Raw genomic sequence first — 61,392 nt, 5'->3', positions numbered from 1 at the left:
AAGTAGATTTAAGTCAACTTTAACTCGGCCACTCCAGAACAGTCACTGTCTTATTGGTAAGCAACTCCAGTGTAGTTTTGGCCTTGTTTTTAGGTTATTGTCCTGCTGAAAGGTGAATTAATCTCCCAGGGTCTTGTGGAACGCAGACTGAACCAGATTTTTCTCTAGGATATTGCCTGTGCTTAGCTCAGTTATAAAGGATTGGTGTCCCGCCTGCGGGACAGATGAGCTAACGTAGGCTAATGTGATTAGCATGAGGTTGTAAGTAACAAGATAATTTTCCAGGGCGTAGACATATCTGATATTGGCAGAAAGCTTAACTTATTGTTAATCTAACTGCACTGTCCAATTTACAGTAGCTATTACAGTGAAAAAATACCATTATTGTTTGAGGAGAGTGCACAGTTCTGAACTCAAATGTATTAAAAAACCAATTAGGCACATTTGGGCAGTCTTGATAAAACATTTTGAACAGAAATGCAATAGTTAATTGGATCAGTCTAAAACGTTGCCCATATACTTTAGGTGAAAACTGGGAAAAAAGGGTCCGATCCTCACGATTACAAGCATACACATAAGATGATGCAGCCACCACTATGCTTGAACATATGGAGTGGTACTTGGTAAAGTACTGGATTTTCCTCAAACATAACACTTTGTATTCATGACAGAGTTAATTAGTTTGCCACTTTTTTGTTGCAGTATTACTTTAGTGCCTTGTTGCAAACAGGATGCATGTTTTGGAATATTGTTTTATTCTCTACAGGCTTCACTGTCAATTAGGGTTAGTATTGTGGAGAAACTACAATGTTGTTTATTCATCTATAGTTTCTTCTATCACACCATTATACTCTGTAACTGTTTTATAGTCACCTGTGGTATGTTCGTCAAATGTTCCCGGGTGGTGCAGTGGTTAAGGGCGCTGTACTGCAGCGCCAGCTGTGCTGTGGCTGTGACCGGGAGGTCCGTGGGGCGACGCACAATTTTCCTAGCGTCGTCCGGGTTAGGGAGGGTTTGGCCGTGTCTCATCGCTCACCAGCGACTCCCGTTGGGGGCCCGGGCGCAGTGTGCGCTAACCAAGGTTGCGGCTGGCTTCCGGGTTGGATGGAGCTGTGTCAAGAAGCAGTGCGGCTTGGTTGGGTTGAGTATCGGTGGACGCATGACTCTTTTTTTTTGTTGTTTTTTTTTGTTTTGAATTTTACCCCTTTTTCTCCCCAATTTTGTGGTATCCAATTGTTGTAGTAGCTACTATCTTGTCTCATTGCTACAACTCCTGTACGGGCTCGGGAGAGACGAAGGCTGAATGTCATGCGTCCTCCGATACACAACCCAACCAGCCGTACTGCTTCATAACACAGCGCGCATCCAACCCGGAAGCCAGCCGCACCAATGTGTCGGAGGCTACAACGTGCACCTGGCAACCTTGGCTAGGGCGCACTGCGCCCGGCCCGCCACAGGAGTCGCTGGTGCGCGATGAGACAAGGAGATCCCTACCGACCAATCCCTCCCTAACCCCGACGACGCTAGGCCAATTGTGCGTCGCCCCACGTACCTCCCGGTCGCGGCCGGTTACGACAGAGCCTGGGCGCGAACCCAGGGACTCTGATGGCACAGCTGGCGCTGCAGTACAGCGCCCTTAACCACTGCGCCACCCGGGAGGCCGACGCATGACTTTCAACCTTCCTCTTTCCCGAGCCCGTACGGGAGTTGTAGCGATGAGACAAGATAGTAGCTACTAAAAAAACAATTGGATACCACGAAATTGGGGAGAAAAAGGGGTAAAAAAAAAGCGAGATCAGGGTCCAGAGTAACGCCGAGGTCCTTCAGTTTTATTTGAGACCATCAAGATTAATTGTCAGATCCAAAAGAAGATCTCTTTGTTTCTTGGGACCGAGAACTAGCATCTCTGTTTTTCCGAATTTAAAAGTAGAACATTTGTCGCCGTCCACTTCCTTATGTCTGAAACACAGGCTTCCAGGGTGGGTAATTTTTGGGCTTCACCATGTTTCATCAATTTTATGCTGTGTGTCGTCCGCAAAGCAGTGAAAGTTGACATTGTTTCCAAATTACATCACCAGGAGGTAAAATAATAGTGGACCTAAAACGGAACCTTGGGGAACACCGAAATGTACTGTTGATTTGTCAGAAGACAAACCATCCACAGAGACAAACTGATATCTTTCCAACAGATAAGATCTGAACCAGGTCAGAACTTGTCCGTGTAGACCAAATTGGGTTTCCAATCTCTCCAAAAGAATGTGGTGATCGATGGTATCAAAATCAGCACTAAGGTCTAGGAGCACGAGGACAGATGCAGAGCCTTGGTCTGACACCATTAAAAGGTAATTTACCACCTTCACGAGTGCAGTCTCAGTGCTATGATGGGGTCTAAAACCAGACTGAAGTGTTTCATATACATTGTTTGTCTTCAGGAAGGCAGTGAGTTGCTGTGCAACAGCTTTTTCTAACATTTTTGAGAGGAATGGGAGATTTGATTAGGCCAATCGTTTTTTATATTTTCTGGGTCAAGGTTTGGCTTTTTCAAGAGAGGCTTTATTATGGCCACTTTTAATGAGTTTGGTACATATCCGGTGGATAGGGAGCCGATTATTATATTCAACATAGGAGGGTCAAGCAAAGGAAGCAGCTCTTTCAGTATAGTTGGAATAGGGTCCAGTATGCAGCTTGAAGGTTTAAGAAGCCAAGACAATTTTCATCAGAGTCAAGTGTAAAGAGAGATAGTATTAAAAAACTTGAGTGTCTCTCTTGATCATAGGTCCTGGCAGTGTTGTGCAGACTCGGGACAACTGAGCTTTGGAGAAATACGCAGATTTAAAGAGGTGTCTAATGATCATGATCTATTCGTCAAAGAAGTGTGCTCTTCAAGGAGGAATCATGGTTTCAACTGTACCGAGCAGATGCTAGACAGTGTGTTTGGCGTTGTGTGGGTGAGCGGTTTGCTGATGTCAATGTTGTGAACAGAGTGCCCCATAGTGGTGGTGTGGATATGGTATGGGCAGGCATAAACTATGGACAATCTATGGATTTCCAGTTATGTGAAATCCATAGATTAGGGCCTAATTATTGTATTTCTATTAACTGATATCCTTATATGAACTGTAACTCAGTAAAATCTTTGAAATTGTTGCATGTTGTGTTTATATTTTTGTTCAGTGTATATCAAAAATGTACTTCATTTTAAATGAATATTACTAACCGATTAAACTAATTTTGGCCAAGGGATCCACGGAATAAATTTAGGGGGTGTAATACAATGTAATATTATTCATTTACAATGTATGTTCTTAACCCTGGGCAACATGGGCCTGGGAGGCTCACAGGAATATTGGTATCCACAGTTGTCCACCAATTATACATTTTTCAACTCAATACTTGTATTCCCCCTTTTTTTTGCATGAATGCACTGTAATTTTAGCTCTAAAACTTAAGTTCTCTCTCTTGCAGGATATTAGCTTTAACTGCAACAACAACTAAATCTCTTTACCACATGACAATCTGTAGAATTTCAGGAAATTATCTTAAACTGCTAAATGTTCTCTCCGATGCCAAGAGATGGGCCTTTCAAATCTTCCTTCCATGGGCCTGAGACTTGCGTTGTCTGGCCATTCACTGCCCGAAGTCATAGTAAAACTCCTTGTATGCTACACACAACACCTCTGATCTGAAGCCTTACATACAATCTATCTGATACTCATCGAGCCAACATCAATGTGTTACGTGCAATACTATTGCAGGCATTGCCATAGGTCAAGGTCTTCAGATTGAGTTGCCTCAAAAACAATTAGTTAGGGCGTACAGTATGTCTGATACTGAAAGTATTGTGTGTACAGGCCACTGGGCTCTGGTATAAAACATGGTAAATGATCCCACACCACCACCAACAACCATAATGCAATCACAATAAGCCCCCACTAGATGGTAGGTGTTTTCCAGTCTCAAGAGTAACAACCCCAACCCTTTTCTCTCAGTACAGAATAGCCTATACACCATCCCCCACATAGACCCACACACCCTTCTACTTCTAGTGTGATGAAGGCCTCTCAACATCTGTTTTCAATAACTGGACTCTGGGTCACCCTTGACTCCACACAAAACGCACTTACATGGACCTAACAGTTAATGAAGACATCAGCAGTAAACAACACAGCCATTTCACACTAAACTCTTTAGTCTTTTTTTTTATTACCATACACAACCAATTGCTTTCATTATATTTTAAGCGCTACTATTATCATGTTCAACTTTTGCATGTATGTCATATTTAAACACAGGTTCCCATCACAAAGCCAACTGTTGGCAAGACTGGGCATAACAGACTTATGCTGTGAATGTTAGTTAAACTGAGCAGGAATTAAGGGTTGAGGGTGCTATTCTTCAAGCTGTTACAAATTATTTGAATTCGGCAGGATTTCTCAGCCTCTTAAATGTGGAACTTGTTCTATGCTGGGCCAAAGAGTGGTTCATACCTACCTACCCAGACATAAACCTCAGTCACTGGACTTTGGACAGAAATGTGCTGAGACCTGTTACATGTACAGTGCACTTTGGGTTCTTTGTCATCTGCAGCACACAACATATTAGTGGCAGTGCAGTCAGACTATGTGTAGATGAGTCGAAAGGTGTTTCCCCCATGAACTACTTTAATTGATTTGTTAATATATTTTTTAAAGAGTCGAAAGGTGCTTTTTTTTTGACCCTGTCAGCAAAAGAGATGACATTAGTTGTGATGTATGCATATTCATGTGTGTTTATTTTTTTACATTTTAAACCTAGGAATGATCTACACTGTTAATATTTTTTTTTTAATCTCTTTTTCTTAAGAATTACCGTTTAAGTAGAGGGAGGTGGTGTAAAAGAACGGGGTGGGGTGAAGGGGAGAGAGCCGGGTGAAGGGGAGAGAGCCGGGGGGGGGGTGACTGGAACCAATAGCGTGCAACATCCTGCTAATATAAAGAACAAAAAAAAACGACTCATGAAAAACAAGAGCAGGGGAGCCAAGCTGAGGTAACTCGCCGGGTCTGTAGGAAGAATCCTGACAGCAGAAATCGGGGAAACGAATGAGAAAGCAATCGATCACAGCCTATTGATCAACAAATTGTATTTCTATTTAAACGTTGACGAAAGTACACAGATGGTAAGTGTTTCTCGCCCATTTCTCGCGTTTACTGTACAGAGATGGCTAGCTAGCGACAGCATACCCTCTTCCCCCTCCCTCTCCTTTTGTGATGAGGTGATGTCCACACGATGCTAACTCGCTAGCTACCAAGGTTGCTAGCCATCCATTCCGTTTTTTGGTGGAATGACTCATGTTTACCCTGCTGTTCTGTTTTTAAATAGGGCAAAAACGTGCAATGTAACGCTATTTTATTGCACTGTGCCAACTTGCCATCTCTTTTTTTTTGCACGCTGATTAATCAATCCGGCATTATGTACGGCATTGTGCAGCTACCCAGCATTTCACTCAAAATGAGCTTATCTCGAACGATACATATTTATGGTTACGTTAGCTTGCGTAATATCGGGCACTATTCTCACTGGTTGAGGCTTTATTTTATGTTTTGCCTCAAGTGAAGCTTTAAAAAGTAATTTTGTCTGTCATGTTTTAGGGTAAAGTGCACTTTAACTTTAGTTTGATCACTCTGATGTAGAATCTGGAAATGTGCACTGTCGATCGCCTTTGTTGGTTTTCTCAACAGTAGTATACATGTTTTTATTTTGACCATTTTATTACGTTTACGCCTGCCAATCATATACATCACCCAGTTTGACTTCAGAACCGCTTTCTGGCTGGCTGATGATAGTGATAAGATGATAATCTTAATGTCTACGTACTGTTATTACCTAATCATGCCAGCCATTATTTGGTGCACAGAACCTGGCGTCTCTCCTTGTTACATAAAGGGCTGTGGAAGGGATTCTGGTGTGGTAGGCGCAAGGCGGTTGTTAAGAACTGGAAGGCAATGAGCCGACCGCATCATTGCAAGCCAACGCTGTGTTATGGTGAACGGTATTAGCCTAGAAATGCATCAATTATATCATATATTGTAACACCCCTGTGAATTATCTGGCTCACTGCGAGCTCATGACAGTAGCAGCATGGCCCGGCACTAGCAGAGTGGATAAAGTACCTGTTTCAAATGGTCTTCTCTTCCATTCCCGCATGATGTTCTCCAAGTTGAGACCTTGGAGAACACATCTGCGGTCTTCCCAGACCAGCGCTCTATCAAATCAAGACCCCGATCTCTATAATTACTGCCTTGGCATATGATCATTTTCGTTTACCGCCACTTTTGTGGGTACAAACTGGGCATATGTAGATGTGCTGTCTGTAATTTTGGCCCAGTGTTTGCCGAGGATTAACACATGGTTTGAAGACAGATTTACGTCAATGCTGGCGGATTTGTGGAGCAAGCTTCTGTGGCGAGACGTTTGTTCTGAGTGATTCTTCTGCGCGGATAGAAGCTGGTTTCACTGTCTACGTTGAACGTGCCAAGACTGTCTACTTGTATTGACACCTAGGCTGCATTGAGAATTGCACCTGCAGTTTGCTTGGAACATTTCCATTGTACAGCCATATGCACCATTGCCCAATGACGTGTCAAAGGCACATACTGCCTCTGTCTGTCAGAGTGGAGGGGAGGCTTTGGTCACAATGTAAAATGTGTTCATTACATTACTTGCAGGTCCAATTGAAGTAACCATATAGTGCACATGTTTCCTTTATACAACTATGGGAAATGTTTACACTTGTTTTTTGAGTGAACAGCTCAACATGCACTTCATTGAGCTTTCCTCCATAGCTGGCGGGTCCTCATGGTGTCAGATTTTCTTTTTACAGACGTCACAGAGATGGTCTGTTGGGATGGTGTAGATGACAGCACCTTACTACAGTCATTGGACAGGGAGTGCAAAAAGAGAACGGTCAGGTGCTGTATGTTTTAGGTGCAGATCAATGGAGGGTGTGAGTGGGAGACGCATCCAGCTGTTGTGTGCTAGATGGAAGAGGACTATGAATGCGTAAAGGTAGATAGCCAAAGCTGCCCAGTTGGTTATGGCCATTTTAGCTAGCCTAATGGCGCAGTTAAATTATTAATTGTTTTTGATACCTCTGTCTTTGAGGCAGGGTATCATTGAACAATAGCCTGACATAAGATAAACTAAGACATGGCATAATGACAAATGCCATTCCCTTGTAGATTACATTTTTAAAATGTATGTTTTTTGATACATTTAATTTGATTCAGTAATTATGTAGCGCGCTTGAGTAGAAGTCCCAAATATTTTTAACTAGCAATGAACCATAGTCAGGGAGATAAACTTGTCAGAAATAATCCAATAATCATTGTTTGTAATGCCCTGGAGGGATGTAAGACTTCATTCACACAGCATTATGGGATTTATTCCAGCCGTTTCCGCCCCAAACTTTTCCGCTTCTGTCTTTATTATTGTGACATTGGAAGTCTCTTGAAAACAAACTTCCTAAATGGCACTAACAGTTCATTGTGTTGTTTACCCCTGCTCTATTGTATCGTTGCTTGTTGTGAATAACACTATTTTTTTTAGATGCACACTGAACAATACGTTTAAACGTTTCCATCGGTTAGATAACCTTCCTATTGGCTGTTCTTACAACCTAGTACCAAGCAATTGCAGTCACATTGGGAGGACCCAAGGACAAACTGCACACTGCCCAGTAAAAAAATCAACATTTTCCACAGCAACCTCGCCTCACGTGAGAATGACAGCAGCAAAGTGCCTACATGTGCAGTGTATACTGTGGGCAACCTGGTTTACTGAGGAATGCCTACTGCATCGCACACCACCCACTTTTCATATCTTGGGATGCGTAGGCTTAAAAGTTCATGCTTTTGTCTCCTGCCTCTGCTGTCACACAGCCTGACACAACAGGCAAAGGGGGCAGAAGGTATCTTGCGCTGTAGTTGTAAAATATCCCATGTTTTGTGAAATTCCAATGGAATGGTAGACTTCAGATTTGCATGTGTTTTGGTCAACGCGATGGGACCTGTCTTCCTGAATTCCTGTCCCTCCACAGGCTTTGGTTGCGCAACTTTCTCTTCTCTGTGCGATAGGTTGTATCAGTTCTGAGGTTTGACACTGAGGGCTGTTTTTTGAGTGACTTCATTAAATGCATGATCAGCGGCTTCTCGCTGGGTCCCTACATGCTAAAGTCAATAAAGCGCGCAATATTGTTAAAAGCTGACCTTGAGCCAAAGGTTGTGGGTTGAAATCTCAGACTAAACATTTCTCGTTCACCTTTTTGAGAGGGGATGTCCGTAAAATGTTCAGTTATGCCAGTGGGAATGTGTGAAAGCTGAGAGTAGATGTTATTCAGAGGTTTTCCTTAGACAATCTTGACCCCTGTTTGTCAGTGTCAGCTGTTACCTCCCTAGACAGGTTTCACATCCGTGATTATGGCATTGAGGCTCTCTGTCACTAGTCGTATAAGGACAACCTCTCTGCAGACTCTGACAGGGAGAGGTTGAAAATGTCAGTGAAGACACTTGCCAGTTGGTCAGCGCATGCTCACAGTACACATCCTGGTAATCTGTCTGGCCATGCGGCCTTGTGAATGTTGACCTGTCTAAAGGTCTTACTCACATCAGCTGTGGAGAGCATGATCACACAGTCTTCTGGAACAGCTGGTGCTCTCATGCGTGTTTCAGTGCCATTTGCCTCGCAGCGAGCCTAAAGTAGTTTAGCTCGTGTCACTGGGCAGCTCTCGACTGTGCTTCCCTTTGTAGACTGTAATGGTTTGAAAGCCCTGCCACATCTGACGTGCGTCAGAGCCGGTGTACTACGATTCAATCTTAGTTCTGTATTGACGCTTTGCCTGTTTGATGGTTCATCGGAGGGCATAGCAGGATTTCATATAAGCTTCATGGGTTAGTCTCACTCTTTGACCGTGGCAGCTTTAGCTCAGTGCGGATGTTGCCTGTAATCCCTGGCTTCAGGTTGGGGTAGGTACGTACGGTCACTGTGGGGATGACGTCATTTGATGCACTTATTGATGAAGCCAATGACTAATGTAGTGAACTCCTCAATGCCATTGGAGGAATCCCGGAACATATTCCAGTCTGTGCTAGCAAAACAGTCCTGTAGCTTAGCATCTGCTTAATCTGACCACTTTTTACATTTTTATTGATCTGGTCACTGGTGCTTCCTGATTTCTGAATTTTTTTCCCTCTGGTTGCACATTTAACATGCTGATAGAAATTTGGTAAGACAGATTTAAGTTTCCCTGCATTAAAGTCCCCGGCTACTAGGAGCCCCACGTTTTTCTTTGCTTATGACGGGATACAACTCATTCAATACTGTCTTAGTGCCAGCCTCTGACTGTGGTGGTATGTAAACAGCTATGAAAAATACAGAAACTCTCTAGGTAGATGGTGTGGTCTACAGCTTATCATGAGATACTCTACCTCAGGCAAGCAATAGCTCGAGACTTCCTTAGATATCATGCACCAGCTGTTATTTACAAAATACATAGTCCGCCACCCCTTGTCTTACCAGACGTCGCTGTTCTATCCTGCCGGTACAGCGTATAACCAGTATGTTGATGGTGTCGTCGTTCAGCCACTACTCTGAAGTATAAGATGTTACAGTTTTTAATGTCCCGTTGGTAGTTTAGTCTTCAGCTTAACTTGTCGATTTTATTCTCCAAAGATTGCATGTTTGCTAGCAGAATGGAAGTGTGGGTTTATTCGATCGCCTACAAATTCTCAGAAGGCAGTCCGCCCTTTGGCCAACTTTCTCTTCCTTCTCTTCACGTTAATCACTGGGATCTGGGCTTGTTCCCGAGAAAGCCGTATATTGTTCGTGTCGGGCTTGTCAGACTCATTAAAGGGAAAAAGGATTTTGCTTGTCCACGCAGAGTGATCGCGGTCCTGATGTCCAGTTATTTTCGGTCATAAGAGACTAGTGGGAACATTATGTACAAAATATATTTTTTTTAAATGTAAAAAACAAAACAAAAAGCAGGCAAATTAACAAAAAAAACAATTGGTTGTGGGAGGGATGTATAACGTCTGCCATTTTGTTTCATGGCGCCGTTCACCCATTCTGAATATAACATTCAGAATGGGTGGCCCTTTAACAGGCTGGTGTAGTCGTAGTGCATTTTTCCTGTTTATTTTCCATCCCTCTGTCTCATCAAGGGGTGCAAGTCAGTGGTCTAAAAATAAGATGCGCTGAGAGACTAACTGAAATTTACAAGCATTTCGCTACACGCGCATTAACATCTGCTAACCATGTGTATGTGACAAATAAAATTTGATTTGATTTTGATTTGAAATGAATGGCCACTGACTTCTTTCAATATCTAGGGCAAGTTTCACTACTGTGTACGTTACCGTAAGAACACTGGGTGATCTCTCGCTCCGTGTGTGTGTCACAGCCTGGGGTGAAAAGCTTTAAGTAAACTTACCAGCAAGTCCCTTAGCTTCTCTACTCTAGATGGAAACATTGATGTCCCATGGCTGTTAATATTCCTGACTGTAGCTGTAACCTTTCTAAAAGGGGCAGATTTAGGCCAGTTCTCTGTATAAACATACCCAAATATTGGACTGAGGTCTGGTTTATGGTTTCTAACGCTGACCATTTCAAAGTTGTAAGTGGAATTCATAGACGATGCATAGCTGTGCAAGCAAGCACTTGACGCTCCGAACCCTTCCCTCAATACTTTTATTAGGGAAGAGCTATTCCCAGTGTGGTTTCCCTGGGCCTGAACAGACAACCCCGGTGAAGGCCTCCTCTTTCTTCGAGGCAGGGTGCAGTCACCCCCAGACCCGCTGCCATTGTTTTGGTGGTCTGAGCTCCAGGGGAACAGGCAATGGGATTTGTCATTGTAATGAGATTAGGAGCTCCTCATCAGAGAGGGAGAGTCTCAACCTGATCTGACTGTGGGTGCAGCACAGCAGGGCCTAACTCTTCAAATGGCTGCATGGAAGAATCTCACATACAAATGTAGCCTACCTGAAACTCAAACAGAGATGCAGTGTCTCTTCCACTTAGTGTGAATAAATTACCGGTAAGAGACTGAATATTAATGTTGCTAAAGGTGGGAGCCTGATCTAGCAAAATTGGTGAAGTGCTCTTTTCTCTCTGGCTGGAGACTTTAGTAAGTGGTTCCAACTTCAAACTAATCTAAATGGGTACACCAAATTGTAATTGAATTACCGTGTGTTAATCTAATGGGCAGCCTGCATCTAGCCTACTGTTTTCGACCACCTTTAGTTGTGTGCACGGTTGGCACACCACAGTGTTCATATTGTCCTTCTCACCATTTAAGGAGAGGTTTGGTCTGCACTGATCATTCCCTGTGGTAGTTCTTATCTGCTGTAATCAGCCTGTGCTCTAAGCTCAGTGGGGTGGCAGTTAGCTGTGGCAGGCTCCCCACAGGGACTCTTAAAGTCTGTGTCATCACTACTTCCTGCCGCAACGTCATTTTTTGGTCGGCAGTCAGTGGTGTGTCTTCATGTACAAATAAGGCAAAAGAAGGCAGATGGCACCAGCCATGTAGAAGCCTTCCAGGACTGACTGTGTGCTTGCCTGCCATAGTATCTATGCTTGTTTTCATGATCTTTTAGTGGCTATGGCAATTCTGGGCTGCAGTTTATCTTGTGCAGCCTGAATTGGTGAGGAACCTTTCTGTAATGTACTGTACGTTGCATGCTGTGCTAAAACAGAAACCACTGCCTTTTGAAGCAATGTTTTATTTATCTTATGAAATATGAAGCTCCTGTTGAGTGTTACTCATGGTAGCTTTCTTGTTGCAACAGGAAGTGAGTTTGCCATGCAGTGCACCCTGTACCCTACCCAAATATGAGAATGAAGGAGACTTGGTGAGGAGGAAGATGGTCAGGATGGTGATTGCATCTACAGGAAGTTGCAATCAGACATTCCGTTCTCACAAACTAAGGCAACACCCCAGCTTCCTCAGCCATTCAGTTTTAAAGATATCTGACATGATTTTCACGTCAGGGTTCAGTAGTGAATGGGCGACAGTTACGCCAATGCAAAAATTACTAATTTGATCATTTCAATTTAATAGAATAACAATTGTATTCCCAAAGTCTCTGTGGTTACTGTATCATCTGTGCACATGCAAGATGATGTGTAAGGGCTTTTGGGGAGCTCTTCTTTCATCCTAATGGCTGCCAGTTGTGAAGTGCAACATGATTGAATCAGTGTCTAATGGGTTTCACTCTGAACCGCTTGTTACGGCTCAACATTATTTCAGTTTAATTGAGTTTTTCGGGCCGTTCCAACGCGTTCTAATTGAGCAGACCCAATGAGGAGCTGGAATTGTTGTAAACAACCCATATCCCTGTGGATCAGTGCTCTGTGTCCACTCCCCTTCAATGTGTGTGAATGTAGCCTAAATGTCCTCCTTTCTGTTGCACAGGCTTCATGAAAGGGCTGTCGCAGAGTTGTCTGTCAAATGAGCCCCCCCTGACTACTACCACCAATCTCCTTCCATAACAGTCAGGGTTTAGATGTCAGCAGTGGACTTTCCCAGAGAGCAGTCTGGCCTGCACACAAGTGGACACAGCCTTTACAGTGCGTCTGCCTAAATGCGTGTTTCTGTCTGTCTGCTAATTGATCTGCTAGTCCAGCTTCAGGGTGTGGACGTCAATGTGGAGAAATTGCTGAAGCCTGTCGGTCACATAGTTTTGAAGTATAGTTCTTCACCAGGTGTGTTTGGAGCCAGGTGTGACAGCTGAGACCAGCTCAGGCCTTTGACCAATTGCTTGACCTATGTCTGCCCTGTGGTCTTTTGTGACCCAGTTTCAAACCGACTCTAAGCCACTCCACAATGATCTGCTAGGTCAACATCTGTTAGCAATATGGCAGACAATATGATACCTAGCCTGCCCTCATGGGTTTTGACAGGGAGTCGGTGTCGACAGTAGGGTCTAGGAGTTCATGTTTGTGTATGTTGAAAGTAACTTGTTTGTGTACCGTATAATGCAGTTGTCATGGAGAGGAATGAGTGTTCAGGGCCTCTCTGTAGAGTCAAGTTGAAGCAGGAAGTCCATGGATGTTTGTGTCAGTGTAGGGCTTTGGAGCCACGAGTAGAGAAATGAGACAGGCCTCCATTACATAAGGCCTTTAGTTTTATAGCCCTGAATGGTGTGCTCTGTTAAGGCCAAGCTCTCACACTGAACTGTTTGTAAGGTTTGTGAACAAATGGGTTTTTTATTGACTCAAAGTTGTACATCAGAATTCCAGTTTAGTGATGTAGTGTAACAGTGGCATTGGTTGCTTTCTTAAACCGCTGTGCAAGTCGAGAGCATCCAGAGGATGTCCGTAATGTCACGCTTGGGGTTAATATTTGAAATGGTTGTACTTCCCTATGATTGTGTGTTCAGTGTACCTACTCACGTGTCCAGACAGAAGGTAGCTGACCTGCCCTCTGGGGAGTACAGTACACTGACAGATGGAGCTGCTGGGAGGGAGAGAGCGGGAGTGGGGAAACGACTGAGATGAGAGGGATATTATAGACATGGTATTGTCAATATAACAGGGGAAATCCTGAATGCTTACACTTCTGTTGTAATAACACTAAATAGGAAAGTACTGAGGTTTACTCATTTGTATTCCAGGACAACAGAAATGCCCCTGAAGATAAACCTGTCCAGCGCTCCAAAGTAAATATACCTCCATTATCACCCCCCCCCCCTTTGTCCCGGTTTCTACCCAGTAGGACATTATCTTTTAATCACTATCCTTCTCCATTACCTGTCTGTCTGGCCCAGTGTATCTCACCCTACTGACCTTTACTCAGATGTCATTTAAGCGTCATCCATAATGGAACTACAGTTTATATACCAGTATATGTTTTCACACACTCTCAACAGCAACTCATTTCGATAGATTTGTTATAGACAACTGAGCAAGTTGAGATGATGCTTCATTTATCCATTGAAACACATGTTTGAAGCCATAGTAACGGTGTGGGTTTTGTTCATGTGCGTAGTCCTTCAGCTTCAAGACACCGAGGGAGGTGTGCTCGTCATGCGAGAAGACCGTCTACCCCATGGAGAGATTGGTGGCTAACAACCTGATATTCCACTCGGCCTGTTTCTGCTGCAAACACTGCAACACTAAACTCAGGTGAGACACTCACTCACTCACTCACTCACTCACTCACTCACTCACTCCATATCAAACTGTGTTATTTTGTTTATATTCTGCCCCTCCCTCCCTGCAGCCTGGGCACATTTGCTGCCCTTTCGGGGGATTTCTACTGCAAGCCGCACTTCCAGCAGCTCTTCAAGAGCAAAGGCAACTATGATGAGGGCTTTGGCCGCAAGCAACACAAGGAGCTTTGGACCTCCAAGGAGGGAGAGAACATAACTAAGACTGCGTAGCCACGCCTGTCTGTGTCCCAACCGTTCTCCCACGGGAAAGGCTATACGGACACTCCTGACCTGCAAACCCACTTTTATTTTCACAATTGGTAACGGTCAGGCTTAGTTTTAGATTTTGGTTGTTTTGCAGGTCAGCAGTATCCTACTGGCATTTCCCATCTCATCCCCAAAGCTGCCTCGTCTCCACCTCCAACATGTCATAAAGAGCACCAACATGTCATGAGGGGTGCAGCCAACGCTCCTGTGCTCTCGCTCCACATGGAAGACACACACCCACTATGACTGGCCGGTCACGTTCCCTGTCTTAGTATGATTTTTATTTTACATTTGCTCTTTTGAAATTGTTGATTGTGACCAAACTGCTTATTCACAAACCAGTGGTATGTTTCTGCTGTCTTTTTGAGGACTACATATCATTGTTTTCTTGTTTATTTTTCGGATAAATTTGCACCCTTTTGACGCAACAGGCGCAAGGGACCGTATGCTCAGGTGAACATATGGTTAGAGAAGCTGGAGTTCACTCTCAGCTGTAGAGCATACTCAGGTCAACCATACTGAGCTAGGTTCATTAGCAAGTTTGTATTATTTTATGACCTCCTTTTCAGTTCCATATCGTCAATTAAATCTAACACCAATTTTAAAGACCAGTCCTCTGCGTTGCGGTAGCACCGGCGGAAGCCAATTTGTGAGTTTGTCAGGGTTCACTTATCTGAGAAACAAACACGGTACTGTAAAACTGTCACACGTTCTCTCTCTGGGTACATTTAGTTGAATTCTGTCTTATTGTTCAAATGTTTTTTTTGCTCCTATGACCTGAATGGCTGCTAGGTTTCAGTTCTGCATGTTTGTCCTGTATGAGTCTTAGCTGTCATACCTTTAGTCTGTACTGCCCTCCTGTGTTCTGGATGACTTTTTAAAACTAATCTGCTTCATTGACTCTTAATCTCACTTTACTGGTTTTAAAATGCTCTCTTTGCTCTGTTATTTGCTGGGTTTGACGGTCATGCGATAAGTTGCTCTCACTAGTAGAGGCTTTTTCGTCTTTATTCTGAATATGAGAAGTATCTCATAGGTGTTTGTACATAGCTTGTGCTTAGTGAACATATCGCACTATACTGTGCACATATGACCATGCATGTTAACCAGACAAGTCAATGTTAGCCTAACAGGAAACCACAACTGTCACGCTAATATCCCCTGCTGCTTCCTGTCCATGCAGAGCTGTCTGTTCATGTACTAAATTGGGCTAAGTTGGTGTGTAAAACTAAGCGGGACTTTCGGATCTTTCAAGACAACTGTGAACTCTGGTAGGGGAACAATGTCAAAATCCTGATGTCTGTGATCTGCCAATTGGAAAAGTCAGCTCTAGAAAGAGGCCAGAGTTTCTGACGCAGAATTATGAGTTGGATGACCTTTTAAAACAAAAACAAATCCCATCAACTTTTTTTCTTTTTGAGTTCCCTGTTGTCTTGAATGTTCGAAAGTCTGAGAATTCAGTGTTCTGAATGTGGCAGAAATTCACATATGACTGGGATGTCCTGATGAGGCCACAAGTGAAATCACATAATGTAAAAAAAAATATATATATATTATCGTGCTTCTCCAGTGACATCACATCTGCAAACATAAATATATTTTATAATTTTTTATAAATGCCTCATGGCTTTCTTCTCGACTGCATCACGTGATTCTGAGCAGAGGTGGTGGATTTGTGAAGATGGTTCACTTCAGGCCGTTTACCATTGGGGACAAAATTGGGTGGATGAACAGGGTGGATCTCCCATCGACACCAATGTGATAGATAGCAGCTGGGTCTGGTCTACTTTATTGACTAATGTAACCAGAAAGAATGGGGGAGTGGGATGTCTCGCTGCTGCGCCATCTCTGATTTTGAGCACCAGGACCTAGTACTATGTGAGGGGTGGGCGCTAACAGGGAATGTTTGAACTGGGTCATATTCAGGGGAATTCCTATGCAGTGAGTAAAGCCCAGGCCTACAGAGCCCTGAACCTCAGAGTAGCGCCTCCTGGTGGGAGAAGAGAGGTCGGAAATGCTTGAGTCAGTTCAGCCAGTCCCAGTAAAGGCTTGAGATATTACTTATCACACAATTGTCAATAAACACGTTTGCCCCCAGTAATTTATTCTGTATAGCTTTTACTCATTTTTTTTAAGACGTGGGAGTGGCCTCGGGATGAAACGGTTGTGCTACAGGTATTTTTTTAGGTTGGAATGTTCTAAAGCGACACCTGCTTTGGCCAACAAACTCAATAGATAAGATTTTTATTTTCTTCATTCTAGCTTTAGAATGAAACTAAAGCCATTGAATTACATCATTTGGGAAGTATTCAATGCCACAACACTTGAATGACACAATGTATATTGTGATGGAAAGTTTACTGTGAATTATAAACTGGGTGGGTCGAATGCTGATTGGCTGAAAGCCGTGTTATATCAGACCGCATACCACTGGTATGACAAATCATTTATTTTTACTAATCTAATAATATTGGTAACCAGTTTATAATAGCAATGAGGAACCTTGGGAGTTTGTGCTATGTTGGGAATATACCAAACCTCCTCGGGCTTCATTGCTTAATTAGAGCATGCAGTGCAGAATAGGAAATAAAATGTTACTTTTTGATAAGTAAATCCTTAGGCAATAGTTTATGCCATTTATTTCTAACATTTAATGCTTTTTCAAAACATTTTTTTGTTTTTGAGTGCACATACCTTTCTCCCTGTTCCAGCCTATTCCCCCGTGAATGAAAATAATCCTGCTTCTTTTCCACTTAGTCCCTGTGGTGGATATGAGTGGCTTCACTCAGCCAGAAGTTTACGTACCCCCTCATCTTCCACTCTCTCCTGAATGGTTTTCATTTTTCCAGTACATTTCCTCAAGTTTGTAAAGTTATCTATTTGTTTTTAACATTTTGTAACGGTTCTCGAGACCACCCAGAATGCTTTGTAACCAAGAACATCATATCAAATAACACTGTGTCCATGTCGTCTTATGTGTGAGGTGTACCAAGGTACAATGGCGTTATCCTGTGAATCAACTTTCTTTGTATAGAGAAACAAACAAAAAGAAAGTAGGTACACTTTTCCATACTGGTACCAGGAGGCTCAGGTCTATGAGAGCTGTGTGACTGTCTGTGTTCTGCAAGTCATGTAGTTGTGTGCAAAATTGGATGTAGACTTAACATTTATTTTTCAATGCAGGTGTCACTGTTGTCAAAATGTAAATGTATGCATTTAAAAACAAAAACATTCTGTATAACTTAACCTGTGGATGGTGGCCTTACAAGCAAAAGGACGTTTTGGCTCTTACTCGTCTTTCACCTCTACTCTCCTCTCTTCTTCTTTTGGATTATTATTCCAGTTAAATTGTGTTGTAGAAGAACATGATTATAAATGTGATTTGTCCCCCTCCCACCCACACCTACACACAATCAAATGTATTTTGTTTGATCATTTTCTTTCAGTAGTTTAAATTTTTACATGCTTTTGAAAAAATAAATGAAGATGCTGGTGATAAGTGAGATGGTTGTCTTTATTACATGAGTAAAGGCAGTGCATATTTGATACTAGTCATTTGTTGGGTAAATAGTAGGCCTTTTTAATGAATTGTATAGGAGCTAGTGTGTTTATTATATACTGTTATAGACTCTTTCAGATGCTTGACAACAGGAGTTGTTTTAGTTCAAGGTCCCTGAAGAAAACAGAACAGAGCATCAATATTGTCTCCTACTTGCACATATGTGTTATCTTAATTTGACCAGTTCCCCCACAGCAGGAAAATAGTCCTGCAGCAACAGGACATTTTTATTATTAAGTGGGTGATAAGTGGACATTTTTTTTGTAGGGGTTGATATAGGGTCTTAATTTGATCACCCTGTTGGAGGAGAAATTTTAAACCTATAGTGTATTTGAGATTTTAAAAGGATTCTGAAGTTTGTCATTTCCACTTTGAAATTTCAGCCTTGGTTTGACATGACATTTTTCATAAGGGAAAATCAAGGCTAAAATTTCATAGTGAAAATGACAAACTTCAGAATCCTTTTAAAATCTCAAATACACTACACATTTTAAATGTATCCTCCAACAGGGTGATCAAATGAAGATCCTACATCTGTATCAACCCTTACAAAAATGTCCATAATCCACATAATTCACATTTCCTGTTGCTGCAGGATTCTGTTCCTGCTCTAGCAAACGGGCTCAAATTAAGATTTCACATCTGTAAATGTTATGTTAGTGCAAATTAAGTTTGACATTTTAAATACAAGTTTGCATTTCCTGCCGCACAGGAACATTCTCTGAGAGAACAGACTAATCAAATTAAAATAGAAAATCTGTAGTTTCTTTCACTTTTTATAGGCCATGTTGTTTTTGCTATTGAACCATGGATTAAACACTACAGTACTGCTTTTGTGGTATTATTCAAGTCTTGCTGACCCTATACTTCTATGGAATAATCTACACTTACACAAACTATATTATAGCCCTGGGTGCAGATTTGTTAGACTGAATTTGTTAGATTGAATTTAATGTGTCAAATGTCACTGAAGTTCATGAGTTCAGTCAAGTTGAAGTCAAATGCCATATAATTTTAAATAAGGATGATATTTGGTCTTCATAATGGTATCTGCTCATGGTATTTGTCAGCGCTCTGTCTAAAAAGTTATTTTGTGATGGAGAACGCATAAGTGAAATTTCTAGGCCTTTACTTTTCATGCAGCCTACGTCATCAATGTATGTGTGGATGGTCGCAAGTCTGGTTTTGAGCGCGCCATTAATATTGTGCGCGCTACCAGGAGCAAGAAATCGACAGAGGAACAGCGCGCCCCCGAGAAAAGCACGGAGTCGTTTTAGTTACTGTATGCTTTACCCAAATGGAACACAAATCTGAGTTATTATGATGCGCATTTTCCCATGACCAACCACGGCATTCAGAATATTGAATCATAAGCCTACAAAGCATTGGGAATATACACCTTTTTCTCGTTTTGTAAGAAGCGTTCTATAGGGGTTCCGGTGACGGATTGTTTTTTCTGTCAGGAAATTGGTTGCATTAAAAATACATTTTACTTTATGACTGTGAGCATCAGGACCTGGATTTATGGAATATCTTTCGCTCAAGTCTTCTGAACAGTTGGTGCATGTTTATCACTTCTATTGCACAAAGAAAGCACAGTTTCTTCCACTTTTGTTGAGTTCTTCCACTGCTTATCGGGCATCGCGAGATGGTAAAAGTTCAGTTATGCGCACAATATATTTTCTCGATAAAACCATCCAATCATAACTTGTTATCGATGCAAATGTATTAATTGTGTGTGGTCAACTATGTGTTGCATCCGTCTCCTATAATTTTACACCATTATTCCGAAAATAATAGCCTGCTTTCGTAGTTGAATCTTCATCTCCCATCTCCACCATGTTGTGTGTTGAATTACATTTTTTTTCCACCTGATTTCTTTGTTATAAAACGTCTGGTGCCTGTTTGCAGTTTATGGTTTAATAATAATTATTCTGTACAGAGATGGAACAATACAGTTAGGAGAGAAAAAGGGCATAGAACAAAAAGGAAAAAACTGCAAATTTAGCAGGAAAAGAGGCCATCAAAATCACGGAAATCGCTTCGTCCTTTTCCTTTGGTGTACTGTTACACTGTTGCAAATGGATTTCATAAAGGCAACACGGTTATTGTTACATCTTTTGTGTTAGTTCACCCGTTCCATGCTGACAAAATGTCACTGGGAAATATTGATTATTGAATTGAGAGAATTATGATGGCCTATGTTCGTTTTTTCTATTCTAGTGTGTAAATTGGGCTTATTGTTCCACAATGAAATGCCATCGGACGGTTTTCTTTTTTGATAAAGTTTGGAAATATGGGCAAGTTGTCGAACGTTTTTGTGGTGACGGAAGGTTGACGCTTTTCTTTTTGGTCACTTTCTGAGCGCAGTCTAATGTAACGGATTTTGGACTATATTTCTGTTAAATTAATTTGGCTTTAGAGGAATCCAAATGTATACGCATGTACAGTGACGATCTCGATGTGACGACGTTGTGTTTTCTAGGCCTACTGCTCATTAGAATTTATATTTACTGGCTAGTGCGTAACAAACTTTCGTGGACCAGCGCGCGCACTAGTGCCCCCGCACCTGGGGGCAACCCCACCATGGCGCCCTCGTCCCTCTGTATCTCGGTGTGGTTGTGCGAGTGAATCAACAACAACGACTGGGGATCAAAGCTGAGGATAATGCTCTGGAGATAACGGTTCAAACTGACGCTGCAGCATCTCTCCTGAGCGACCCAGTTAGAAGTTGAACCAGGACCCCCGCTAGAGGGAACGGCTCTCATCTTACAGACAGACGTTAATCATCAGGGCAACAGCACAGGTGAGAGCTCATGCATATTCAACACATCACATCACAGAAACATTTCAAAAGGAATCCAACCTATAGAAACACTCACACCCTTATATGCTGAATATGGCTAAAGGACAACACTCAATAAGCTCCACTCAAAGTGATATCATTTTTTTAAAAAAACAAATTAATGAATAGTTAAGTGTCCCTAAGCCTCTTAAGGCCTAGTTGTACATCACCTGTAATTCTCATAGCCTAGGATTTCTCTCCTTCCTCCATGACATTACTTGATCAATTGGACAGTCCCCCAAGTTGAAGTGAATTACTACCTAAAAAGCAATGATGAAAACCAGCAGACACTGTGGCCCACAAGAACTGGAGTTTAGAATGATACAGATGTAGGATCTTAATTTGAGCCAATTTGCTACAGTAGGAAAATGACCCCGCAGCAACAGAAAACATGAATTATTATGTAGATTATAATTAAAGCTGCAATATGTAACTTTTTGGGTGGCCCAACCAAATTCACAGAGAAACTGAGTTATAGATCTGTCATTCTCATTGAAAGCAAGTCTAAGAAGCGGTAGATGTGTTCTATGTGCACTATTTCTATGCTTCCCATTCTCTTGTTTTGTTTTTGCTTCTTTTACTTTTGGTTTTGTACAAATCAAATCAAAATCAAATCACATTTATTTCTATAGCCCTTCTTACATCAGCTGATATCTCAAAGTGCTGTACAGAAACCCAGCCTAAAACCCCAAACAACAAGCAATGCACGTGTAGAAGCACGGTGGCTTGGAAAAACTCCGTAGAAAGGCCAAAACCTAGGAAGAAACCTAGAGAGGAACCAGGCTATGAGGGGTGGCCAATCCTCTTCTGACTGTGCCGGGTGGAGATTATAACAGAACATGGCCAAGATGTTCAAATGTTCATAAATGACCAGCATGGTCGAATAATAATAATCACAGTAGTTGTCGAGGGTGCAGCAAGTCAGCACCTCAGGAGTAAATGTCAGTTGGCTTTTCATAGCCGATCATTAAGAGTATCTCTACCGCTCCTGCTGTCTCTAAAGAGTTGAAAACAGCAGGTCTGGGACAGGTAGCATGTCCGGTGAACAGGTTCCATAGCCGCAAACCAGCTTTAAACAGCTGAAAATACAATATTTATGGTTATTAAAAATGTATTTCACACTGGTTTAGATGGTACAATGATTCTCTACACATTACACTGCTTGTTTTGCCACATAAACTGAAATGAGGCAAACTATTTGAATTTTTATTTCTGAATATTGCTCCTTTAATGGACATTTCTGTAGTGGTTGATACATTTTTCCTTAGGGCAAAACAAGTCTGACCTTTCAAAGTGGAAATTACAAACTTTAGAAGACATTTTAAAACTGAAATACACTGCAAGTTTGCATTCCCTACTGTGCAGGAAAATTCTCAGCAACAGAAGAGTGATCAAATTAAGATCCTACATATGAACCAGTACAGGACAGTTCTATGCATGCAATTTTGTCCAACTAACGTTTTGCAAGGGAATTTACCTCCCTACGGAACTGAGTGGATGCATAAAGTTATGGAGAAATGACAAAGCATTGTGCAATATTATGATTCTGAACTTTCCCTTGATCTTCTGCCTCCTCTCTTTCCTCTCTGCCATTACTCCTGGAGGTGGTTGTCAATCCATAAGTGGGGCTCCAGCTAACTCTGCTGGGAGGCTGTTTTGGATCTTTATTTTTGTTTTGTTGTACAAAAAACCTGGCAGACGGTACTCTGAGTTGCACCACTAGGCCGCACTACAAACTTTTATGGCAAGTTTTTACTCAAGCCTTGCAGTGCAGCTGTGAACATAGCAGGTCACACCAACCCAGAGCACTTGAGCATGTTAAGCAAGGAGAGACGTGAGGCCAGGGACTGCTCAGGGTTTTTTGGATGTAAGGCACTGTGACAGTGCAAGGGCCGTGGTTGGGAAAAACAGCCTTAGACTAAACACCTAAAAGCAGAGAGAAGGGGAGGGAGGAAAAGCTATGTAAATCCGGTGAGTCCTGGAAATGCCATGCAAGTAAAATAAAGGGGGCACAGCTGACTGGGCTGGCAGTGTGCGGCCTCTCTCCTCGCTGAATTCCCCACATTCCTCTGTGAAGGTAATTAAAATCAGGAGAGCGGGGGAGCAGAACGATGGACCTAAGAGGCCAGTCAATGTATAACAGAGATAGATAAGATGTTTGGTTGGTGTGTCCTGAAGCTATCACCGACCCTAGGATTTCTCTCCATGTTTTTATAGGAGGAGGGAGGGCCAATGGTACAGGCCTTTGGTTTGGGGGTACAAAGGGTAGACACATTTAGTGTGTCTCTTGGGTGAGGAGAATGTGAGTGTGGCAAGGGGGCCAGACAGACATACCTGGCATTCCAGTTAGTGATTATTACCCAGAATTCCAAAGGGCCACTGAAGCGCTTCAGGTGCTGCTGCTGTTGCCCGTTTATACTTCCACCCCTCTTCATCATACCACTCTACCTCCTCAGCCACTCACCTCCCATCTTCATCCTCCTCTCTTTCCTGTTGTTTATGAGGCAGGGGCAGGGTTGACATTTGGCACATGTGCAGTAGTGTATTATTTACAAGAATGCTCAATCAGCAGCACACCTGTTTCATTCCATTTCAACATCAGTCCTCTCAGATTCTAAAAACAATACATTTCATTCGGTTAATATATTTCACTCACCTTAGAGTCCAATGTGTTTCTCTGAATGTATATATGAACTTAGAGTTGAGTTACAGTGTGCTAACCCCCCTGGGCAAAGTGGCCAGGCATGCTCAGGTCATTGGGAGATGACTGGTGATATCTGCTGTGTTGACACTAGTGCCTTCTGGATTGGGTTCCTCTCCTGACCGGCTGTATTTGGATCAATAATAGAACGATATTGATCAGAGAAGATTGAGGGGCTGACCTTATAAAAAAAGGAACAGCAGTGCTTTGGGCAACACTACCTTACATAGGCAGTATTCTCTGATGATGAATCCAGTACGTGTAATAAAATGAAGTAACCAAACTATATAGTAATAACTAGCATAGCTAGATGATATTGTGCATGTTACGGTGCGTGAATGAGGACCCAAAAGCGAATTAACTTAGACAGAGCTTCTTTAATTACCAAACATAGGTAGGCTCAGACGGACCGGCAGATTCCGACAGGACAAGACAAGGTTACAGCAAACATGACGACAGTCTGGTTCAGGCATGAAACACAACAAACAAGAATCCGACAAGGACAGGAACAAAAACAGAGAGAGATATAGGGACCTAATCAGAGGGAAAAAGGGAACAGGTGGGAAACGGGGTGAATGGGTAGTTAGGAGGAGACAAGGCACAGCTGGGGGAAAGAGGAGGAGAAAAGGTAACCTAACAACGACCAGCAGAGGGAGACAGGGTGAAGGGAAAGGACAGAGACAAGACACAACATGACAGTACATGACAGTACCCCCCCACTCACCGAGCGCCTCCTGGCGCACTCGAGGAGGAAACCTGGCGGCAACGGAGGAAATCCTCGATCAGCGCACGGTCCAGCACGTCCCGAGAGGGAACCCAACTCCTCTCCTCAGGACCGTACCCCTCCCAATCTACGAGGTACTGGTGACCACGGCCCCGAGGACGCATGTCCAAAATTCTACGGACCCTGTAGATGGGTGCGCCCTCGACAAGGATGGGGGGGGGGGGGGGAAGACGAGCGGGGGCGCGAAGGACGGGCTTGATGCAGGAGACATGGAAGACCGGGTGGACGCGACGAAGGTATCGCGGAAGAAGAAGTCGAACTGCGACAGGATTAATGACCCGAGAAATACGGAACGGACCAATGAACCGCGGGGTCAACTTGCGAGAAGCCGTCTTAAGGGGAAGGTTCTGAGTGGAGAGCCAAACTCTCTGACCGCGACAATATCTAGGACTCTTAGTTCTACGCTTATTAGCAGCCCTCACAGTCTGCGTCCTATAACGGCAAAGTGCAGACCTGACCCTCTTCCAGGTGCGCTCGCAACGTTGGACAAAAGCCTGAGCGGAGGGGACGCTGGACTCGGCGAACTGAGATGAGAACAGCGGAGGCTGGTACCCGAGGCTACTCTGAAAAGGAGATAGCCCGGTCGCAGACGAAGGAAGCGAGTTGTGGGCGTATTCTGCCCAGGGGAGCTGTTCTGACCAAGACGCAGGGTTACGAAAAGAAAGACTGCGTAAGATGCGACCAATAGTCTGATTGGCCCGTTCTGCTTGACCGTTAGACTGGGGGTGAAAGCCGGAAGAGAGACTGACGGAAGCCCCAATCAAACGGCAAAACTCCCTCCAAAATTGAGACGTGAATTGCGGACCTCTGTCCGAAACGACGTCTGACGGAAGGCCATGAATTCTGAAAACATTCTCGATGATGATTTGTGCCGTCTCTTTAGCAGAAGGAAGCTTAGCAAGGGGAATGAAATGAGCCGCCTTAGAGAACCTATCGACAACCGTAAGAATAACAGTCTTCCCCGCTGACGAAGGCAGTCCGGTGACAAAATCTAAGGCGATGTGAGACCACGGTCGAGAGGGAATAGGAAGCGGCCTGAGACGGCCGGCAGGAGGAGAGTTACCGGACTTAGTCTGTGCGCAGACCGAACAAGCAGCCACGAAACGACGCGTGTCATGCTCCCGGGTGGGCCACCAAAAACGCTGGCGAATGGAAGCAAGCGTACCCCGAACGCCAGGGTGGCCGGCTAACTTGGCAGAGTGAGCCCACTGAAGAACGGCCAGACGAGTAGGAACGGGAACGAAAAGAAGGTTCCTAGGACAAGCGCGCGGCGACGGAGTGTGAGTGAGCGCTTGTTTTACCTGCCTCTCAATTCCCCAGACAGTCAACCCGACAACACGCCCCTCAGGGAGAATCCCCTCGGGGTCAGTGGAGGCTACTGAAGAACTGAAGAGACGAGACAAAGCATCAGGCTTGGTGTTCTTAGAGCCCGGACGATAAGAAATCACGAACTCGAAACGAGCGAAAAACAGCGCCCAACGCGCCTGACGCGCATTAAGTCGTTTGGCAGAACGGATGTACTCAAGGTTCCTATGGTCAGTCCAAACGACAAAAGGAACGGTCGCCCCCTCCAACCACTGTCGCCATTCGCCTAGGGCTAACCGGATGGCGAGCAGTTCGCGGTTACCCACATCATAGTTACGTTCCGACGGCGACAGGCGATGAGAAAAATACGCGCATGGGTGGACCTTGTCGTCAGAGAGGGAGCGCTGAGAAAGAATGGCTCCCACGCCCACCTCTGACGCGTCAACCTCGACAACGAACTGTCTAGAGACGTCAGGTGTAACAAGGATAGGAGCGGATGTAAAACGATTCTTGAGGAGATCAAAAGCTCCCTGGGCGGAAACGGACCACTTAAAGCACGTCTTGACAGAAGTAAGGGCTGTGAGAGGAGCTGCCACCTGACCGAAATTACGGATGAAACGACGATAGAAGTTCGCGAAGCCGAGAAAGCGCTGCAGCTCGACGCGTGACTTAGGGACGGGCCAATCAATGACAGCTTGGACCTTAGCGGGATCCATCTTAATGCCTTCAGCGGAAATAACAGAACCGAGAAATGTGACGGAGGAGGCATGAAAAGTGCACTTCTCAGCCTTCACAAAAAGACAATTCTCTAAAAGGCGCTGGAGGACACGTCGAACGTGCTGAACATGAATCTGGAGTGACGGTGAAAAAATCAGGATATCGTCAAGGTAAACGAAAACAAAGATGTTCAGCATGTCTCTCAGGACATCATTGACTAATGCCTGAAAGACAGCTGGAGCGTTAGCGAGGCCGAAAGGAAGAACCCGGTATTCAAAGTGCCCTAACGGAGTGTTAAACGCCGTCTTCCACTCGTCCCCCTCCCTGATGCGCACGAGATGGTAAGCGTTACGAAGGTCCAACTTAGTGAAAAACCTGGCTCCCTGCAGGATCTCGAAGGCTGAAGACATAAGAGGAAGCGGATAACGATTCTTCACTGTTATGTCATTCAGCCCTCGATAATCTATGCAGGGGCGCAGAGACCCGTCCTTCTTCTTGACAAAAAAAAACCCCGCTCCGGCGGGAGAGGAGGAGGGGACTATGGTACCGGCGTCAAGAGCTACAGACAAATAATCTTCGAGAGCCTTACGTTCGGGAGCCGACAGAGAGTATAGTCTACCCCGGGGGGGGGTGGTTCCCGGAAGGAGATCAATACTACAATCATACGACCGGTGTGGAGGAAGAGAGGTGGCCCTGGACCGACTGAACACCGTGCGCAGATCGTGATATTCCTCCGGCACCCCTGTCAAATCACCAGGCTCCTCCTGTGAAGAAGAGACAGAGGAAACAGGAGGGATAGCAGACATTAAACATTTCACATGACAAGAGACGTTCCAGGAGAGGATAGAATTACTAGACCAATTAATGGAAGGATTATGACAAACTAGCCAGGGATGGCCCAAAACAACAGGTGTAAAAGGTGAACGAAAAATTAAAAAATAAATGGTTTCACTATGATTACCAGAAACAGTGAGGGTTAAAGGTAGCGTCTCACGCTGAATCCTGGGGAGAGGACTACCATCCAGGGCGAACAAGGCCGTGGGCTCCTTTAACTGTCTGAGAGGAATGTCATGTTCCCGAGCCCAGGTCTCGTCCATAAAACAGCCCTCCGCCCCAGAGTCTATTAAGGCACTGCAGGAAGCTGACGAACCGGTCCAGCGTAGATGGACCGACAAGGTAGTGCAGGATCTTGAAGGAGAGACAGGAGTAGTAGCGCTCACCAGTAGCCCTCCGCTTACTGACGAGCTCTGGCCTTTTACTGGACATGAAGTGACAAAATGACCAGCGGAACCGCAATAGAGACAGAGGCGGTTGGTGATTCTCCGTTCCCTCTCCTTAGTCGAGATGCGGATACCTCCCAGCTGCATGGGCTCAGCACCCGAGCCGGCAGAGGAAGATGGTAGTGATGCGGAGAGGGGGGCGACGGAGAGCGCGAGCTCCTTTCCACGAGCTCGGTGACGAAGATCAACCCGTCGCTCAATGCGAATAGCGAGTTCAATCAAGGAATCCACGCTGGAAGGAACCTCCCGGGAGAGAATCTCATCCTTTACCTCTGCGCGGAGACCCTCCAGAAGACGAGCGAGCAAGGCCGGCTCGTTCCAGCCACTGGAGACAGCAAGAGTGCGAAACTCAATAGAGTAGTCTGTTATGGATCGATTGCCTTGACATAGGGAAGACAGGGCCCTGGAAGCCTCCTCCCCAAAAACAGATCGATCAAAAACCCGTATCATCTCCTCCTTAAAGTCCTGATACTGGTTAGTACACTCAGCCCTTGCCTCCCAGATTGCCGTGCCCCACTCACGAGCCCGTCCAATAAGGAGAGATATGACGTAGGCGACACGAGCAGTGCTCCTGGAGTAAGTGTTGGGCTGGAGAGAAAACACAATATCACACTGGGTGAGGAACGAGCGGCATTCAGTGGGCTCCCCAGAGTAACACGGCGGGTTATTGATTCTGGGCTCCGGAGATTCGAAAGCCCTGGAAGTGGCCGGTGGATCGAGGCGGAGATGGTGAACCTGTTCTGTGAGGTTGGAGACTTGGGTGGCCAGGGTCTCAACGGCATGTCGAGCAGCAGACACTTCCTGCTCGTGTCTGCCTAGCATCGCTCCCTGGATCCCGACGGCTGAGTGGAGAGGATCCGAAGTCGCTGGGTCCATTCTTGGTCGGATTCTTCTGTTACGGTGCGTGAATGAGGACCCAAAAGCGAATTAACTTAGACAGAGCTTCTTTAATTACCAAACATAGGTAGGCTCAGACGGACCGGCAGATTCCGACAGGACAAGACAAGGTTACAGCAAACATGACGACAGTCTGGTTCAGGCATGAAACACAACAAACAAGAATCCGACAAGGACAGGAACAAAAACAGAGAGAGATATAGGGACCTAATCAGAGGGAAAAAGGGAACAGGTGGGAAACGGGGTGAATGGGTAGTTAGGAGGAGACAAGGCACAGCTGGGGGAAAGAGGAGGAGAAAAGGTAACCTAACAACGACCAGCAGAGGGAGACAGGGTGAAGGGAAAGGACAGAGACAAGACACAACATGACAGTACATGACAGTGCACCCCTACTGAGCAATATATTGGCGAGTCCTCAATATCTTTTTGTACTTACTAAGTTGATACAGTGTAATAAGACCAATGCTATTGTGCTGATTGTTACTGTAGTGTCTGGTCCACTTTAGGTAAAGAGAATACTAAAATACTCTTTCACTTACCAAAGAAAGCACACATTTTCCAAGCACACTAATCTCTGCTGAATTCTAGTCTTATAGTTGTGTCAGTGTTTTTCGAATTCCAGGGTTTCTTTGTCATAGATATGGCAACCTACTCCGCTAAAGGACATACGAGAGTGTCTAATGCTGTTGTCTTCTTGGATACACTATACACCTTAATACTCTACCTTGTCGGGGGGTAATGGTAAATCAGGGAAAAATGTATACCTGGCACAACTCTGTCATCGTTTTTAAGAGAATATTGCCCTCTTAACATTAACAGTGGAGTTATGACGTGGTTGAGTGACTGTTTTATGGCTCATGCAGTCGGAGAAGTTTAAAGCTGTCAGAATATTCACAGTAAAACTTTTTCATGTGCTTCGTGCCAAATCTGTCAGTGCCAGTGGAGCTCAAGTTTCAGAGCTTTACAACTCTCACTTTTTCTCATGTGCAAAGTTTCTCTCTGTCACACACACACACACACACACACACACACACACACACACACACACACACACACACACACACACACACACACACACACACACACACACACACACACACACACACACACACACACACACTTCAGTGCTTTTTAAATTAAAGTTTCGGCCAGGCCAGGCCTCGTCCCAGAAAAGTAATTTTAGTTTATGTTCCATGCTTTCCTTGAGAAATGGATGGTACTTCAGAAATGACATTTTCTTATATACATTCTCCATGCACCCTATCTTTAAATACAATCCATTTAGTATGTTTATATCAAAGATAAACTGAATGTTTTTTAAGGACGGATGATGTCGTACACTTCACACTAAAAGATCATCTATTGCCAGTGCTACAAAATACGTTGAACATAAAGATGATGAATATGATGATGACTTGTGAATTTGATGACAACTGCAGCTTAGGTCCTGAAATATATTCCCCATGTTAACATAGTGGTGCATTCCCTGCAGGATGTTGATGGGTGACACTGCAGAGTGAGGAGTCTGAAGATCTGAAGGTCTCTGAAGGTGGTTGGCTTAGACAGTGCTCACACACACATCGCCAAAATGAGTGAGTTCCTTGTGTTGATTATGATGATGTTGGAACACACTTGAAACCCTCACAATATTGTTACACATGTCATAAATGTACACTCGGATGAACACACACACACACACACACACACACTTTTCCCCAGCCCCGGGCCTGTGAGTTGAGCAGAGCTGATTTTCCAGATGCTGGCCGGGCCGGCAGGTGAAGGATTGATTTTCAGTGTTATGGAGATGGGGCTCTGGTTCTCTCTCCTGCCCTACTGCTGTGTGATGTCTGTCCAAACTACACTAGGGGAATATTTCCCTTCGTGAGCTAACACATCCAATGCAGAGATCACTCAGAGATCAAACATGGGGAATAGAAATATCAAAAACACTGCAGTCTGTCCTCTCACTGGCTCCATTACCATGTCGCTAGCCAAACACTCTCAATGTGGGTTTATATAAAAACACACATTTTCCGTGTACACATCTAGAAGCGGGATTTATATGGCTATATGTGCACGTGCACACACACACACACACAATTACACTTCAATTTGATCTCATGGTAAATGTGTGTTTCCACCAACCGTTCTCAACTACAGATGAGCGTCAGGCTCTCCACTCCATAATGAAGGACCTAGTGGCCCTCCAGATGACGAGGCGCCAGCCTGGGCCCTCTTATGACACAGGGAAACCCAAGACTCTGCCCAACCCTGCCCCTGCCCCTGCAAAGAGACAGGTAAACCATCTACCACCCCACTCAGTCAACAACACACACTCTCCTCAGACAGGCATGTCATCATCATCTCCACATGACATATTGTTTCCCTTCATGACCCCATCATGACCCTGTAACCTCCCATGAACCCTCTTGACGGGGCTTCTTCTTTACTCCCCCAGGACGATGTCAGAATAAAGTTTGAGTTCAGTGGAGAGAGGAGGTGAGTGGGTTTTCTTGTTTTTGGATGTGTCTTTGTGTGTGTCTTTGTGTGTGTGTGTCTTTGTGTGTGTGTGTGTGCTTGTTTTATCACGTCTTTGTCTATGAGAAGAGCATGGTCAGCTCAGCTCAAATGCACTCCAGATCTCCAGTCAGAATGGTATGTGAGGCGGAGAATGGAAAGGGAAAGGACTGTGGTTTAGCTGTGGCAGCCAGCAGAAACCACAGCTATGTTAGGTGTGCTTAGAGGAATCTGCACACACTGGGAACGGAATATGTTTGTAAAAGTGTGTGTGCTGTGCACGCTTGTGTTGCAGATCTAAAGAGGATATAGTTTCCAGACCAAAACACTTTTTATCCTTTTGTCTGTCCATCTTACCCACTGTTTGTCTGTCCATCTTACCCACTGTTTGTCTGTCCATCTTACCCACTGTTTGTCTGTCCATCTTACCCACTGTTTGTCTGTCCATCTTACCCACTGTTTGTCTGTCCAGCTTACCCACTGTTTGTCTGTCCATCTTACCCACTGTTTGTCTGTCCATCTTACCCACTGTTTGTCTGTTCATCTTACCCACTGTTTGTCTGTCCATCTTACACACTGTTTGTCTGTCCATCTTACCCACTGTTTGTCTGTCCAGCTTACCCACTGTTTGTCTGTCCATCTTACACACTGTTTGTCTGTCCATCTTACCCACTGTTTGTCTGTCCATCTTACCCACTGTTTGTCTGTCCATCTTACCCACTGTTTGTCTGTCCATCTTACCCACTGTTTGTCTGTCCATCTTACCCACTGTTTGTCTGTCCAGCTTACCCACTGTTTGCCTGTCCATCTTACCCACTGTTTGTCTGTCCATCTTACCCACTGTTTGTCTGTCCATCTTACCCACTGTTTGTCTGTGCATCTTACACACTGTTTGTCTGTCCAGCTTACCCACTGTTTGTCTGTCCATCTTACACACTGTTTGTCTGTCCAGCTTACCCACTGTTTGTCTGTCCATCTTACACACTGTTTGTCTGTCCAGCTTACCCACTGTTTGTCTGTCCATCTTACCCACTGTTTGTCTGTCCATCTTACCCACTGTTTGTCTGTCCATCTTACCCACTGTTTGTCTGTCCATCTTACCCACTGTTTGTCTGTCCATCTTACCCACTGTTTGTCTGTCCATCTTACACACTGTTTGTCTGTCCAGCTTACCCACTGTTTGTCTGTCCATCTTACACACTGTTTGTCTGTCCATCTTACCCACTGTTTGTCTGTCCATCTTACCCACTGTTTGTCTGTCCATCTGACCCACTGTTTGTCTGTCCATCTTACCCACTGTTTGTCTGTCCATCTTACACACTGTTTGTCTGTCCAGCTTACCCACTGTTTGTCTGTCCAGCTTACCCACTGTTTGTCTGTCCATCTTACACACTGTTTGTCTGTCCAGCTTACCCACTGTTTGTCTGTCCATCTTACACACTGTTTGTCTGTCCATCTTACACACTGTTTGTCTGTCCAGCTTACCCACTGTTTGTCTGTCCATCTTACACACTGTTTGTCTGTCCAGCTTACCCACTGTTTGTCTGTCCATCTTACACACTGTTTGTCTGTCCATCTTACACACTGTTTGTCTGTCCAGCTTACCCACTGTTTGTCTGTCCATCTTACCCACTGTTTGTCTGTCCATCTTACACACTGTTTGTCTGTCCAGCTTACCCACTGTTTGTCTGTCCATCTTACACACTGTTTGTCTGTCCATCTTACCCACTGTTTGTCTGTCCATCTTACACACTGTTTGTCTGTCCAGCTTACCCACTGTTTGTCTACGTCTTTTTTATTTGTGTAGGATACTGATGTTTGGGAGGCCTGTGCAGTTTGAAGAAATCCAGCAGAAGGTCAAGACTGTCTTTGGCCAACAGCTAGACTTGCACTATATGAACAATGAGGTACAGCTAACACTCTCTCAGACAAACACCAACACAATGCATACACACACAAACATTGGCCCTCACAGCAACCCACTTGATGTAGGTAACTTTTACAGACAGTTTCCTGGACATTTAGTCCTAAGTACTAAGATGCATGTTTAATGGAGATTCTCCCGTAGTGTCTCTGTGCTTTGGTTGAGTCATTTCTGTGTGCTGTGTGTCCAGCTGTCCATCCCTCTGCGTGGTCAGGACGACCTGGACAAGGCCATTGACCTGCTGGACCGCAGCTCCAAGATTAAGAGCATCAAGATCTTGCTGCTGACGCAGGAGCAGTGCAATGTACTACACACACACACACACATAAATACACAGACATACATAAATAAACACACATATTAATCAATAAGATGTTATTAAAATCATATGTAATGGGGTAGTGTGTACAGTCTATATGTGGACACTGACCACACCCCTCTCATCCCACCCCTAGGCCTCCCCATCCCCCTCTGCATCTCCCTCCTCCCACCACACGGTGAGTAAGCAGGTGAGGATCAAAGCTTCCCAGTCCACGGGTGATGTCAGCACGGTGTACCAGCCCTCCGAGCCCAGGGGGCGCCACCTCTCCACCAGTGAGTATGAACAAGCAGATTCAACTCATAGCTGCTTCCTCTATTATTCTGCCTTTGCTTTCAACAACCTCTTTCTCCATTTCTCTCGCTATAACTTTGTTTTACAATAGAAAGGTAAGTGGTATCTCTCAATATGGAGAGTCAGTAATGTTGTATATTGTCTGGTTTGGTGTTTGTCATGTCTTGCTCTCTTAACTCATTTATTTTGCTAGCTTTCTCTTTGTCGCTCTCTCTATCCCCCCACTCTCTCTCATTTCCACCCCCCCTCTCTCTATCCCCCCCCCACTCTCTCTAGCTGCTGTTATTTCTCTGGCTTCCCCTCTTAGCAGTAGGTCCTCTTCCTCTTCCTGTCAACCATCACTGGCTGCTCTACAATGGCCTGCTGGCCACAAGCCAATCAGATTTAGAGACACTGTTAGCATGGCTGGCCAATGTCCTGGTTTTAGAAACACTGGCTTTTTTGGGAGAGAGTTGAAATTAGTGCTGCATGAGGGAAACTGTACAAATCCTAAATTATCTGTAGATCCACCACCTAAGGCAGAGTTACATTTCAATCAATCACATTATTAATCATTTAGATATTTTTCCCCCTCATTTCATTCTTTGGTTAGAGAGAGAGAGAGATCATATCTGTTATCAGTGTTAGGGCCGTATCGTCTTTTCTCTCACATAATCCATTGTTTAACTTTTTTTAGTGTATCTATTTTTTTCATTTAGCAGATGCTCTTATCCAAAGCAATTAGGATTAAGTTCCTTGCTCAAGGGCACATTGTCAGATTTTTCACCTATTCTGCTCAGGGATTCGAACCCACGACCTTTCGGTTACTGGCCCAAACACGTTTAACCACTAGGCTACCTGTCATTGATCTTGGTACACCAGAATCCCATTACCTCATGTATTGATTTCCATTGGTTTAGAACAGTGTCATATGGCCAAGTCACAGTCCTATTTCTTATCCTCCTCCTCCTCCTCTCTCCCGTCCCAGGCTCTCAGAACACAGGCCGTAGCTCCCCCCCTCCAGGCTATGTCCCTGAGCGACAGCAGAGGATCGCCCGCCAGGGCTCCTACACCAGCATCAACAGTGAGGGAGAGTTCATCCCAGAGAGCGACCAGTGTGTGAGTCATTGCACTGTACACAAACAAGTGCGCGAACACACACAAACACACACACACACCGTAGGGCTAATACTGTGTCTCCTCTCCCTAGGTGCTGGACCCCTGGAGCAGTGCAGAGAACTCTGTCTCAGGAAGCTGCCAGTCGCTGGACAGTAGCTCAGACAGGTGAGTGCAGGACTCTACCCCTCATTCTACCCCGGGTGAAAGTAAGCCAGTACGGTCTGGCACGGCGTCCCGGCAAAATAAGTAGTGGGGGTACTCCGTACTGGTAAAACATTAGCCTATCACTATTAACACAAAATGGCAAAAAAAACTAAAGGCTATTATGGCATTATTTAACATGACCTAATGTCAGCTACATGAAAAATGAGTGAATTGACTTTAAACCGGGTGGTATACGCCCCAAATTGTGTTGTGGTTCGAGGAGAACACTTACATGCCTTGGAGATGAGAGGCCGAGAACGAAACACGGGCGGACAAGGTAGAGATGAGAGGCCAAGACTGAGGCGTGCGACCAACAGTGGTTGCATCAATTCAGGCTACAAGTTTCGGCCTAATGACAATGTCATTAGAATACATGTGGGTGTTTTGTAACAGATGTCTCTTTCCATTCATCAGTGCACTGTTGGGATTTGGATGCTGGAATTATTTTGTGAGTGGACGAACGTGTACTGTTAGTCTACAGGACCGCTTTTCTGAAGTGATTATTTGTTTGACAATCAGATGAAAACATGACTGGTTGTGTTTATACCACATTAAAAGGCATAGGCGGTGTGTCCATAAGGCTAGGGGAAGCTTTCACTGAAGTCAATTTTAATTAAATTGCCAAAATTATATAGCCTAATTAGCCTACTCCTGTCTATACAGAAATAAATAAATTCATAAAAATAGGCTACTACACCAGAAAGCACGATTTGGCCACAGAGAATCATTAGCTTCTTTTTGTTTTGTATAGCCTACAGTTTTAAGGGCCCGCAATTTGGGCAGCATGTGGCAAATGCCACATTTGAGTTGCAACTGTCAGTGAAAAGCAGAGAGACCCAGGCCAACAATCTAAAAAAATGTTTTTGTTGAAAAACAAATGGCTATATCTGTGAAGAGATTGAGCAAACAGTAGCCTATCTTTTTTTTTAGCTAGGCAGGTCAGTTAATTTAGAGTGTTTTCTATCCTAATCTGCCAATTATATGCATATTCTAGCTTCTGGGCCTGAGAAATAGGCAGTTTCATTTGGGTACGTTTTTCATCCAAACACTGCCCCCTCGTCTCAAGAGGTTAAGAACCAGTTCCTATTTACAATGTCAGCCTATGGACAGTGGGTTAACTGCCTTGTTCAGGGGCCGAACAACAGATTATTACTTTGTCAGCGCGGGGATTCGATCCACCATTCTTTCAGTTGCTGGCCCAACGCTCTAACCACTAGGCTACCACCTGCTCTTATTGGCACCAGTGGAGAACATCGTCCATATCCCTGGTCAGTCTGCATATTCACTTTATCATTGGGTCAGTGCCACTTTTGTTTGTTTTTGGCCAATCATTTCCTCCTCCAGGTTAGATGTACTATATTGTATTTGATGTTTCCCCTTTTCGTAGGCCCATTATATGGATCAGACAACGTTGTTTTAATTTTTGTTGTATAAAAAAATATTCTGCTAATGTCACCAGTCATAAAAAGTGTAGTAGAATTGCATGAAAGGCCAACATTTTCCTGTGCTTGGAAAGGAGGAGAAGTGTGTCTGATATAGCCTAGAGTCTAGGCTTACTCTATCCATTACGCACTGCATTCAAGTATTTTTTATGAACATTTATTTTTATATTATTAGCTTAAATGATGACTATCCAATCTAATCATCACATTAGGAATAGTAGCCTATCTTTAATACGTCTGCAAATGTGAGGATGGATGGAATGCTTTATTATAAAGGTACATTTTTATGGTGAAAATTAGCTTCCCCAAACTTGAAACCCAGGTGCTGCCTATGTTAACAGATCTAACATGGTCCTCCCGAGTGGCGCAGTGGTCTAAGGCACTGTATCGCAGAGCTTGAGGTGTCACAGACCCGGGTTTGATCCCAGGCTGTGTCACAGCTGGCAGTGACTGGGAGACCCATGAGGTGGTGCACAAATGGCCCTTCGTCGTCTGGGTTAGCAGAGGGTTTGGCCAGTCGGTATTTCCTTGTCCCATTGCATTCTAGTGACTCCTTGTGGCAGGTCGAGTGCCTTCAAGCTGACTTTGGGCCCCTGAAAGCTGACGTTGGTCGCCAGCTGGACAGTGTTTCCTCTTCTGGGTTAAGCGAGCACTCTGTCAAGAAGTAGTGTGGTTAGGCAGGGTCTTGTTTCGACCTTCGCCTTTTCCGAGTTCGTCGGGCAGTTGTAGCGATGGGACAAGACTGTAACTACCAATTGGGGATAATTATTAAAAAAACAAAAACAGGTATAACATGTTAAAAGTGATATGACAAATCTTTACTAGGCCCACAGAGATCATATTTTAAATTAATAAGGATTCTATATGTAATTATATAATTACACCTATAAAAAAAAAGTGTCTGCGCGATCCCGTAAGAAATGGAATCTACTTTTACCCCTGATTCTACCTCACACGTACACAATACTTGTACACAATACTTGACTTTGGTTATAAAGACAGTGTATGTATTTTGAGAAAGTGATCAGCACCTCTCACTCTCTCTTTATTTGTCCTTCCTCCCAGCCCCTCCCTGAGGAAGTCACGCATGCACCGAGCCAAGAGCTACCCTGATAACCGGCAGCAGGAGAACGTCTCAGGTGGGTGCCCAGGAGGAATCCTGATATCACTACATAAGATATAGATCCTCACTGTCACGGAAAACTGTAATTTATACAGTAATTTGAGGTATTATCAACAGTAAAAAACATTGGAAGTTTTACTGTAGCATACTGTAAATTATGGAGAAATTGCTGTATTTCGAATGGTACTGTAATTCCACCTCTGTACTGTACTGTATCTTTAGAGCGCCAAAAACCTTATGACCACTAGTGGGTGTATGGTATTGTTGTCTCGGGCTTATTACTATATTTTGAGGCGTGCCTTGTAAGAGGCTATATTTGTTGCACCCGTGAGTGAGAATGCTGTACCAATTTTACTCTTATGTGGTTAAAGTGGCCCATCAATAAAAAATGTATTAGGGCAGATTGGAGTGGCAGCAAATGGTTGACATTTTGCCATGTCCTTTTGGTCTGTTTTGACCTGAAGTCGCGGCCAGTTTGGAAGCCTTTGTTAAGGCCTCTAGAAGTGCAAGTGATATAAAGCACCAAATATGAATTAATGTGCTGTAATGTGTAAACACTTAGCAGCCAACCTGCTTGCACCAATCCCATGTAATTACAGTAAAATACAGTCATCCACATATTCATTCCGATTACGGTAGCATTTAGTTTTTTACAGTATAATACAGTCAGTTTTATGATATTTTACTTTGTGTCATTACACAGTACTTGCTTTGATACCGTATTCATATTATATCAGATGTACTGTAATATGAAATACAGAATTTTACTTGCATCCGAGCTTCCTGTAAGCTACTGTCAAATTCACGGTAACCCCTTTACAGTGCTGGCAAGCCCCTTAGCAACAGGCCTAAACCACAATTCAGCTCCTAGCAACAATGCAACAATGTAGTTGCAGAGCCTCACGTGAAAAGAGAGCCAGCAGAGCCTCACGTGAATGCTGTATGACTGAGCTGAGTGTGAATCCTGTTGTAGTCTAACCTTCACCCTCTCTCTCTCTCTCTTTACTCCTTCCTCCCTCTCAGACCGGGAGAACCATGTGTATGATAAGGTGGTGGGGAAGGGAGGGACATACCCCCGCAGGTACCATGTCTCCCTGCATCACAAGGACCATAGTGAAGGTAGGGGCACTGTTCACTGTTCCTCTCACCAAACCACTTTGTGCCATATTACTTTGTATTTGACCTTTCCCTGACCCCTCTCTTGAACCATCTCCTCCTTCTCTTTGTCTCTTGGTTCTTCTCTCATCACTCCTTCACCCTTAACTCTCCTCTCATCCCCCCAGGTCGGAGAACGTTCCCGCGGATCCGTCGCCCCCACGGTAACCTGTTCACCCTGGTGCCCTCACGGCGCTCCCTCAACGGCAGCGAGGAGAGTCTGGGCAGCTGGCAGCTAGTGGACAAGCAGGGCAGGCTCCGCCCACAGGAGCGCCCTGTCGCACACAAGTGTGAGTCCCGACCCTACCTCTTCATCTTATATTTACCTATATTACACATATTTCACATGTATTTTATAGTTATTAGAGATTTAATACTAATAAATCTATTTTTGTATCCTACACATTTTAAATAAGGGAGTTAGTTTGTATGATGAATGCAGTGTGTTTTGAGAGTATGGTGTCATGTTTACTATATGGAGAGGATGATATGTATGGTGTATGCCCCTCCCTCCACAGCCCCCAGTGCTCCAATGACGTGGAGGCGGGGCAAGCTGCTGGGCCAGGGGGCGTTTGGGAGGGTTTACCTGTGTTACGATGTGGACACGGGACGGGAGCTGGCCGCCAAGCAGGTGGTGTTTGACCCGGACAGTCCTGACACCAGCAAGGTGAGACAGCAGGGGGTGCCGGAACAGTATGCTACTACACAGATTGTTTTCTGCTTTTATATCAAAGTCTACTGTTCACAACCAGGCTACTGTAATGTATTTATGCCAAGATGACTCAGACTCCCCAGCCTGAAGGAGAACTCTGTATGTCTTGAGTTCCCGTGTATTGTTAAAGATTGGTGCAGAGGCTTAGCCTGGAGCACCTTTAGCCTGGAGCAATGCCAAGAATGAGGTAATGTGTTCAGCAAGCTACTTTACTCTTAGGAGGCGATTATGGAGGAATGCAGTAGGGTGCTGTGTTTAACCTGACTGAGTTTTACTAGCAAATTTTTGGTCAACTGTCTTAAACACAAAAGGCGCTATTCAACTATCTGTGGTCAGATAAACTCATGCTCTGAATCACTAACGCAGTCAAATCCTGACTGAGTGCTCATCTCTGTCTCTGAGAGCAATGAACTTTGAGGAGATTCAAGGGACTTTCTTTCCTTTCTCCCCCCCCCCCCCCCCCCCCCCCCCCCTCTTTAATGTATTTTCCTGTCTGCCACAGAGAAAACATGCACTGTCACTTCCTGTATCTGAGTGGAGTATTTGCAGGGGGTGAGGAGGGGGAGAGTAGCAGAGCCAGCTTTGCCTTGGCCTCTAATCACCCCTTAAACTCCCCTCTTCTCTCTCGCACTCTCCCTCTTGCTCCCATTCTCTCTCTCCCATTCTCTCTCTCTCTCTCTCTCTCTCTCTCTCTCTCTCTCTGTGTCTCTCTCTGTCTCTCTCTCTCTCTCTATCTCTTTCTCCCTCTGTCTCTCTGTATCTCTCTCTGTCGCTCTCTCTCTCTCTCTCTGTCTCTCTGTCTCTCTATCTATATATATATATATCTCTCTCTCTCTCTCTCTCTCTCTCTCTCTCTCTCTCCCTCTGTCTCTCTCTCTGTCTCTCTCTGTCTCTCTCTCTCTCTCTCACTGTCTCTCTCTGTCTCTCTCTGTCTCTCTCTCTCTCTCCCTCTGTCTCTCTCTCTGTCTCTCTCTCTCTCTCTCTCTCTCTCTCTCTCTGTCTCTCTCCCTCTGTCTCTCTGTATCTCTGTCTCTCTGTATCTCTGTCTCTGGCCCCCCAGCTTGCAGCGGATGTTAATCCGTTGTTGTTGTTGTTTTTATCTATTTAGTGGGTCTTTGTGTTGTGGATACTTTGTATATATCTCCATTTCCCTCTTCCGCTCTCTCTCTCTCTGTGATGTGATCTCTGTGGCCATATTCTCTGAGGTAAACAGAGGAACTGCTTTTGAGGAACTGGACTGTTACCGCTAATGTCCTATCTGCAGAGAGAGCTGGTCTGTGTGTCTGAAATGATTTTTCCATTTGTCAGATTTTTTAGTTGTCTTTGTATAACTTTTGGTGGACAGATGACTCATTCATATCATTTGTTGTTCCCTGTCTGTCTGTCTGTCTGTCTGTCTGTCTGTCTGTCTGTCTGTCTGTCTGCCTGCCTGCCTGCCTGCCTGTCTGTCTGTCTGTCTGCCTGCCTGCCTGCCTGCCTGTCTGCCTGCCTGCCTGCCTGCCTGTCTGCCTGCCTGCCTGTCTGCCTGCCTGCCTGCCTGCCTGCCTGCCTGCCTGCCTGCCTGCCTGCCTGCCTGCCTGCCTGCCTGCCTGCCTGTCTGTCTGCCTGCCTGCCTGCCTGCCTGCCTGCCTGCCTGTCTGTCTGCCTGCCTGTCTGTCTGTCTGTCTGCCTGCCTGCCTGTCTGTCTGTCTGTCTGTCTGTCTGTCTGTCTGTAGGAGGTGAGTGCTCTGGAGTGTGAGATCCAGTTGTTAAAGAACCTCCACCACGAACGCATCGTCCAGTACTACGGCTGCCTCAGGGACCACAACGAAAAGACCCTCACCATCTTCATGGAGTACATGCCGGGGGTCAGTCTATTCTTCACACGTCGGCTCAGGGCTGGAGTGTTGGGGGTTAAAGGGTATCTGTAGTGTTCTGTCCTGGACTGTGTCCCAGTCTCTCCTGGGAATAGGAGTATAAACCATGCACTTCCTTCTTGTCTTTCAGGGTTCAGTCAAAGACCAGTTGAAGGCCTACGGGGCGCTGACGGAAAACGTGACGCGGAAGTACACACGGCAGATCCTGGAGGGCATGTCCTATCTGCACAGCAACATGATCGTTCACCGTGACATCAAAGGTAGTTATGTCAACACACTGCTCAGATGGCCATTTGTAGTAAAGATAGTCAACTAAATGGCTATAGACTTCCAGACTCACAAGGACCTAAAATCTACATTTAAAATACAAGGAAGGTGGTTGGGTGAGTCTGTGTCACATGGTGTTACTCTGTCGTCTCCTTATCCAGGTGCCAACATCCTGCGGGATTCGGCGGGAAACGTGAAGCTGGGAGATTTTGGCGCCAGCAAGAGGCTGCAGACCATCTGCATGTCTGGCACGGGCATCCGCTCGGTCACTGGCACCCCCTACTGGATGAGCCCCGAGGTGATCAGCGGAGAGGGCTACGGCAGGAAGGCTGACGTCTGGTAAGGACCGGGACACGTGGGGTTGGGGTTTGGGTAAGAGGTCTTATACACATGCAGGTGATCCTGATTAGTTGTGTTGATAGGGGGGAGGCGGGGGATAGATGTCTCATCTGGGAGTGTGTGAATGTATCTTCAGGTCAAGTGTCAGATGCTTTCCTTGTGCTCTTATAAGTAGTCTCCTTCCCTGATAGAGTGGCTGGACTGCTGGAACGTGAAGGGAGGAAAATAGCTGTTCTAAAAGGGGGAAACCATTCTTCTTCAAGGGAAAAAGTGCTATATATAAAATAGTAAAAGTGCTATACATAAAATAGTAAAAGTGCTATATTTAAAAGATAATGTCGAGAAGGACGGCCTCACTCCCACATACAGGGCCCTGAAATGGGTCGGGCCCACCTGCTGCCCAGGAATTCCCCTGTGCAATCTGATTGTGTAGTATCCCATCAGGCGAGGGATGTGATTGGCAAAGAGCCAGTCAACCAGCCAGCTTGTGACAGAGTTTGGAATGTTCCCGACTTCATTTCTCCCCTGGGGGGCCAGACCAGGCCGAAGCGTCGGTAGGGGGTAACAGGTCCAAAGGGGAGTCTGTCCCTAAACCCAACTCCCCTCACCAGCCCCCTGCTCTGTCTGACTCTAGGACTGAAATGGCCTCCCGTAGCCAGCAAAAGCACACTTTAATTGTCAACAGGGAAAAAGTTTCCACCAAAACATTCCAGTGGGGCCTGGGAAAGCAGAAGAGCAAAGGGATAGCCTTTTCCCTTCGTGCCTGTAGTGAGGAAAAGCTGCCCTTTGTTTTTTTAGTGTGTTAACACTGTTTTTGTCCATTCACACAAGTCAATAAGTTATACGATTGTGTATTGCATTCAATGTCCTATTCTGATGTTTGTGTGTGAGCGTGTTTCAAGTTTCTAGTTGTATTAGTCAGACAGTATGTACAGGATACACATGTACACCGTCTAACAAAATGCTGACTTGCAGGTTCCTTCTCAACAATGCAACAACAACAATAAATAATAATAGATAAGAATACAAACATAAAGTAAATGGCTCAGTAGAATAGAATACATGTTTTAGCATAAGTATAATACAGGAAGGCACCATTTATATTCCAATATTTACACATGTTTTGTGGAAGGGGAGATTGGGCGGCAAGTGTTTAAATGTGTATTTGAGCTCGTATGGGTGTTCTCTTAACCCTGTCTCCTTCCCCAGGAGCCTGGGCTGCACAGTGGTGGAGATGCTGACAGAGAAGCCTCCCTGGGCCGAATATGAGGCCATGGCAGCCATCTTTAAGATCGCCACCCAGCCCACCAAACCCCTGCTGCCCTCACACACCTCGGACCACACCCGTGACTTCATCCACCGCATCTTTGTGGAGGCCAAGCACCGGCCCAGTGCTGAGGAGCTGCTCAGACACCCCTTCTCCCAGATCCTCTGCTGAGGGGAAGTACTAGTACACTCTCTCTGTCTCAACCGCTCCTCGGGACTCAAGGCCTATAGCTGACATCTAGACTCTAGACTTGGAATTTGGAACTTGGCCCTTTCCATCCTAGAGCTCTCTCCCCAAACCAGACTCACCACCAGTCACACTCATTCCTTAACCCACAAATACACATGATCCATTATGATGGATAATAGCACAGTGCCATTATTCCAAGCTGTTAACGACAATTATCAAATTCACCTCTAACTTCTCCCACTAGGGGGAGCTATATGACTGATCAGTGTTCAGCTGTCTGCTGTGGAGAACTGGACCCACCAACTCCATACGAACTGTATCTATTCAGCTATCACCTTTGTGGTCTGTGAGAGGATCACACACACACACACACACACACACACACACACACACACACACACACACACACACACACACACACACACACACACACTCCAAACACATCAAATCTATTATATGTGGCTCAAGATGGGATTTGATCAAGAACCGCCACCGAATGTGCCTTTCAAATATGCCAAAGTGTCCCCTTCTAAGTTTACATTCTCTAGATGGGCTGTTAGATGAGACCCCTGAGGTAATGAACTGTTCATATGGGACTTACAGGCTTGAGCAGAGCAGTGTCTGGTCTACTTAGGCCAAGACAGCAGACCCACAGCCACAGCTCAGTGCTTCAACATGGTAACTGATAAAACCAACAGATGCACCACTCAGTGTTATAGAGACAGGATGGATTTAATTTTTCACTTTGTCCTCTGATCCGTCTCTGATATTCTTTGTATTTTTGAGAAAGTGCCTATTGATGGTCTTTTGAAGACTCACAGTCCCTGATGGAAGCCCATGCTGATCTGTCCTGTCCTCACCATACAACATGGAACCAGAGCCATCAGTGTTTTTGTGTTGTCATTATGACCTTCACAGTAGACCATTGTGATGACTGTGCCTTATACTCCAACTCTCCACTGCAACCCCTCAGTATCACAGCCCAGGGTTTTCTGAGTGTACCAAAAATGACCGATTTCATTCATGAAGGGGTTGGTTTCCAGTTTGGTTGGAGGATATGCTAACTACACAATATTACAAATTATATTGTACTTTGTGATTGAAAGAGAGATTTTATTTTAGTCTTAGACAAATACAATCCTAATGCCTTGATTTGAAAGTGAGTTGCCATTAGGTTTACCAGCTTTCTATGCGTTGACAAGTGTATCTAGGAAAACGCTACTCCAAACAGTGGAACTCTGCCATTTAGGATTCATTTGAGTCAGATGCACTTTTATGTCAAATTAAAGTTGTTGGTTATTGTTCGCCTTACGAAATTAACTCTTTCTTAAAAACTTTAAATATTAAATTTCTTTCACTTTTATTTAAATCCCTATGTTCATCCATTCCTGAATTTTTATATTCAAATATATATGTATAAATATATTTTTTATATATTGACTCTAGACAATTTGAAATCTAATGAGGATGCATTTAGACCTATGAGATAAATGTTGCCGTTTGAAATGATAAATTGTTAAAGCAGCTGGTTTTGCAGAAATTACAACATTGGGGTTTATTAGTGAAACACTTTGGGTGGAAAACGACCTCTGCCTATCTTACCTGGTCTCTGCTCCAAAACAAGAAACATATCCACATTCCTAGCTCCAGTATAATATATTATGTCTAATGGTCCATGCTTTATTAAATGGCAACACTGTTCCATTGGACCCTTCCAGTTGGACTGCCCTGTCAAACCTCTCACAGTTTCACTACTTCATTAACAAGGCCACCGCCTAGGATTTAAAGGCTGCTGAACTTCCTCCATATTTCTCCTTGCTGGCGTGATGTGTGGGAAATAGAGGGGAAGTATGTGAAGTGTAATTTTAAGAGTATACACTAGAATGCTGTGTCTCACCAGAATGACCTTCTCTTAGTGTCATTCTTGCAGAGCAGAGGGGCTGAATGTGTGCGTTAGTTAGACTGAGCTGAGCAGGAAAGGGATGGAGGAGTTCTGATCAGGTAGATGCCAGAGACCGGGGTTCCACCCAACATGACGACTTTGTTTAGCTCAGGGTTCGAGAGACCGACCGGTGCCCAATGTCTGGGGCCCTCCACACTGAGCAAAGGGCTTTCTACAATTACCTTGTTTCGTTTTATTTTCCATTTATTTCCATTTATTTCAGTGTTACTGGCTCTAAACTACTTTCGTAAGTGAATCAAATGGATATCATGTGGCTGCTAGATGTTAAAGAAGGCAGCTAAGAATCAGTTCAGTATTAGAAATGGTCCTGTTATATACAAAGAGCCAAAACAAATGTTTCTGTTAACAGAAGAACCCTGGGGTAAGCAAATGAAACAGGAGTTAAACGTTTAGATATATACATGTATGTAAATGTATAAATGAGTATGTTTAATGACAGGGGACTTGCAGAGCAAAGTCACTCCAGTTTATCAAATGTATTTACGTAGAAAAAGGAACAGTATGTTAAATGACATTGTATTTCTATATCTTTGAGTGCCTAATTTCAAAAACAAATAAATGCTCTTTGTCTCTGGTCCAAAATTCTGACCTGCTTACTTGTTTGTTTGCGTAATGTTTGGTGTACGTTCCAGTCATGTACACCGCTCTGATGGAGGTGTGTTTGTCATTGCAGAATATGTTTTTGGGCCAGTGGCTCTGGGAGACACTGGCTAGTCTGTCCATGTGTGTCTTCATTATCTTTGAGCAGCCAGCAGGTTGGAAAGTCAGACTTGCCCAGTCCAGTAAATAAAAGAACATCTCACTGAATAGAGCTCATTGTTGGGAGAAAGAAGCAACCCGACTGATGCTTGCTCCATCTCTTTCTCCCTCCCTTTAAGACAGAAGAGGAGGCGGAGAGAGCTCTGTTAATCTGTGTGGCCATGGGACAGAGGAAAGCTTGGACCCAACAAAGGTTCCTTTTCTTAGTTACTGTGACAAGGGGATGGATGCAGATACTACTTTATTGCTTTGTTTTCTGGTGATGCACTTCCTCTGTGTGTGTTTTAGCATGCTGCTTGTTCCATTTTCTTCCTGTGGATCTGACCCATGGCCCCTGACTACCAGGATCTGATAGCAGTTACATAACCTTCCCCAACACCTGCAATGCACCGCTCCATGTGGCCTGCAGGTCTGTTGATGTGGTTAATGGCAGTGTTATTGTGATCAGTGGTAGTATTCTTGTAGTTAGTGGTAGTGTTATTGTGGTCAGTGGTAGTGTTATTGTGGTCAGTGGTAGTGTTATTGTGGTCAGTGGTAGTGTTATTGTGGTCATTGGTAGTGTTATTGTGATGAGTGCTAGTGTTATTGTGGTCAGTGGTAGTGTTATTGTAGTCAGTGGTAATGTTATTGTGATCAGTGGTAGTGTTATTGTAGTCAATGGTAATGTTATTGTGATCAGTGGTAGTGTTATTGTGGTCAGTGGTAGTGTTATTGTGGTCAGTGGTAGTGTTATTGTGGTCAGTGGTAGTGTTATTGTGATCAGTGGTAGTGTTATTGTGATCAGTGGTAGTGTTATTGTAGTCAGTGGTAATGTTATTGTGATCAGTGGTAGTGTTATTGTGATCTGTGGTAGTGTAATTGTGGTCAGTATATTATTGTGGTCAGTGGTAGTATTATTGTGGTCAGTGGTAGTGTTATTGGGGTCAGTGGTAGTGTTATTGTAGTCAGTGGTAGTGTTATTGTGATCAGTGGTAGTGTTATTGTAGTCAGTGGTAGTGTTATTGTGGTCAGTATGTTATTGTGGTCAGTGGTAGTATTATTGTGGTCAGTGGTAGTGTTATTGTGGTCAGTGGTAGTGTTATTGTGATCAGTGGTAGTGTTATTGTAGTCAGTGGTAGTGCTATTGTGATCAGTGGTAGTGTTATTATAGTTAGTGGTGGTATTATTGGGGTCAGTGGTAGTGTTATTGTATTCAGTGGTACTATTATTGGGGTCAGTGGTAGTGTTATTGTGATCAGTGGTAGTATTATTGTGATCAGTGGTAGTGTTATTGTGGTCAGTGGTAGTGTTATTGTGATCAGTTGTAGTGTTATTGTGATCAGTTGTAGTGTTATTGTGATCATTTGTAGTGTTATTGTGATCAGTGGTAGTGTTATTGTAGTCAGTGGTAGTGTTAGTGTGGTCAGTGGTATTGTTATTGTGATCAGTGGTACTGTTATTGTGATCAGTGGTAGTGGTCAGTGGTAGTGTTATTGTGGTCAGTGAGGTACTGTAGTCAGTATGTTATTGTGGTCAGTGGTAGTGTTATTGTAGTCAGTGGTGGTAGTATTATTGTGGTCAGTGGTTGTGGTAGTGTTATTGTGGTCAGTGAGTTATTGCGGTCAGTGGTAGTGTTATTGTAGTCAGTATGTTATTGTAGTCCGTATGTTATTGTGGTCAGTGGTAGTGTTATTGTGGTCAGTGGTAGTGTCATTGTGATCAGTGGTAGTGTTATTGTAGTCAGAGGTAGTGTTATTGTGATCAGTGGTAGTGTTATTGTGATCAGTGGTAGTGTTATTGTGGTCAGTGGTAGTGTTATTGTGGTCAGTGGTAGTGTTATTGTGGTCAGTGGTAGTGTTATTGTGGTCAGTGGTAGTGGTAGTGTTATTGTGGTCAGTGAGTTATTGCGGTCAGTGGTAGTGTTATTGTGGTCAGTGGTAGTGTTATTGTGGTCAGTGAGTTATTGCGGTCAGTGGTAGTGTTATTGTAGTCAGAGGTAGTGCTATTGTGATCAGTGGTAGTGTTATTGTGGTCAGTGGTAGTGTTATTGTGGTCAGTATGTGATTGTGGTCAGTGGTAGTGTTATTGTGGTCAGTGGTAGTGTTATTGTAGTCAGTATGTTATTGTAGTCCGTATGTTATTGTGGTCAGTGGTAGTGTTTTTGTGATCAGTAATAGTGTTATTGTGATCGGTGGTAGTATTATTGTGGTCAGTGGTAGTGTTATTGTGGTCATTGGTAGTGTTATTGTGGTCAGTGAGTTATTGTAGTCAGTATGTGATTGCGGTCTGTGTTAGTGTTTTGAAGGTATGTGGTTCTCTTCGTGTGCTATGTGTCTGGGTCTGTTTGTTATGCAGTTCTGTTTGTTAAGTATGTCTCTGGGCCGCTGGGGCCCAGCATTAGTGCTGACAGGCAGACTGCTGGACAGAGGCTAAACTGGCTCCCCAGGCTTTGTGACCACACTCAGTTTGGACCCAGTGGTGCTGAGTCATAGTCAGTGATTCAGCCTGTCTGTCTGCTCCAGTTAAACACACACACACACACACACACACACACACACACACACACACACACACACACACACACACACACACACACACACACACACACAGGGGGCACCAGCGGGGACTGCACCTCTAACAACTACATACTACGTCCCATCATACCTGAGAGGACCTGTGCTAATGCTAGCATGCACATCAGTGATACTGCACATCAGTGATACTGTACATCAGTGATAATGCACATCAGTGATACTGTACATCAGTGATACTGTATATCAATGATAATGCACATCAGTGATACTGTACATCAGTGATAATGCACATCAGTGATACTGCACATCAGTGATAATGCACGTCAGTGATACTGCACATCAGTGATACTGCACATCAGTGATACTGTACATCAGTGATAATGCACATCAGTGATACTGTACATCAGTGATAATGCACACCAGTGATACTGTACATCAGTGATAATGCACATCAGTGATACTGCACATCAGCGATACTGCACAGCAGCGATAATGCACAGCAGCGATAATGCACATTCGTGAAAATGCAGATCGGTGATAATGCACATCAGTGATACTGTACATCAGTTATAATGCACATCAGTAATAATGTACATCAGTGATAATGCACATCAGTGATACTGTACATCAGTGATTAGTACACTGCATGCTGTGTGTGGGCATAGTATGTGTGTGTGAGTTGAGGTGATACCCATGGGCTACTGGGACCCCCATTCCCCGGGCTCTGCTGTTATCAATGGGCTCTTTGTTGGCAGAGAGGATGGGGTCCCGGGTCCCTGAGCTCCATGTGAGGACTAAGATTAAGTAATGTGACGGGGGGATTTATACGTGATTGAGCTGACTGGGGGCCCATATCATTGAGTTGATGGGGCGCGCTTAATCTAGTTGAGAAGGAGGGGCTGCTGTGTGAGTTTTGTTGTGGGTGGGGGATGAGGTGTATCCAGCTGAATGGTCCGAATTTGGGGTGTGCTCATTTGCATAGAGAGGAGGCTGGGGATGCAAGGGGGTCTGAGGTAGGGTAGTTCCCATAGAAGAGAGTGGAAAGGGGTTTAAACCGGCAGTAACAGAAAGGGTTCAAAAGGCCTGAATGGTGAGGTGGGGGGAGCCGTGTGCAGGCAAACAGAGCTGGCCGTCCCTGTGGTTCTGGAGGGAGATCAGTCTGGAGGAACAGCATTAAGATTCTGCTCAACACCCAGGCAAGGCGCCTTTTCTTCTGCTCCTTGCAAATGAGATGGACTCCTCCTCATGTTGCCCCACAGGAATCAGATGTTTTGTTGGCCTTCCACTGGCTCTGAGAGGAGAGAGGGGGACACCCTCTTTCACTCCGACCAATCTCTCTCTATCTTTCTCTCTCTCTCTCTCCCTTGTCTCTTTCCATCTTTCTCTCTTTCTGAATGTTTCTCCTCTGACAGATATTGCCTAAGTGACCAGATCTGAGGCAACCACAGTGACTGTCTCAGAAATCCAGGGGGCGATACAATTAGTGTCACCTTAATGCTGAGACCACGTTATTAATCCTGCTAGATGGAAGCTTTTAAAACAACACATCCAGCCAGACTTACAGTGGACTCACTCAGTTAACCTCTATCAACAGGGACCAAATGGAATTCAAGTCACTCTGTTGTTTTCTGTATTTACAGTCTTCCAGTCTCACTGGTTCCCACTGGCTACACATTTCTTTTAACAGAGTGTTTTGGTAACAAAGAGGGTTTCTATGGTCTGCGATGTGGGTTTTACTACCTGTTGCAGGGCCAGAGTTGATTGGAGGGGAGAGGGAGATCAGAGGCGAGCAGGAGGGAAAAGGCCCTAGGATCTTGCTGGTATAGTAGCTTGAGAGATCATAGACCTGGTTGAGCATGTTAGGATCATATCTGGGCATCATGACTGTATAATAGCTGTGGATGTTTATATAAGGCTTCATCCCATCCCAGAGTCACATCCTATTAGATGAGAGTCAGCAAGAGTTTAGCATGTTTTGAAGTAACTGGCCCTGGGGTTGCCATGACAATGGATGGAAATTGATTCGTAACGGACTGGCTGCTGGTTTGTCGGGTTCAGACTAGGTTTTACGTCCCATCCCCCCATTCTCCAACCATCCATCTGCTGGAGTCCTGTGACAGTTTCAACTATCTAATAACTCACAGACTGTCTCACCCTCGGGTAGCCTAGCGGTTAAGAGCATTGGGCTAGTAACTGAAAGGTTGCTGGTTTGAATCCCTGAGCCAGCAAGGTTGAAAAACGTGTTGTTCTGCCCTTGAGAAAGGTAATTCATTCCCAACAACTACTCTTGGGTGCTGATGACATCAATTAAGGCTCTGCTTGGATTCAGAGGATTTAGGTTAAATGTGGAAGATGCTGACCAGGTGTTCCCCTTTATAGTAACCTAATACTTACTTTGGCATACATATTGTTGTTTGGATAGGTACCCAGAACTCGTTGGGCTTTTCAACCATGCCCAACACCGATTTCTTTCTCCAGGTCCAATTGCCCTCTTTTCAGGCTAAGCAGTCATTAAGTCTGATTGAATGAGCTGCCATCACTTACAACAGGGCTTTATGAGATGTGACTTGAGGAAGAGGGAGTGGTCGTATTGTTGCTAAGAGGCTGCAATCCAACTGGCTGCCTCTGGTCTAATTGGCCCATCCTCTGACACATAGCTTCCTTTGCAGTTGATCACAGTTAATAATGGTAGTGATAGTGATGGATTAATAATGTGTGTGTGTTATGTTGCCATGCTCCTGTGTGTGGCTGTGTGTCCGTCCAAAGAGAAGCCCTCCAACCCACTGATAGATGTGGCCTATAGGTCTTATGTATCCATCTGTAGCCTGTCAGTGACATCATGGTCAGAAACTCCAGGAGGGACAAAGAGGTGGAGATGTATAGCTGCTACTGTTCAGCCCTGTGGCCCCAAAGCTTCTCCAATCGGCTAGCACACTGTAATGGTGTCACTTGTTGACTGTTTAGTACACTGGCATTTATTATGTATCCATGACTACAAGGACAATGATTATAATTTTTCTCCCAGTATGATTTTCACATGCTGATATGCGGGTCAGCTGTTGAATAAGAGTTAATCTAATAATGCCATTTAGCTATTATAACATGATTTTGTTTCTACTCCCCTCTGTTTGCTCTCCTACTATCCTACTATCTCACAATAGTTTGGAGATACTGTGGTAAATGTAGATATTCAATAATTTATTAACTGTTCTTGACTTCTATTTGATGTACCTAGATAAGACATGTAATTGTACTCATTCCCATTTAGACTCCGACAAGGAGAAGACTAAAGAGGAGCAGAGGAACAGGGATGGGGTGTGAGACTCTCCTAGACGGTGCTGCTGTCACACACAGAGTGGCGCGAGCCAATCAGAGTAATACCAATAAATCTGGAGGGCTTAGTGGGATATTTTGGACGCCAAGCGAGACAGAGTGCCACACAAGAACACAGCTACTATCTGACCCTCTCTCTGTCCCCTTTTTCTCTGTCCCTCTCTTTTTCTGACCCTATTAGTCACCGACTAACAGGGATTCCTTCACCTCCCTGCTTCTTTTCTTCCCTTTCAATCACACTCTGTCCCCATCTGTGTCTGTGTGACTGAGCATGTGTGTGAGGCAGCTTTGATTTGGTAGCCAAGCTCTGTTGCACCAAATCCTATTCAAACAAGGACGAGAGAGAGAGGGAGAGAGAGAAAGGCCAGGAGACATTTGTAGCTGAGTGGACGAGCACAAACAATCCCTGGCACACAGCTTTTGAGTGTCACATAAACCACCCTCCTCCCTCTCTCTCTCTCTTTCTCTCTCTGTCTGTCTCTCACTCTCTCTTTCTGTATGTCCCTCTCTCTGTCCTATTCAGTGACCGGCCCGGCCCGTCCCTTTCGCCCCTCCCTGTGTACTCTCTCTCAGGATGGGGATGTCTATCCCTATAAAAGGCATGTGTGTGCCCTGACAGGGTTTTATTCCAGCCATGGAGAGTCAGAGAGTCCTGTCATCTTACAGGAAGCGTTTCGGGCCCCAGGGGGCCGGCAGCGTGGGTGGGGGCGTGCGGCTCAGCAGTCTCTCCTCCAGCCGCTTCTCCCTCCATGGGAGTCCCCGCCACATGACCCACTCCAGCACCATTTCCCGTCTCTCCCTGGGGTCGGCTGGAGGGGCCCTGCTCCTGGGGACCCCTGGGAACCGGCTGGACTTCTCGGCTGACTCACTCCTCAAGGCCCAGTACCGGGAGACGCGCACCAACGAGAAGGTGGAGATGATGGGTCTAAATGACCGCTTCGCCAGCTTTATAGAGAAGGTGCGCTTCCTGGAGCAGCAGAACACGGTGCTGGTGACGGAGCTGACCCAACTGAGGGGGAAGGAGCCCAGCCGTCTGGGGGACATCTTCCAGGAGGAGCTGAGGGAGCTGCGCAGGCAGGTGGACGGACTCAGCGCTGGGAAGGCCCGGCTGGAGATAGAGAGGGACAACATGGCTGCTGACGTGGCCACGCTCAAACAGAGGTGAGAATGAGGCAGTCTCATTTCCATCAATACAATTAGTCTCTGATCAGTCTACTTTGTTTTAGTATTTTGGAGTTCCAATTGATATTGTGGAGTTCTAATTGCTTCAGCAGTCTGTCCCCTTAAAAGTTTATTCGGAATTTGATTTAGTGGATTCCTAGTGTTTGGCATGTGTATTGGTCAATATGTTAATTTTGAATTGGAATCTTTGCTACAGTCTAAAACCAACAAATGGTAGTTGCCATAACACAATTCAGTATAACTGGATATCGTGTTACATGATAAAATTGCTCAGTAGATGCTTTGGCTTGTTGGTTATTGAAAACACTGTGCTCTGAGAAGGCGTTACTCAATGGGTGTCCCTCTTTCTAAACTTGATCCTGACCAGACCCCTACAGCCATTCATGAGTGTGGAGGAATGGAGGAAACACAATAGAGCTGATTTCCACAAAGAGACCAGGGAGCCAGGCAGATGTTCTGTTGTTGCCTGATCCCCTTAATGCTCATTGGTCAAATACACGCTTCTTAGTTATGTTTATTGGTTTATTGCTTAAGTGGCATAGTGTGATAACATGCGTCTTGGTGAGAGGTGTAGGAGTCAGGCGCAGGAGAGCAGGGATGTCTGAGAAGCGTGTTTAATAATATAGTCCAGCAATGCAAACGGCACAGAACAAAAATCCCAAAACTACGCTCTCGAATAATCGTACAAACACACGGAGGAACTAACACAGTTCCGACACTTTACATACACGTGCGTAATAGCGAAAAAAACAACAAATATCAAATACCATCGAACGCAATACACACAAGTCTAATCCTGCACGAATTACGGCAGGTAACAGGTGCCCTATATACCCACAGAAATCAAAGCAATTGAAAACCAGGTGTGAAAAGGAACACAGACAAAACAACCAGAAAAAGAAAAAGGGATCGGTAGTGGCTAGTAGACCGGCGACGCCGAGCGCCGAGCGCCGCCCGAACAGGGAGAGGAGTTACCCTCGGTAGAAGTCGTGACACATAGTTTCTAGTTATGAGGTTATGGCTTTTGTTTTCACAGGGTGTTTTCTGTTGTTGCCAAGGACAAAGGGAACATCTAAGTTTGTATTGGTTTCTGAGCCTGTGTATACTATGGATCAGAGACGTGTGTGTGTGTGAGTGTCACTGCTCTCTGATTGCAGATCTTTTCATTTGCTTTGGTGCAGTATGTGGTATATTTTCAGAACACTTAGTACAGAACTCAAACCACATCATCAGAAAGGCAGTCATTTCTCAACTCAATTGAGGAAGTACAACATCAAATCATACATTCACTTTTTGACCAAACTTAATTAGTGTTTCATCTGGAAATACATGTTTCACATTCACAATGCAATACATGTTTGTTTAAAGTAATTGCTTTTCACAATGCAATGTTCACTTTATTTTTGCTATGATTGTCTTCTAATTTTTTAAATGACATTTTACTATTAACCGACTGCTCTTAATTGATAATCACTTAACCGTTTGGTCAATTATGATAATGAAGCATTTCGCTGCACAAATAAAACAACATAAAATTGTATTTGTCACTTCTTAAACAACAGGTGTAGATTAATAGCTTACTTACGGTCCCTTCCCTACAATGCAGAGAGAAAGAGAAAAATGACACAAACCAGTACTTGTGCACCTGCGATAACATCTGCAAATCTGCACGCAACCAATACACTTTGATTTGGCTATTAGGATTTTACTGCAAAACATTTAGAATCTGATATTGACAAGATCAGAGATGTTCTCTGTCATACAATTGAAAACAGTGGAACTATACATTTGGTCAAATTGAGTTAAGACTGAAATCAGGCTTTGTAGTCTCCTGGTTCAATTATCTTCCGTTTTCAAAGAAAATTGAGTTTCAAATGTGCAGTAACTACAATATCCACATAAGAACCAACGCAAACAGCAGTAAGTGAAGTTACTAAGTGAAGTTCCTGCAGTTTGCCTTGGTATTCTATCGGGCTCTGAGTTCAGGCCATCCCGATCATGACATGCCCTCACACACACCATGAGACAGTCAAAAGGTTGGATAAACACATTTAGATTGTAGATACTGTACTTTTCTTTTGCATTACCCATATAGTTGTTTGTCATACAAAGGCAGAGTGCAGTATCAGCATTTTAGGGGTCATAGGTCAGTGCATTATCACTTATCAACCTACAACGTATTTGGCTGGAGAGTAAAAAAAGACTTCGAAGCCATTTTTCTCAGATTCACTGTTTGCGTAGACTGCTCTTTGCCTTTGTATGGCATTTCAGGTGGCTGCCCTGCCCTTGGCATTTGTACAAATTCTGTAGCAATATGGAGTGGGAAAGCGGCAGTGCATTTGGATAATTAATAGACACTGCAGTAAATAACATTTTAAAAACCATCTGTCTCGTCCAGGCCCGGAGTCTTATACTTAGTATCAATGGTTGCTTGGTGAAAGATGTCTCCAAACAAAATGAGAGCACAATAAAAGGTTTTGAATATAAATAACGTGTTAGTTTGGTACTAAGAGTTTTGAAAATTCACCACATACGTGTGAAAATAGCACCAAAGCTAATATAAAAAAACATCTGCTTTTCACCTCTTAGAGCTCAGCATGAGTATCAATGGTGAAGGTTGACAAGGTTAGAGGTCAGTTCGTGTTTCCTGCTGGTTTCCCAACTCTACTCTCTTAACACCAATTCATCAGTCTCTGAAGAAATACAGATCTGAGTTTGAGCGTGTTTGAGCATGTGTGTTTCAGTGTGGGGCAGATAGTGGTAGATGGAGTTTGGAAGTGTGTGTGTGTGCGTGCGTGTTCATGTGTGTGTGCTTGTTTGTGCGTGTGTGTGTGTGTTTTGGCTCCATTCTGTATGCGTAAACTCCGCCTCCGTGGGAAAGGCTGATGACATGCTGATGTATAGAAGTGAATGGCTAATGATGTGTAAGCTCTCCATTCAGCTGAGCTCAGCCCACCTACTGCCAACTCTGCTACTGCAGCATGGAAGACAAGTGGTACTCAAACAGTCCATATCATCAGTTCATGTCCTTATGTATACAAGGATATCCATACACAGACACATTTAATCATATGCTGATCATGGATGGAAAACATGATCATATATATTGGGTAATTGGTGGGATGATGACTGGGATTCATTGACTTTGTATCAATAGAGAATAGGTTGATTCTAGGTTTTATCTGAGGTGCATGGATCCTCTTTGCGTGACCAATGAGTGGACTTAGTGTGCACCCTAACACTGCCTCTCCTTTTATCTGTCTGTTTTCTATTTTTCCTCACTCTCCCTTTCTCTTTCAATCAGACTGCAAGATGAGATGGTTCTTAGACAGGATGCAGAGAGCAACTTGAACGCCTTTAGACAGGTGAGGTCATTTCTCTCATAATTTGTATAAATGTCACTATTATTGACCATGTCCCTCTTTGCATGTGATCTTCACAGCCCGTGTTTTTATATGAGGAATATACAGGTCACATTGACCTAAGGATTCTCTGTGTGTAGGATGTGGATGAGGCTTCTCTGAACCGTGTCCAGTTGGAGAGGAAGATAGACGCACTGCAGGATGAGATTGCCTTCCTCAAGAAGATCCACGAGGAGGTGAGCTTCAGCTTCCCCTCGTCTCTATGGCAATCTCTAGTCCTTACTGACCAACCTCTATTTCCATCTCTAAAGTAAATAGTGAATATTCAGAGAATGAAAGAGGTGACCTTTAACCTGTAAGCCTGTGGTTGGTTCTCTATAGGAGTTGCGTGAGCTGCAGGAGCAGCTGATGGCCCAGCAGGTTCATGTGGATGTGGACGTGTCCAAGCCAGACCTGACCGCTGCTCTGAGGGACATCCGGGTCCAGTATGAGTCCGTGGCCTCCTCGAACATTCAGGAGACGGAGGAGTGGTACCGCTCCAAGGTCATATCAGAAAGCTTGGGCTATTGCATATACATGTACACACATTACTGTACAGGCACAGGCAGACACACTACCATACAGATAAACATGCATACAGCTAGGTGTTGCACAATGCACATATTGACAACACACTATAAGATGCAAACCTTTAAAGTGTCCTGTCTCTCCTTTTGTTGTTATGCACAGTTTGCCGACTTGACCGACGCAGCTACTCGGAATGCAGACGCCTTGCGATTGGCCAAACAGGAGGGCAACGAGTACCGCCGGCAACTCCAGGCCATGACCTGTGATGTGGAGGCGCTCCGTGGAACAGTGAGTTGTACAATCAGAGCAGAGTGTGCTGTATCAACAATGAGACAATGAACATGAGTTCCATGACTCCCCTCTCTAACTGAACCACCTCTACTCTTTCATCTCTTTCCAAACCTCTTCCCCCTTCCTTTCCTTCTCATCTTCCTTCTTCCTCCTCTCCTGCAGAACGAGTCTCTGGAGCAGCAGCTGCGTGAGATGGAGGACCGTTTCTCTGTGGAGACGGCTGGTTACCAGGATATGGTGGGTCATCTAGAGGAGGAGATCCAGACTCTGAAGGAGGGGATGGCCAAACACCTGCAGGAGTACCAGGACCTGCTCAACGTCAAACTGGCCCTGGACATAGAGATTGCTACCTATAGGAAGCTGCTGGAGGGAGAGGAGAGCAGGTGAGGAGATAACGGTGGAGAGGGAGGAGGATGGTGGAGGGAGAGGAGGGTGGAGAGGAAGGAGGGTAGAAGTTAGGAAGAGAGGAGGGAGGAGGGAAGGAGAGAGAGGGTGTTGGAGGGAATAAAGTGGAACAAAATAATGTGGATCTAATGAGCTGGGTCGGGAGGAGACATTGTGATGAAGAAAAGACAATAGGTGGTGGCTGATAGTTACTGATACTATCTCTTCCTCTTCCTCAGGATCACTGTTCCAATGCAGAGCTTCTCCAACCTGCAGTTCAGAGGTGAGTAAGGGTATCCTGACACAGACATATTAGCGTAGTCTATCATGGCATTTAATAATTTACCCCAGCCATATGAATGATGTGCTGATGCATAAATCTCAAGTTAGGATTCGGCTCTGACTGGATTCATGGGCATCTGAAAGCTAAACGTCTCTCTCACCCTCTCCCTGAGTATAGAGACCAGTATGGACACTAAGTTCTCTCCAGAGGCCCATGTCAAGAGGAGCATCATAGTGCGGACTGTGGAGACTAGAGACGGGGAGGTATGTAGAACATCATAGACCATTGAATGAGTCCATGGGGGATTTATTCCCATATCAGATGTGTGAATGTGCTTGCTTCCTGCTTAGCTCCTCCAGAGGGCAGCATGCTACATTGTATAATTCAATAAATGCAATTTCACAAGCTTTCAGATCACTTATTGACAGTCCCTCCCTACTGCTGCATCTACAACCCAACATGCCCTGTTCCCTGCTCTGTGTTTCAGATCATTAAGGAGTCTACAGCTGAGAGGAAGGAGATTCCTGACAGTCCTTAAAGGACACAAATGGTGCTAGCTATATGTCTGTCATACTGTCCCCACTCCCCAGTAACACTTAGAGGCCTTGCATGATAATGATACCCTTTCCTGAACAGGCACCACCCTCTTCTCCAAACCTCAAAGTCCCACCAGTTGCAACCACCTCACCATCCCCTTCCTCCCCTCTTCATCATCACCCCCAGACCATGCTACATCATTAAATACTTAGGAGTTGCATTTTGTAGAAAGAAAAAAATCCCTCATTGAGTCCTTATTAGCATTTTTGCCAAAAAGTATTATTTTTGTATTGCTGTAACTGGAGATAGGCTTTAGTGCTGGGAAGTGTGGCCATGCACCTTAGAAGGAAGGGTCTTGGACTACTACCCTTTGTGATTAACATACTTAATGCTTGGAAATGTATATTTTGTTCAGCTCATAATAGTGACAGATCAGAGTGGGAAATGTTCTCATTGTGTTTGGATTGTAGCCAGAGAGGGGGCCTTGAAATGTAGTGATTGTTATTCAGCTAGTGGCAGGGGTCGTGCTGAAGTTGTGTGGTTTGAGTGGATGTGAGAAGTCAAGAGGAAAGTACAGTTGCTGGGGTTAGCAATGGACAGGATGGGTCTCAGACAAGGAAGATGACGTGTGAATGACAGTGCTTTTAGCAGAACTGTTGGTGAAAAGAAAGAAGCTGATGTAACTCTCCTCTAGGGCCAAACACCATATCCATTTCATCCCTCCGTCATACAATCCCCCCCCCCCCCCCCCTTCTCTCTCTGGATGCAGTGTCTCTAGTTCCACTGTTTCATTTTATTCAGAGGAGGAGGGTTGGAGGAGAGGAGGAAGGTTGGAGGAGAGGATGAGGGTTGGCGGAGAGGAGGGTTGGAGGAGAGGAGGAGAGGATGGGGGTTGGAGGGTTGGAGGAGGGGAGGAGGGTTGGAGGAGAGGAGGAGGGTTGGCGGGTGGCTGTCACAACACTAACTGTTAATCCCAGCTCTCTCCATCTGCTTAGAACCCCTGCTGACATAAACAAACTGACACCCCTGTCACCTACCATTCAGTACAGATGGTGACTACAGACTGCTTTTCATTCTTCACTAAAGACAAACCGTAACTGTCTTCTAATGTGCCTGCCTTTCTTTCACATCTCCCTTCCCTCTGCTTTGCCTTCGTGTCTTCACCCGTCAGCTCTAGATCCTATTTCTTCTCTTCTTGTCTGCCTCTTACAGTAGCCACAGCTGAACCACACTGCAGTAGGTCTAAGAAAAACCTACAAGATGTGAATATAACCTTAGTTTTGACCAACATTATGACAACCCGCTAACAACAATAAAGCCATTTTGTTTGATTAGTATTTGTGTCTGAATGAGTCTTTTGTGAATGACAGTTTTTATTTGCTTCCCTTAGTCCAACACAAGCTGCTGCTTGGATTGAATGTGTACCATTGTATGATTGTGTGTGCTCATGAAATGAAGATAGATCCAGTACCAGCTCACTGATGGACCTTTTTCATGACTTTATTTGACATACCCAGCACCTCCAAGTTGTTGACGTGCGTACACCACGTTAGAAACTCATTATGTGGGGCGCCAGTGTTCAGGAGGACAGTTGGGCACCTGTTGATTGATCATAATCAATAGAACCCACATAGTCATAATCAACATGCGTCATTTATCATAATGATAATCATCCATCCATATGTAGGATCCTGTCTGCGGTATCTGTCTGCGGTGAATGAGTATAACTGAGTCTGACAGCCCATCTCTGTATCAGGATCCACATTAGAGGTATGTGGGAGAGATGATGACTGGCATGGCAGACCGCTGAGATTGACAGGAGGGGTCAATGTTCATCATCATCATCACTACGTTGGTTGTTGTCCAGTGGCGAGGGGAATTGAGGTGGGAGGGTTCGGCACCAAAGCCTATATTTACAGTACTGTCATCGTCACTTGTCATTGTCAGTGCTCTGCCCAGGCCCCTACAGAAGCACATAGACAGTATATTATCTCACAGACGGGGTCAGACTGTAACACTGTGTTGAATGATCTAACAACCTATCCACACGTTCAGCCCTCAAGGACCCCTCACTTCACTGCCTGTCCAGACTCTCTGAGTCTTCCTGTAAGGACAATGACTCAAACAGAGATTATATAAGTGCTCTCAGTGCCCCCCATACACACAACCTCACCATACACACTGCTCTCTGGGCCCCTTCTGACAAACAGCCAGAAAGGAGTTGAAGGAGGAAACATGCGTACGTGTCTATGTATGTGCTGGGCAGGTATATAGGAGTCCCAGTCACGCAGAGGCCATCCTTTACTCATTGTACAGATAATGTATTTCTGTGTGTTAGTGTGTGTGTATCAGTGGAGGCAGGAGGGAGGAGCTATAGGAGGACAGGTTCATTGTAATGGTTGTAATGGAAAAATGGAACTGCGTCAAACATGTGCTTTCCATATGTTTTATGTGTTTGATACTGTCCCATTTATACCGTTCCAGCCATTACAATGAGCCCGTCCTCCTGTAGCTCCTCTCGGAAGCCCCCACTGGTGTGTATGTGCACATGTGTATGTGTGTTTGTGTGTGTGTGTGTGTGCAGTACAGAACTGTAGGGGAGCAGGTTGAGAGCTTCAAGTTCCCTGGTGTCCACATCACCAACAAACTATCATGATCCAAACACACCAAGACAGTCGTGAAGAGGGCACCACAATGCCTATTCCCCCTCAGCAGACTGATAAGATTTGGCATGGGTCCTCAGATCCTCAAAAAGTTCTACAGCTGCGCTATCGAGAGCATCCTGACTGGTTGCATCACCGCCTGGTATGGCAACTGCTCGGCCTCCGACCGCTAGGCACTAAAGAGGGTAGTGCGTGCGGCCCAGTACATCACTGGGGCCAAGCTTCCTGCCATCCAGGACCTCTATACCAGGCAGTGTCAAATTGCCAAAGACTACAGTCACCCTAGTCATAGACTGTTCTCTCTGCTACCG

At 44.7% G+C, this 61,392-nt stretch overlaps 3 protein-coding genes across 3 annotated transcripts; all 3 read left to right on the top strand.

Moving 5' to 3' along the window:
* The first annotated feature begins 4,916 nt into the window (after positions 1 to 4,916).
* LOC139421497 (LIM domain-containing protein 2-like) lies at positions 4,917 to 17,953 on the top strand. The gene is made up of 4 exons (XM_071172451.1): positions 4,917 to 5,155; positions 13,647 to 13,691; positions 14,021 to 14,157; positions 14,255 to 17,953. The coding sequence occupies exons 1-4, from the start codon at positions 5,153 to 5,155 to the stop codon at positions 14,412 to 14,414; spliced, it is 345 nt and encodes a 114-aa protein (XP_071028552.1). The 5' UTR covers positions 4,917 to 5,152; the 3' UTR covers positions 14,415 to 17,953.
* A 1,270-nt stretch (positions 17,954 to 19,223) lies between these two features.
* Positions 19,224 to 45,789, top strand: LOC139421496 (mitogen-activated protein kinase kinase kinase 3-like). Its single transcript, XM_071172450.1, has 17 exons — positions 19,224 to 20,815; positions 30,031 to 30,130; positions 30,699 to 30,835; positions 30,997 to 31,037; positions 32,863 to 32,962; positions 33,170 to 33,283; positions 33,435 to 33,573; positions 34,560 to 34,690; positions 34,782 to 34,855; positions 37,402 to 37,475; positions 38,483 to 38,578; positions 38,743 to 38,904; positions 39,133 to 39,281; positions 41,042 to 41,173; positions 41,313 to 41,442; positions 41,611 to 41,788; positions 42,998 to 45,789. The coding sequence occupies exons 2-17, from the start codon at positions 30,127 to 30,129 to the stop codon at positions 43,224 to 43,226; spliced, it is 1,890 nt and encodes a 629-aa protein (XP_071028551.1). The 5' UTR covers positions 19,224 to 20,815; positions 30,031 to 30,126; the 3' UTR covers positions 43,227 to 45,789.
* A 6,657-nt stretch (positions 45,790 to 52,446) lies between these two features.
* On the top strand, positions 52,447 to 59,159 carry LOC139422316 (glial fibrillary acidic protein-like). The gene is made up of 9 exons (XM_071173510.1): positions 52,447 to 52,973; positions 56,299 to 56,359; positions 56,497 to 56,592; positions 56,738 to 56,899; positions 57,086 to 57,211; positions 57,377 to 57,597; positions 57,838 to 57,881; positions 58,059 to 58,144; positions 58,369 to 59,159. Exons 1-9 carry the CDS (start codon positions 52,447 to 52,449, stop codon positions 58,417 to 58,419), a joined length of 1,374 nt encoding a protein of 457 aa, XP_071029611.1. The 3' UTR covers positions 58,420 to 59,159.
* The last annotated feature ends 2,233 nt before the right edge of the window (positions 59,160 to 61,392 follow it).

Source organism: Oncorhynchus clarkii, chromosome 12 (genome assembly GCF_045791955.1).
Source record: "Oncorhynchus clarkii lewisi isolate Uvic-CL-2024 chromosome 12, UVic_Ocla_1.0, whole genome shotgun sequence".
Taxonomy (NCBI): Eukaryota; Metazoa; Chordata; class Actinopteri; order Salmoniformes; family Salmonidae; genus Oncorhynchus; species Oncorhynchus clarkii.
Note: the sequence above shows the minus strand (reverse complement) of the source record. Positions and strands in the feature narration are given on the sequence as shown.

Bases quoted from the DNA above. Each gene is read 5' to 3' on its own strand.
- LOC139421497 (XM_071172451.1), top strand. The intron at 13,692-14,020 runs GTAAATATACCT...TCATGTGCGTAG, and splicing joins AACCTGTCCAGCGCTCCAAA to TCCTTCAGCTTCAAGACACC. The intron at 14,158-14,254 runs GTGAGACACTCA...CCCTCCCTGCAG, and splicing joins CACTGCAACACTAAACTCAG to CCTGGGCACATTTGCTGCCC.
- LOC139421496 (XM_071172450.1), top strand. The intron at 38,905-39,132 runs GTGAGTCCCGAC...CTCCCTCCACAG, and splicing joins GCGCCCTGTCGCACACAAGT to CCCCCAGTGCTCCAATGACG. The intron at 39,282-41,041 runs GTGAGACAGCAG...GTCTGTCTGTAG, and splicing joins ACAGTCCTGACACCAGCAAG to GAGGTGAGTGCTCTGGAGTG.
- LOC139422316 (XM_071173510.1), top strand. From the start codon at position 52,447: ATGGAGAGTCAGAGAGTCCTGTCATCTTACAGGAAGCGTTTCGGGCCC. The intron at 57,598-57,837 runs GTGAGGAGATAA...CCTCTTCCTCAG, and splicing joins CTGGAGGGAGAGGAGAGCAG to GATCACTGTTCCAATGCAGA. The intron at 57,882-58,058 runs GTGAGTAAGGGT...CCCTGAGTATAG, and splicing joins CTCCAACCTGCAGTTCAGAG to AGACCAGTATGGACACTAAG.